Genomic DNA, 67,727 nt, shown 5'->3' on the forward strand with positions numbered 1-67,727 from the left:
AACATCTGTACCGAGGACGGACTGGAGATCCCAGAGCCTAGACAGAGAACACCCCCGAGAGAGACCAGATCCTGAGGGACTTCAAGATTCAGACTGACAAACTGGTGACGGAGGATCAGCCTGACATGGTGGAGGAGAACCAGGAGAACCAGGAGAACCAGGAGAACCAGGAGCAGAGAACAGTAGTGAGGATGCAGCAGTCCCAGAGACAGAACATCAGGAAGCAGGAACAGGAACAGCTGGAGGAAAAGCAAGGGCTGAAAGAGCAGCTGGAGGAGGTGAGGGCTGTGAAGGCAGCAGTGGTCCAGTCGTGATGGGGGGAGGGGCAGGAACCCCAGGCAGAGGTGAGCTAGCTACGCAGCAGCCGCCTCGACTGTCTGCTGAACATCCACTGTAAACAGCTAAACATGTAGGATGTCTTGGGGACTCGGAGGCTCTCATTTTCACCCCACGGGTAATGCGCAAGCACAATTAAAGGGGCGTGGCTTGGTCGCTCACAAAAGCAGAGGGAGGGCAGAACCTCGAGACACCTCGAGACCTCATTCTTTCAAAACTCCGGACACGAGCTTTAGCAGGACATCACTTTGAAGGTTTATGACCTCCGTCTCCATAGGATCAACACAAAATAGATCAGCCATCTGTCCTAAAGGCTCCCTGATGTCGACATCCAGGATGGGGTTGGCAACAATACCTCACAGATCTTCAGTTTGTCAAAGTCACAGCATCTGCCTGAAAACTCCTGCGTACTTTGAACTGGATCAGGACTTGGTCTCCGACTGAAGACTCTTCACGAATACGCAGGTATGGACAAGTCCGCGAACATGTTGACCGCTCACATTTTTGCACTGCAATGCAAAGTTGTTGAAGAAAGAGAGTGTGTGAGTGTGTCTGTGAGGACGTATGCTGCTCATGTTTACTCCTCCTCACCATTTATAGTCAAACCCAAATGTTAATGTTCAAACAAACCCTGTCTTGAGTTTCTGATTAGCATTTCTTTATTTATTTATACAGTTCAGGTTGACTAAACAAAACACAAAAAGAGGCTTTTAGAATCTTAAAAGACTTTCACGTCTCAAGATTAACGACAAGATCGCATGATGGCCACAAGAGGCAGCACATCGCATTGTGGCGCACGGCGCTCTTTCACTACTTCAGAGGATTATGCCATTAATTGTGGTCAGAGGAGCGTGGACGGCTGGAAAATGACCACAAAACAGTAAGGACATAAAATCTGTTGTGTTTGGTGTGAATAGCTTTGAGATTTGGTGAAGAATAGTGTGAGAAACATGATCTGAGATGTTGGCTGTGAAATGAGAAGATCAGTTTTCGTTTTGTTTTGCCCCTGCGGGGCGGAGGTCGGCTCAGAGAATATTCTGTTTGGTGTCGTCTTAAAAGAATACTCCGAAGATTTTGAACCCACGCCCTATCCCTATCGTTTACAAAGTGAGATAAGCCCATAAATACCTTTTTTTGTGCCCGTTCGTCCAGTGCCTGGCTAACAGCTGTTAGCATCGTAGTTAGCTTAGCTCAACTACAGCAGGTGAAGAGGAAACAGAGCCAGACTGAGAAAGTCGACAAAATACTCCTTCCAGTGGTCCAGGGAATGGCGAAGTAAATCCGAATGGTTATGAAACTTTTTAAAAGACATGTTTTCTTTTCAATCCCTTAAAATAGTGTTTTGATACACACAAAACTGAACAAGCATCGTGCGCTACGGAAGGATATACCAGGCGCACAGCGGCTGAGTCTATGCTTCTACTGCTGTGCTCCGGTATATCCGTCCGCGGAGCACTGCCATGCGCAGGTCTGTGTGTATCAAAACGTTATTTTAACGGATTGAAAAAAAAATACGTCTTTTAAAATGCTTTATAACCATTTGGATTTACTTCGCGTGCTAATACGCCATCCCGTGGACCACTGGAAGGAGTATTTTGGATGGTGCAGCCCTTTTAGCTCGCAATATGGCTGATCGGCTTCGTACCCTAAATTGACAATCCAGCTATGAGCCCCGGGCGCAGAGCAGTCGTGTAGAACGCTCCTCTGTGGATCTTGTTGATCCCGTCACTAATCCTGCTCCTGGATTTTTACAAGTCAAGCATGGAGGTTTACCTAGGCTAACAGAGGCTGTGTCTGTCCATAGTGCTCAAAGCATTAAAAAAAAAGTCAATGGGTAAAAAGCTTAACACCTGTATGAGACAGAATAACTCTTCCAGTAGGAAATACATAAAATGTGGTCTACTAAACATTAGAGCAATCTCCACTAAATCTCTGTTAGTTAATGACCTTATCGGTGACAATAACATTGATCTCCTTGCTCTAACAGAAACTTGGCTTCAGCAAGATGACTATGTGAGGCTCAATGAATGTACCCCTCCAACCTATGTTAATTTCCAAACAGCTAGATCAACAGGTTGAGGTGGAGGTGTGGCAGTGATATTACACTCCAGTCTTCTTCTTAAACCCAAAACTAATGTTAAATTCAACTCTTTGGAAAGCTTAATACTAACGCTTACTTGTCCAAATTGGAAGAATCAAAAAGCTGTGCTATTAATTATTGTGTATCGACCTCCTGGTCCTTACTCTGACTTTTTAACTGAGTTCTCAGAGTTTTTAACCAATATAGTATTGACTCATAACAAGATCCTTATAATAGGTGACTTTAACATCCATGTGGATGATTCTGGTGACAGTTTGAGTAATGCGTTTATTGCAGTATTAGATAGTATCGGTTTCACTCAAAATGTTGATGAATCCACTCATAGTCACAAGCACACCCTGGATCTGGTCTTAACATATGGGATAGAGGTCAGTGAACTAAATGTTCTCTCTCAGAACCCCATACTCTCAGACCATTTTTTGATTACTTTTCAGGTTTTGATTGAAGACGACTCTGCTCAAAAAGATAAAATTCAGCTGATACAGACATTATCTGAAAAATCTGTGGCTCGGTACAAAGAATTGATCCAGCCTGCATTTGCTGCATTATCTTGTGAACTCACAGAAATGAGCTTATTGACCAGTGGTGATAATAGTGATCAGTTTGTTGACAGTGCTATGCACTCACTAAAGTCTGCCCTTGACATAGTGGCTCCGTTGAAGCAGAAAACTAATCAACTAATCAACCCAGGCGCGTTGCTCCATGGTTTAATTCTGAAACCCGTGTTCTCAAACAAAAAACTCGGCAATTAGAAAGACTGTGCCGTAAATCTAAATCGGAACAATCTCTGAAGGCTTGGAAATGTAGCTTGCTAAGCTATAAACAAACTCTTTTTAAAGCCAAGACATTATATTACTCTTGTTTAATAGAAATAAACAAAAATAACCCTCAGTTTCTGTTCAACACTGTAGCCAGACTGACAACCAGTCATACTGTAGTGGAACCAGTAATCCCAGAATCTTTAAACTGCCATGACTTTCTTAAATTCTTTAATGATAAAATCATAACCATTACAGGTAAAATCAGTGAAGCGCTTTCCTCAGATCAAGCTCAGGGAATCCAGCCACTGCCTCCACCTGAAATACCTGAAATACTAGATAGTTTCTCACCAGTAAATGGGGCTGAGATTACTTTGATTGTAATGTCTTCTAAAACTTCGACCTGTCTCCTCGATCCAATTCCAACTAAGCTTTTCAAAGATATTCTTCCAGTTATTTTAAATACGATCATAACTATAATAAACACCTCTCTAGAAATTGCCTATGTGCCAAAGTCATTTAAATTCGCAGTAATCAAACCACTGCTGAAAAAACCTAATCTCGATCCTGATATTCTAGCCAACTACAGACCAATATCAAATCTACCTTTTATTTCAAAAGTTCTGGAAAAAGTCGTGGTTAAACAGCTTTGCCGCCACCTACAGGACAATAGTTTATTTGAGAAATTTCAGTCAGGATATAGAGCTTATCACAGCACTGAGACTGCGTTAGTTAAAGTCACTAATGACTTGCTATTGGCGGCTGACGCAGGTCTAGTCTCAATCCTGGTTCTCTTAGACCTCAGTGCAGCTTTTGATACAATCGACCACAATATTCTCCTGCAGAGGTTAGAATGTGAGGTTGGCATCAGAGGAAAAGCCCTCTGCTGGTTCAAATCCTATTTATCTAATAGGTACCAATTTGTTCACGTTAACCAACAGTCCTCACCGTGCTCCCAGGTCAGTTATGGGGTTCCTCAGGGGTCCGTGCTCGGGCCAATTTTATTTCTGTTATATATGCTTCCTTTAGGGAACATAATTAGAAGTCACGATATCAATTTTCATTGCTATGCAGATGACACACAATTGTATTTATCTATGAAACCTGATCAAACTAATCAAATAGACAGACTCAGTGACTGTATCAGAGAAATTAAATCCTGGATGACTACGAACTATCTCCGTCTGAATCCTGGCAAAACAGAGGTCATTATACTAGGCCCCCATAAACTGAGAGAGTGTCTATCCAAACAGATTATCACCTTAGATACCGTCAGTGTATCCTCCTCCTCTACTGTCAGGAACCTCGGGGTCTTATTTGATCAGGATATCTCCTTTAAAGCACACATCAACCTGGCTTGTAAAACAGCATATTTCCACTTGCGCAACATAGCTAAAATAAGAAACATTCTACCTAGAAGCGATGCAGAAAAACTCATCCATGCATTTGTTTCTACGAGACTGGACTACTGCAACTCCCTTCTCGCAGCCTGCCCAAAAAGTGTATTAAAAAACTTTCAGTTGGTTCAAAACGCGGCCGCCAGATTATTAACTGGAACTAGAAGACGTGAACACATTACTCCCGTTCTAAAATCTCTTCACTGGCTTCCTGTCGAGTTTAGAGTTAGATTTAAAATCCTTCTCCTCACTTACAAAATCCTAAATGGGATGGCTCCGACCTATCTCCAAGATGCTTTAATGCCTTATCAACCAATCAGAGCACTTCGCTCTCAAAATGCAGGGTTACTGGTGACTCCCAGAGTCTCTAAATGGACACTAGGTGGAAGAGCCTTTAGCTATCAGGCACCGTTTTTATGGAACCAGCTTCCAAGTGGTGTCAAAGAGGCAGACACAGTCTCCACATTTAAGGTTAGGCTCAAGACGTTTCTCTTCGATGCAGCCTATGATCAGGTCAGCTAGGGATTCTAAACTAATCTAAACTAAACTAAACTAAACTAAACTAAACCAAACTAAACCAAACTAAATTAAACTATACTAACTAAATACTAGTTTAAATACTAAACTATTCACAAAGCTGCCCTGGGAGCTAGAATGCTGTGGGAAGTACGGTGCACTGAGCCCTATCCTCTAATGCAGGGGTGGGGAACCCTGGTCCTGGAGGGCCGCAAACCTGCATGTTTTCCATGTCTCCCTGCTTCAACACAGCTGATTGCAATGAGGCTCGTTATCTGGCTTTCTGCTGGATTGGCCATGAATCTCGATTCGATTCAGGTGTGTTGAAGCAGGGAAACATTGAAAACATGCAGGTTTGCGGCCCTCCAGGACCAGGGTTCCCCACCCCTGCTCTAATGTCTGAATGTTATTCCCTTTAGTCCGTTCATTGCTTTTCACCTGCTGTCCCCACCTTCGAGGGGGAGTCTTCTCCAGTTTCAGTTGCTGACTCCACTATTACGAGGGCCTACGAACAAGCTCCGTCTGGACCGGGAGGACACTCCTGTCGGTCCTGCCCGCGGACTGGCTTCAATTCTACTTCTGGGATCCATAGTTCCTGTGCTGGACCGTCCAACGGACTGTCCTCAACATAGTCCTAGGCTTTACTTCTTATTGTCTCATGCTAGCTGTTGCCAAAGCTGTCTGTCCCTGGGAGAGGGATCCCTCCACACTGTGGTTCTCCCCAAGATTTCTTCTTTTCCCACTGGGTTTTTGGAGTTTTTTCTTGCCGGATGTGAGGGTCTAAGGCGATGGTTGCTTCGTTTTGTGTCGTTACTGTGAATTTGACATATTAATATTATGCTTATTCACTGTTTTTATTTTTACCAATCAATGTAACATCTTGAAGCCTCTGAGGCAGCTGTTGTTGTGATACTGAGCTATACAAAAATAAATTGATTGATATTTTGTCCACTTTCTCAGTCTGGCTCTGTTTCCTCTTCACCTGCCGTAGTTGAGCTAAGCTAACTACGATGCTAACAGCTGTTAGCCAGGCACTGGATGAGCAGACACAAAAGGGTATTTATGGGCTTATCTCACTCTGTAAATGATCGGGATAGGGCGTGGGTCCAAAATCTTCGGAGTATTCCTTTAAAGTGTGGATCTTCTATTTTCATATGAGACCCAATATGTTGGGGTGGAGCGAACAGATCTCACGTTCTGTTGCCTTTTGTGTCGGGAGGTGCTGGTAACGGGGGACGGGGGACATTGTTGCATCTGGATTTTGAAGTCGTTATAAAACAAACACTCAGTGGTCAAAGTGCAGCTGGAGCCTCAGTTGGTGAGATTAAGGCTTCTTGACTGAGACACAGTTGAAAGAAATCATCCTCACAGCACTTTAGTCACTTCTTATACTCGTTGAAGTGGAGCAGACTCTGATTTTACCATTGAAGTCTTGGTGTCCAGTGAGGCTGTATTTACTGGCCTCAGAGAAATCACCACCTGCAGTCACTCAGAATCACTCAAGAACTTCAGAGGCCGTGAAGAGCTATGAAGCTCATTTCACTGCCAAAACCTTCTGAGTCACTGAAACTGCTAATTCACGTTGCTGTATGTATTTTGTTAACTCAGCAGATTTGGTCGCTTTTTCTGTTCACCCCTAATAAAGTCATAAAAGAACCAAACTTCATGAATTTCATGACAAAGAAGTATCTGTTTCAATCACTCTATCAGAGAAAAGTCAGAGTTGTAGAAATAACTGGGGGCTCAAGAGAGCCATGACATTATGTATCGATTATTCTGTCGATTATTTTTTCGATTAATCGATGATTAGGACTTCAAAAAATCAAACAAAAAACATACACCTTTAATTTAAGCCTTTTTATTCCGATACAGACTTGCAGTGACAGAGAAAATAAAAGCACAAACAACAGGTTGCAGCTTGAATATTCTGTTAAAATAATATTAATTAACGAAAAACCTTGGGTAGGGTTAGGGTTAGAAAGGTGTGGATCATTGCAGTGAAGCTTTCGTCTTCAACCACTGACAGAGGCCTCACGGCCATGATGATCATATTGAGGATGCTCTGAGTCAGGACTGTTCCTTGCTGTGGTGTACATGTCTTCTTCATCATGAAGTCTGCTGTTTTCTAATGAAATGAGAAAGAGTATAGTAGAGTATGTATTATAGCACAATTTACAACAACTCAATAAGTATCTTGTTTTATTTGCAGCGTCAGATTAAGGCAACTCAGTGGCCCAAAGAGCAAAACACTCACGCACATGTAAAAAGTACAAGGACCATAAAAAATATACTTCATTGCATAAACTGAGTTCATCCTGCCACACTGCAGCACAGACCAGTATCGTCACAAACCTGACACTTCATTACCACCACTGTGTGCAAGTTAAGTTTATTTATAAAAGTGTATTCAAACCCTGATCAAGCTGATTAAATGTGAAATAAAAAGTACATCCCTCTGGCTCAAGCGCGCCCTATCACTGACATTAATCAGCTAACAAGCTAACGCTAGCATCAGGCGAGCTACCAGAGTGACCAACGACATTTCCTCACTTTACAACGGAACAAACGTGGGATAATGCAGTGACTTACCCGCTGATGAGCTCCCTTCATCCCCATCGGCAACTCCAACGTGTTTCCTTGTCAGGTGCTCCAGCATCACCGCGGTGTTCCGTGCCATCTCAGGTCGCTTTTGCAAATCTTGCACGTTACACATTTTTTAGTCACGTGAAGAGTGACGTGCTCCCACAGTTTTGAGGACTTTGGTCGAATTGTTTTGTCTGTGTCAGTCATGTCTCATTTCCTGAATTTATTTTCCCTCTGAAAACACCGTCTGTGCTCTGCCTCCACCTCGCTTGGTTCAATTCACTCCACTGGTGATTTAAAAAAAAAAAAATAAAAAAATAAAAACTTTATTTCAGTGAACCAGCAATCTTCTTCTTCTTCTGTGATGTTTTACGGCAGCCTGCATCCCATTGGTTGCATTACCGCCATCTGCTGGTCATTATACATCTATGTCAACCAGCATTGACAAAGCTCTGCAGGTGAAGTAGACGTCTCCGCGCCTTAGAGTGAGGCATGAATGGCGCCACGCAACGAACCGATTATCAAAGTTGTTGCCAACGACTTTGATAACTGATTTTTTGCGATTTTATCGATTCATCGTTGCAACTCCTGTATATATAAATGTACACAGTATATATATGATTAAATTGTGGGTGGGAGGGATGAGTTTATTTTTTATTGTTTATCTTCTTTTTAAATGCTGTAAAACATGTGTTGCTTTTATTGTAATGAAAGGTGCTTTATGAATAAAGATTGCTTGAAATTAACATTTTAGTTACATTTTGACCAAAAAAAAAAAGAAGCCACTGAAAATGAAACTTTTTGAGAACAGCTCCCAAACTGGTTCATTAGTGAAAATGCTCCGACTCTATTGTTGTGTAAACGGGTGAAAACACAACTTCCAGAAAACACTGAGAAGGAATATTTCCTCTGGGAAAAGGGAGACGTTGTGTTTCCTAAAGTGAAATACTGTTGCTCTGATTCCACTTCCACACCAGAGGGGGCGCTGTGTGGCTGAGTGGAAGCAGAGAGTGTAGAAGAAGAGAGAGTGGCTGTGTCTGAAAGTCCACACTATTCCCTATAGAGGGCACTACATAGTGAAGACGCCATTTGTAGGGCTGTCCGAATGTCCAGAAAGCAAAAAAGAAGGGTACTAGAAATTTCCCACAATGCATCTCGAAAAGTACTGAGCATCGATGGTCCCTAGATGGCTTAATATTACCCATTGTGCATTGCTAATCTCCAGCAAAATAGCGCAAGAGCAGCAGTGCGAGCTGGGAATAATTTAATAATATATTTTTATTTATTTTCCAATGATTAGAAAGATGACAAGGAAAGTAAAATGCAGAATAAGAGCACATAAAAAAATTACAAAGCGTCTGGTTACCATGGTACCGTCCGGGGGGTCATGTGATCAGCGCTGAGGGAAAAAGTAGGGAGCTGCGTGTCCGAATTACCAACAGATTCAGGGCTCTATAAAGTCTACTATGCAGTCCAGCCCGATGTAGTGATTGAGGGGTCAGGGGACAGTGTGGACATTCAGACACAGTCAGTGTGTTTGGAGTTCCCAGTCTGGAGAATAAAGCTGATTAAAGACACTGAAAACATAAGGATGGAGATCCTCCAGCGTCACATTCATGTGTTCATTCACACTTTTCATTACCTGCTCTGTGTAACTTGATCTGAGGTTTCCAGATGGTCTCCAGCAGTCTGTGCTGACGCTCCACCTCCTCCTGGCTCCGGACAATAGCTTGTTCAAACAGGGTGCAGATCTCCACAGCAGCAGCAGTCAGTCTCTGGCTGCTCCAGTCTCTCTCAGAGTGGTGGGAATCGTCACCTTCACCATCAGGAACAGACGCCTCTTTAATGTGTGGAGCTTCATGTTCCTCCTGCTCCACACTGGAGCTGCTCTTCTGCTCACCAATGTGCTGCTGTGGACTCTCTGGAGGGAAACAAGACAAAGTCACTCTGTGATGGAGGGGAATATTTTACACTGATGGACGGACGAGACGCAACAGGAGACATTTAAAAGACAAACATTTACAAACAAAATGCTCCTTTCACTTCAACTGGCAGCAGCTGTGAGGTTTAGACATTAATGAGAAAACTGTCTGGATGCAACATGAGCCTCTCTGAGCTCTGAAATGTTAGTGGGAAGTTTCCACTTTGACGTGGTAAAGACTTTATTTTCCCAGCAACACCTGAAGGCATCATCATTCTTCAACATTTACTGTAAAGCTGCAGAAACCACAGTAACGTCAGCAGGTTAGCTCAGACTGAGAGGAAATAATCACTTTTTCAATCTGCAAACAGCAGTTTCTGATCCAGATGTTGTGTTTATGCTGAAGGTTTTAGGCTGCATTGGGACCATGGAAAAAAGTTCCTAGAAAGTGAATTTCTCTCCACTACGCTGGATCTACGTGTTCAATGCATTTTTTCAAAGTCAATACCCTTCTAGACTCTGGGTTAAAAGTTCTACTCAGAATATTTGTCCAAACTTTGTCACCAGCCAGGAATGTCTTTATGAGAAAACCCAAAAAAACAAAATCTGGTGCTGCTGTTTTTGCTTGTTTTAAGTACTGTGTTAATTCTGGCAACATAAAGTCTTTATCAAATGTCATAAACACATCTACCAAACATTTGAAACAAGTATTGGTGCCTTAGTGTACACATAGGTGAATTCAGAGTGAGAAATGTAGCTAATTTCTTTAAAGCGATACTTCAACATTTTGGCAAATTGGCCCATTTAGGGCAATTCCCTAGTCATTTAGAACAGCCTACTTGCTTTTTTTGTGAGGGCGAGCTGTTGTTTATTCAGCGGTGGGTCTGAGGAGAGCTTCACGGCAGACATAATGGAAGTGGATGGTATTTTTGGTTCCCCTCGTCAAACTCATCAAATACACAATCCAACAACCCCAAAACACTTTGGTGGACACGTTATAATCCACACATTCACTACGCTGTGAAACACCAACAAATAATATTGTAGCGTTACGACACTGAAGCAAATACTGGGAACTACTTTTTCTTATGAGATCACTACGCCCAGACGCCATGTTTAGTAAGTAGTTCCGTCTTAGCAATCTTCGCAAAAACACTCAATCTCGGAATTTTGCATTAATATTTCACAGCGTAGTGAATGTGTGGATTATAACGTGTCCACCTGAGTGTTTTGGGGTTGTTGGATTGTGTATTTGATGAGTTTGACGAGGGAAGCAAATGTACCGTCCACTTCCATTATGTCCGCCGTGAAGCTCTCCTCGGACCCACCGCTGAATAAACAACAGCTCGCCCTCACAAAAAAAGTAAGTAGGCTGTTCTAAATGACTAGAGAATTGCCCTAAATGGGCCAATTTGCCAAAATGTTGAAGTATCGCTTCAAGGAAATGCTTCAACTTAAGTGATTTGCACCCAGCACAATGAAATATATGGTAAATTTAGCTAAAAGATTATGTGTCATATATTAAAAATATCACAACCTACTGTGTAATGAAAGATATAAAATAAAAAATGCACACTACGGCCATAAATGGCTGAAAATCAACCGAATTGCGAGCACGCTCTCCTAAATCGAAATAATGGCAAAAATGGAATAAGACAAAAAATAAATGCACAAAAGGTCAGAATCATTCACAAGCATGGTATAAAACATTTATTCAAGTACGACAGTGTCTCTGAATATGAAAATATAGATTAATACACATACAAATATAGAAAAAAAAGAGAGAAAAAGAAAAACTGTACATGGTGACACAGTGTGTATATTACTCATCAATATCATTTTCATCAAAGCCATCATCCCATACAGCTCTGTCCTCTGTTTCTTCTGAAACATTCTCATATGCTTGGCACCAACATAAATCTGTACAAGACAGTCTTGCAGACATACAAGAACATCTTTCAGTTTCACATTTAGTTGTATTGCAACTACAGTGGACTACCTGCAAAACACTGCAGGAGCAGGATTTGTCGTCCTCCATGTCACTGCCAGCTCCCATCCTCACTGTGTCGCCCACTGCCTCACATTCTACCAGTCAGACAGTGTTTCATAATGGCTGCTTGGTAGTTTGCTCTCCTGCAGTGTCGGTCCAGGGCATGACTTGTTGGGGGAATGGAGAGTTCTGGCCAGGCTGACGAGGCCATACAGAAAGATTTGTATCGTGCATCATTTACATTTTTGGCAGATGACTGGCCGTACAGGAGACACACATGTTTATTCAGCGTGTTAAAGGTCGGTTGGTCAAATTTGAAACTGCTGCCCAGCTGTGCAGACCCAGTCAGGAGTTCTTCTTTTTGACATGCAACATTTCTGAAAGAACGGGCCGCTCTCAGGATCTCAGTGAATTCCAGCGTGGAACTGTCCGAGGATGCCACCTGTGCAACAAATCCAGTGGTGAACTGGCAGAGCAGTGGAAGGTGAGCTGCGGGAAGTCAGCGTCAGCCGCCTCTTCAGTAGATCCTGCCTGAAACACAAACAATATGGGGAGAGATGAGTATGTGTGTGTGTGCATGCGTGTTTAGCACATACATGCATAAGCGTACATGCATATCCTTTTTTATGAGAAAAAGTCAATAACAATTAATCTTGTAGTATTTACTTTTTTTGTTTACAAGAACCGTGAGAGAGAGACATGATCAGTTACCTGTATTCTGAAGCATCAAGACCCTCTGGATTCTTCACTGTGCCCATGGATGTTGTTCGTATCTTGTCCATCCGCAGCACTTCCTGGTCAACTATAATCCTTTGATGGATGAGAGTCTCAGAAGAAATTGTAGCTGTCAGTGAAGGGTGTTTCAGTTCTGAAAAAAACACACACACACACACAAACCATGTGTAAACGGTTACAGCCATGTCATATTTACATAATCATCCAATAAAATAACAGTGACAACAGGTTTGTTTTGCAATGACGAGCACAAAAGACCTCTCACTCTCTCGCACAGCCATTAATCTGGGCTGGGCTGCCAGTAGTGACCTGTTGCTCAAACTACCCCCCCCTGTTTTTCAAGTCTCAAACTAAAGTTTTTGCTCAATGTAAAATAATCTTATATGTTAATTGACCTCAGACTTGGTCTCTATTTGTACATCTGTGTTAAACAATGACCAATACGTCACAGTTGCAGCCCAGAATTCACATCTGTGATCTGACCAGAAGCCCCACCCCCTCCTGTGTGGCTTACCTGCAGTCAGTGTCTCGGCTTGTGAAAGTCTGTCCCTCTGTTGGCGATGCTGATTGATCCGTCAATCAGGTCCTTAGACGCACCGTGCAGAGAAAGGAACTGTCTAACGCAGGTTCTGTAAGTTTCCCACCGTGTCCGAGTAAAGTCCTGCACGTCTTCGCCCTGGACAGATGCCAGATGCATTCGATACTTTTTCAGTAACTTTTGAAGGCGGTTTCCTTGTCTTTCTTTTCTTTTCGTCATCTATCGGTGATAGATACAGTCGACGAGTTGTTTGTGATCTGAAACCATGGCAACAGGAGTTGGCTCCTATTGGTCCATGTGACCAACGACCGCTGCACGCACTGCAAATCCTAGTCCGCCCGTGTAAATATCACTACGCCACAGTAAAAAAAAAAGACTGACACAAAAACACTAATTATTAAAAAATGACTGGAAACCGTGAGTAGAACTTTTTTGTGGGTATTAATTAGCAATAGATACATCTTATAAAGAAGAGTTCGTGTAGATCCACTTGAGTGGAACAAACCAACACAATATCGCTCAACCAATACAGCCTATTTCTGCTTTAAAATCACTCCTGTTGTTTCACTCTGAACAAGAACTGCAGAGTCCACCTTGTATAAATTCCACAATGAATCAAAGTTCTATTAAAACACAGACTGAAACTGTTGAAATGAAAGCTGCAGTATGTTCAGTAGGAGTCTTGTGATTGTTTCATTCATCTACAGCACATTACAGTGAAGTTGTTGAATTTTATCACTCACAACAATCCATTCAAACTATGAAAACTACTTTTTGATTCATAAACCAAGTGTTATAGTCTGATCATCAGGAGACAAGTGAAGGTTGTAGTAATTTTGGTGACACTGCAGTGAATATCACTTATATTTTTGTGTTGTCTGTCTTCACTGTTGTATAGTCTTGTAATTTACAGACGGTCCCTGAACACCACACTGCTGGCTGCTCTCAGAGATCAATACTATTTCCGCTAAGAAAAACAGATACTTCTAAAAAAGGGCTTGTAGCATATTATCCAGCTCACAACGATGGGAAAGAGGCGTAGGCTGTGTGTTTAAGACGTTTTGTTAAATAGTTATGGACTCTATGCACAGCTTCACCACTTCCTGAACTTCAGGAGGCTCCTTCTTTCCTGTCTTTCATGACAGGACGAGCTGATTAATGCAGGTGTGTCTGACCTCTGTAACAACTTCAGACACACCTGTATTAATCAGCTCATCCTATCGTGACAGACAGGAAACAAGGAGCCTCCTGAAGTTCAGGAAGTGGTTGAGTTGTGCATAGAGCCTATTGATGCTGAAAGTCTGAATGTGTGACGACCAGTCCAACTTTACCGGTGTTTCGGATTAACAGGTTGCCCTGCTAACTGGTGATTAATGTTTGTAAACGTATGCGGGAAACAGCAGATATTCCAGTAAAGCTCACAAAAGGGCTCTAAACTTAAAAGTATACTGTAACTGCAAATAATTGACGTTCACTGTAACGTCTTAGACGGGCTTTCTACATCTGTCGGTCACCAGTTAACAAGGAAACCAGATAATCCGAAACACCAGAACGAAACTGCAGCTACAGTCGCATTTCTGTCTTCATTTCTGGTTTCAAAACAAATGTAACGATCCTCCATCAACCACATTCATGTGTTCATTCACACGTTTTCATACCTGTTCTGCGAGACTTGACTTTCAGTTTGGAGCTGATTTGCAGCAGTTTTCTCTGTCGGTCAATCTCCTCCTCGAAGGGGACGATAGTTTGTAGAAACACGGTGAAGATTTCTCCAGCAGCAGCAGTTAGTCTCTCGCTGATAAACTCTCTTAAAGCCTGAACTGAAGTCATTGTTGCTGCAGGAGGAGAAATGTTTCCTCTGGGAGACACAACAGCTCAGCTCCACACAGCCTCCATTCAAGCTGCTTCTTCTCTCGCTTTTCTGGAGGATCACAAACAGCGTTCAGCTTCATACTGACCCCTACTGGACACAGGGGGAACTGCAGCTCAGTGGACTCACCTCAAACAGCTTTTGACCAAGACCTCGCAGTAACAAATCAGACAACACCGAAATTCTGTCAAGAATAAAAAAAGCAGAACAAATAAAGCTTGCAATACTTAAAATTTTCATTCCCAAAACAGTTATAGCTGGAAAGCTTATATAAAATATTTTTGTATTTGCAAAAAAGGTGTTCTTTTTTACCCCAGAGCAACCAAGATATACAAAGGTAAATGGAAAATGACCTGTAAATACAACCAGGTGCCCTCACAATGTTTAAAATAGAACAATAGAAACCAGAATTGAATAGAAAACCAGAGAACAACTTATGCCAACTGAGTCTCAATCACAGTTTGTAACCATTGAACGGCACTGCTTGCAAAGAAAATATGCCCTCTAAAAAAAACAAACATAAATTAAAGCCGCGTGGGGCGATGAAAGCCATTGCCGTTAGTGCTTCACTCCCCGCTATTGCCGTCGACGTCTCGAGCTCGCTGAATTGACATTAACACCACACACTGCGGCCTCCAAAACATTACCACCGACTTTATTTGCAGTCAGTCAATCATGCACAAAATCACATGAATTTATGGAGTCATAATCTATCATGTCTGTCTGTGTGCTCCTGTAGGTGGCGCTGTAGCACCTATCACAGTCATTTATATATCGATGCAACCAGCATCATGCATTACATAAGTGATCAAAAAGTGAAGTCAGTTGGACAAAGTATGCGCTTGTAAGAAATTTTTATGTATTTTTCGGGGGGTCTTTGCGCCCCCGCTGGACAACGGTTATAAATGCATCTAAATGGTAATATAATTTTTTGCTTGTCTTCAGGCATAGAATTTTACTGCACAGTTTGGTTACTGTGGAAGAGTGTTATGTAGGTGGTCTATGGTAGGGGGCGCTATAGAGTTGAGTTTTATTAAACTTTGTAATGCATTACATGAGGACCATTATGGCACATAACTGACTGTAATCTGAGTGTTCTGGGACAATGCCTGAGCTCGTGAGGGGCTGTCCAAATAACAGGAAATGTGCTGTGAGGAGACCGAGCAACATATCAAAAAAAGCTGGCTGGTTATTGAAAGTCAATGTGTCCAGATGCAGTGTGCTGAGTTTGGGCTCTTTTGGAAGAAAGGAAGTAAGAGTTCAGTTCATTTGAAAAATGAAAAGCCAAATGGCGGCGAATTTTGTATCCAAGATGGCCGCCTTCCTGTTGGTCGCGCAGATTTGAGCCAAGAGAGTTTTCTGTTTGTCCCCTCATGCTCTGTCACTGGTGTGAATTTCGTGTTCCTACGTCAAAATATGCCCACTCTGTGGGCCATAGGGGTCTGATTGTAGGTGGCGCTGTTGAGCCAGTGTTGATCTGTCACTGTGGAGGTATACATTTTATCGAATTTTTCGCCGGGCTGATCGCGTAGATACCAAAAAACCCCACATTCAGCTATGTTCAGGGGCTCAAAAATGCATTCTCGTGGGACAAAGAATAATCAGAAGAAACTGAGCAAGAACAATACCCTTCGCCGTTACACTACGTGTTTCGGCGATGGCTAAATAATCACCGTCTCCTGCACAGCAGCAGTGGGCAGGACTCTTCTGATGTTTGTCCCACAGTCCTGTGTGCACCCGGCTGTCGGTCTGTCTGTGTGTGTGTGTGTGTGTGTGTGTGTGTGTGTGTGTGTGTGTGTGTGTGTGTGTGTGTGTGTGTGTGTGTGTGTGTGTGCGCGCGCATACTGATCAACGGTGTGGTTTTCGTTCTTTTTTGTTTTTATGACTATTTTTCCTGTTCAGCACTTTGCGGTGTTTTTATGAATATGAGAAGTGCTTTTACAAATAAAGATTGAGATTGAGCTGGCTCCGAATGCCACCATGGCTGCTCTGTATCTGGCATGAAGAAGTCAGCTCGGCGCCGGCATCTCTTCTGGATGCATGCTGCCCAACGGAGGCGGTCTGAGCTCGGTGAGTTCCACCGTCTTCTGCAGGAGCGGAGCCTGGGTGACGGCCGGTTCCAGCGCTACTTCAGGCTTACGCTGTGTTTCCACCAGAAGCGGTGAACAAATGAGATCGCGCACGCCGCTCGCCGCACACCGCTCGCCGCAAGCCGCTCGCCTTGGCATCACGCCAACTGTTCTGCGTGGTCGGAGCATTGTATGCCCTGTGTCGGCACGTCCGTGAAGACCTCCGCGCTGACAGGCTGTCCTGGTGCGAATTTGCTTGAAAAGTTCAATTATTTCAACTCGAGCGACGAGCGTGGAGCAATGAAGCGGCGGGCTTCGGGCGACGATCGGCAGCGACTGGCAGTGCAAGTCGACGGGCACGCGGATTTTTCACTGGAAACGCTCGCCGCCGGCCGCATCATCACTCGCCATCCGCTGCCCACCGTTCAAGATTGAGCGACAATCGTGTCATTACATTGACTTTGTAAGTAATCTCATTGCGTGAAAAATTTGCGTTGCGTCCGGTGGAAACACACCGTAACACATCTTATTCCTGAAGAAATGCCAGCTCGTGAGGCTGCAGCCTAGTCACCCCAAGCCTTCCTCACATGCCACCCAGCTGATTTTCAGTGAGTCCAATCAGTTTGGAAATGGCTGTGTAAAGGCTGTGCTCCACCCGCCCTCGGATCTTCAACGGGATGCCCTACATGCAGTGTCGGAGCCGGGGTGGGGGGGTCCCATTTGTGCTGTCGGCGCCCCCTAATGGACGGCGCCCTCTGCCTATATTGCCTAAGGCTCTGCTCTGCCTCGAGCTTCTTTTTCAGCGGTCCTGACTGCGGTTCATCCAGCCTACGCTTTGCCGCCAGCCGCGACGCCTCCCATCTACCCTGGGAGGGTCCCGGTCCTCGGCAGCGTTCCTGGTCGCGACGGCGCCTTTCTGGCAACTGCTTCTCCTGTCTTGGATGGCCTTTGGGGAGGGAGGAGGTACAATGTTTTCGGTTCAGGCACCTTCTGAGTTTTTGTTTCCCGCCAAGAGACTTGAGTCTTTTGTATTCCACCACCTGATTCCCCGTCTCTGACCCATCTGCCTGTCTCGATGTTGTTTCCGCCTTCAGTCCCCCTTTTGCTCTTCTGTTTCTGGCCCCATCCAGAGTTCCCCCTTTAGCTTTTTAGTTCTGGTTCCGTCCCGGAGTTCCCCCTTTGCTCCTAGTTCTAGTTCTGTTCCCATCTGCTTAGTGCCGTTCCGTTCCCACCTTCAGCTTTAGCACCGTTCAGTTCAGTTCAGTTCAGTTCAGTTCAGTCCCGTCCCGTCCCATCTTCGGCTTTAGTGCCGTTCAGTTCAGTTCCGCTGAACTAATGATGGCTGGACCGTTCTGTCATGGTGGGTGAGACAGGAGGCTCAGGTGCGGAAAGCAAACAGAAAGGGATGATGAATTGAACTGGTTTATTTAAACAGTGGGAAACAGGTAAGTACGAGGCCCGAGTCCAAGGGCCGAGGCGGGGAAACGAGGGCGCTGCTTCTCCAGCAACCAGACATGGAAACGAGGTGCTGCTTCCCCAGCAGATAGGTGGGGATACGGTCCGAAAGCCGAGTCCAGGGAAACCGAGTCCCAGGGCAGTCAGGTGAACAGGTGGCAGGCGAGGGATAGACAGAGGTGGCCCAGGCTGAAGCAGAGAAGAGACGGGGTCAGTTGCAGCATGGACAGAAGGCTTAGCACGAAACTAACTGAGGGAGTTCAACGGTCCGGCATCAGAGAGTGGACTGCAGCCAGCTGAAATAGACAGCGGAGCAGGTGGAACAGAGGAGGCCACTCTCCAAACAGGTGACTCCAATGAGCTGATGAACCGCCCACAGACAGGGGAGCAAGTTCATCAAACTTTAGCTTGCGGAGTCCACCTGTAGATGCTTTTTCAGGTTCGACGTCGAGTCCTTGGATGTTGACAGGACTTTCACCGCTGGGAGGCATAACCATGGCCGCGGGAACGTATTGTCAACCGGGGGTGCTGCGCCTGAGACGCCCTTTCATCCAACGGGGGGGGGGGGCACGAGCGTGGAGCGCCCTCATCCAACGGGGATACCAGCGGTGCAACGACACCTTTACCGGGATTTTTTTTTATTGTGAGAAATACAATATGTGGCGTGACTGCGTGACAAAAGACTGGGTGCTGCAGCCCCCCCAGCACCCCTACTTCCCGTGGTAATGGGCATAACTTGTATTGTACAGATATGTTCTGTTCCTTCTCCGATTTAAATACAAAATGATGCCGATGTTTCCAGCTAGCAAAAGCGTTTTTCTCTCTGGGAGCAGCCGTGGGTGGCTGTGGTTCACTGGGGAGAGCAGTTGCCTCTCAATCAGAAGGTTGTTAGTTTGATTCCTGTCTCCCCCTATCTGCATGTCGAAGTGTCCTTGGGCAAGACATTGAACCCTGAATTGCACCCGGTGGATGGATTGAGTGCCTTGCATGGCGACTGCCTCCACTGATGTATGAATGTGTGTGTGAATGGGTGAATGTGATAATGCAGTGTAAAGCGCTTTGGGCTCTGCTGATGCAGATGTAAAAGTGCTATTTAAGTGTAGTCTATTACCATTTACCATAACTGAAGCGGCAGGTGGTGAAATTCTCGGTAACATGAGTTGTTGTGGGATTCAGTGTTAGATATCCAACACTACACCAGGTGACCACTCCAAAATAGCGGTGAAATTGAATGTGTTTATGTTTACGTTTTATATCTATGATAGTGTCGTGGTTTGTGCCGTAAAGTGTCACAATGTCTGTGGAGGGCGGGCTTACAGTCAAGTCGTCCCAAAACCAAGTCGACCAACTCGGCCCCACCCTCGGGGTACAGTCAAGTTGGCCCCAAGCCAAGTTGGCCCCATGCATACTCGCATGGGGCTTCAAAGGGCCGAGTTGACCGTAAGCTGCTTACCAACTTGGCCCCAAGCCTCTTTTGTCACACACTCACGCCACACAATGTATTTCTCAAAAAAATACCGGTAAATAACTGGGAAGGATCAAACTTGTCTGCAAGCCTCTCACTTACCTGTCAATCAAAAAAGGAAAGAGGCGGGCTAAAACAGCGCAACAACCAATGAAAAAAAGCATTGTTATCACTGGGGATGGGGGGGTGTTTGTGTGTTTGTGTGTTTGTGTGTGTGTGTGTGTGTGTGGGGAGGGGTCACTCTTCCCCGCATTCAAAACTTGGATAAAAAAAAATACCGGTAAATAACCGGGAGGGCTCAAACAAGCCTCTCACTTACCTTTCAATCAAAAAAAGCGCAACGAAAAAAAGGATTATTAAAAGGTTATCACGTGAGCCTCACGTGCTTTTTCTCATTGGTTGTTGTGCTACTTTAACCCGCGCTACTTTAAGCCACTTGGACCAGCGGTCCGTGGATTGTTGTCCGGCGGTGATTAGTTATCAGCCGCCGGCCATCACAGACGGTCTTCTACAGGGCGTGCGCCTCAAACTTTGGGGGAACTTTGGGGGAAGTTTGGACTTTGAGGAGAATTTTGAGTTTTATTTTTGGTCTTACCGCGTTGTGCGGCGCTCCTTGGTTGTGTTTGAAAGTAGGAGCGCTCGAGCATCGGGTTGCTTGTTTTCTGTTGGGGCCGGGGGGTTGTCAGAATAAATACAGCGTTTAGTTCCACTGTTAAGTTTTTCGACTGCGTGTCAATCACCCCTGCTGATTGTTTTTTTTCTTTTTCCCTTTCTCTCTCAGATTTCATTTGATTTTTTGCCAGGATCAGTGAAGTACTTTTGCTTTTTTTGTTGTTGTTGTTTCTTTGTTTTGAGCAGGTGGTATGTTGATAAGTTTCATAAGTCACAAAAGTATTAGACCCATTTGAAGAGAGCAGATGTTTAGAGCAACCAATCACAAAGGAGGGGGGGTTGAGTGGCGTCAACTCAAAGCCCGCCCCCTGAGTGCCAAAACTCAACACCACCACGCATGCAAAAAGAGATCACACGCACACAAAAAGTGATCGTGCTGTTATGGCAATTTTATTTAATAAAGGGCCTCAGCCGGTGAGTTCGTTTTGGTTTCTTTTATTCTGCTGTACAGCAGGAGAAGTCACGCAGTCAACAGAGTAACAGTGAGTTCTGCCCTCGCAGGGCAGCAAGTCTCTAATAACTATCTGCCACGTTCACTCCCAGAGGCCTCGACTGCACCCAGCCGTAGGCTGGACACAGGAGGACTCCCACGAGTCCCGCAGCTGCTACGCTAAGATTATCAGGAAAAGTAAATTCTAGACAAAGCATTCGCGGTTCCAAATCATCAAACCATCAGGATCATCGGAGATGTGTGTGAAAGAGGAATCAGAAGGTTCAACAGAATGAAACAAAGCATACTGAGCCAAAGTAGCCATGTTCGCCATACCAAGCAACGAATCATCAGAATAATGCTGCAGGAAAATGAAGACAACACAGAAAAGGAAAAAGCAGCATGCTAGCAATCTTAGTAAGCCGAGCCCGCCAGCTGCTCTCGGTCAGCCATCCCAGAAGTCCCATTCAGACAAGGGGACACCCGTTTCCTGAGAGCTCAATTCAGCAAGCAGGGAAAACAGCTGAGTGTCTACGTTAGTCGTGTTATCTGAGATGTCAGGAACCCAGGAGCAGTGCTGATCACCTATGACAGGGCAAACCCCCCCTTCTTTTCAAGAAGGAGGTCCAGGGCCACTCTGTTCAGCAGGCCCAGGACACACAGCCTTCTGCTCCTCCATGAGGAGGTCAAATCCATCAGTAACAAGACTAGTGAGGCTCTCATGCTGGTTATGAATGGTGCCATGCCAAGGGAAGACACCTCCTTAGAATGCTGCTGAAAAGGAGAGGGAAAGGGTAAGGGTAAGGGTTAGAGTGAGAAGCAACGATGTCGCAGCTCTGTGCCAGTGCTATTCCTGCCTGCATGCAGAAATGTGTAGAGAGAATCCTGGAGAGGAACAGAAACAAGGAATGGTAAAGTGTCAGCGGAGGCAGCATAAGGCGGAAAAGCACAAACAGTACAGTTGGCATCATGTGACTCTGGAGCTACCGCAGGAGCAGCTCTCCACCACAGGCTGTCCTGGAGTCCTGTGAGGTCCACCATACGTCTGCGACGAAGCAGGGGGGCCACTGTGGTTGGGGGCAGCAGCACCCTCAGGGGCAGGAACATCTTCACCGTTGCCTGGTGGAGGGTGGACTACCTCACACAGGAGCTGATCTCAGGGATTATTCTGCCCTGTGGCTGGGAGATCAGCTGTTGGAGTCAGGGTGGTGCTGGAAAAGGCTTACAGTGACTCGCCTGGCTCCAGGAAGCTCGCTCTGCTACCTTAAAGGCAGTGTGAGTCCAGCAAGACCTGGACCTGGGCACCGCCTGGCCTTCCAGTGTTTCCTGCAGAAGTCCTTCACCTGGATCCAGTCACCTGGGTTCAGCCAGCGAAGAGTGGAGAGGCCCTTCAGCCAGGAGGGGAAGGGCCCTGTGATGGTCTGTCTGATCTGAAGCAGAGCAGCTCCACAAAGTCCACCATCAGGTGGTCACAGGCGGGTGAGCAGCATTCCCCACAGCGTTCTCCTCGCCTTGCCTTGTGAGCTGCACACACCAAACACTTCACAGTGCTGTTCTGCTGCCACTGAGAACTTCCCAGAAAACCAGAATGGTGACCCGGGCCGCGGCGGTGAGAGCGCCGAACCCTAACCACTAGACCACCAGAATGGTGTGACCTGTTGGGAACGACGAGGCCTGATGTACCATTCCCCCCTCAGACACACCATAGTTCACCCACTAATAGGGAACGTGAGCTGGGTTTAGACCGTCGTGAGACGGGTGAGTTTTACCCTGCTGATGATGTGTTGTTGCAGTCGTAATGCCACCGCAACAGAAAATAATTGAGAAGCACTGATATACACCAAGAATATATCACATCAGAATGGGTTAGTCTGTTGATCGAAGCTTCGAGCGGGGGGAAAAAAACTCTTCATTCCTCAGAAAGTTGCTGAGAGTGTAAAGGAGGGGCTGAGTAGTCTGAAGAGACAGCTCAATGAAAACCATCTCAAACACAAGCTGCATGTTATCAGCATGTCCTTCAACGCCGTCCATTCCCCCGGCGCGAATCCCAAACAACCTGAGCCTGGTGGTCAAAACAGCGCATCGTGAAGCAAGCTGCTAATATAGAAGGAACATTATCATTTTACTAGAACAAGCAGACCCATAACATCACAGTTTGTTCAATATCAGAAACAACGAAATGACAGGTTGAGACAGAAAAGTGAAGAAAGACTGCAGAGCCCGGGATGCTTCCAGTGCATCTGGAGTCCAGGAAACCTGCAAACATGCAGTCAGAGACCTAATGGGAGCAATAAAATCACAATTATTTGGAATAAACTGTCGACAGCAGGAATACATTCCCAGGAAAAACACAACCTGTTTCCTTGTGAGCGGTTTTGGTGTGAAATCAGGTGAATCATATGGACCGTCCGTCTCAACTGAACACCTTCAGCAGTTATTCACGCCATAACACATCCAATACCTGTAACCGCTGTCATCGTCCAGGACGTGTTAATGTGACACTTGGCCTCAGTGTTACTCAGCAAGGTTTAGCTGAGGTTATTAAGCCACAGAATCTTTATGTTTAGCCCACAAATATTCAGCTAAATCAGATGGAGGTGGAAGTTCCATCTGTGGCAGTGGATCTTGAAAATGACATTTGATTGAGGGTTCTTGTAGCTAATCATAAACAAACCTCTTGTGTATTTAGCATTGGTATATTTTCTCCATAATACGTACAGATAAACATAAAGTTCACAATTTTAAAGCATGACATTTTAAATCATTTCACTGAAGACGATGAGCCCCACAGCCTGTGGTCAGAGCCACGGCCATGTGGGGGGAGAAGTGACCCATAATGGAGGCAGCCTGCTGCCTCTTCTTCATTTTATCAGGATCGATCAGTCCTGTTGACCCACCAGTATTTCCCCCTTGAGACTGACAAGAGCCAATAAACACATCATCATTTGAAAGTTGATAAAATAACTTTAGGAATTCCAACTTTCTCTCTTTTTCTGTCTGTGTGGGGGTGTTGCAAGTGTCCGTGTGTGTGTGTGTGTGTGTGTGTGTGTGTGTGTGTGTGTGTGCGTTCTCGTATTTCTATCCTTGTTGGGGCCAAATGTCCCCACAAGGATAGCAAAACGTGGAACGACGTGCCTTGTGGGACCTTTTTCTGGTCCTAAGTAGGAGAAACAGTGTTTTCTTGACCATGTTGTTGTTACTGAAAAAAGTAAAAGTGCAAAAACATTTCTTTAGGGTTAGGCTTTGTTGTGGTGTGGGTTAGGGTTAGGGTAAGGGTCAGGGTTAGGGGCTAGACATGAATGGGAGTCAATGGAAGGTCCCCACAAGGATAGAAATACGAGACTGAGCGTGTGTGTGTGTGTGTGTGTGTGTGTGTGTGTGTGTGTGTGTGTGTGTCTGTGTGTCTGTGTGTGTGTGTGTGTGTGTTCATGCTCTGACCTCAGCGATCAGCCAGCAGTTGACATGTCGTCATTACGTCGGAAGTTTTCTTGTTCGTAGTCAAAACCCCACCGCCTCCACAACCTCCTCAACCGCCAGCCGCCCCGCCTCCAGCCTCTGGAGCAGCTCCCTCCATTATTGTGTCCACTGCTTCCACAGCCACAACAGTTCCTCCTTCTCCCCTGCATTAAAAAAAATCTCAGCAGAAAGAGAAGAACAGAATCACCGCACATGTCCTCACAGGCTCAGAAAGAAACAATTCTCCCTAAATCAGAGTCAATCTCCCTCTAGGTGTGTGTGTGTGTGTGTGTGTGTGTGTGTGTGTGTGTGTGTGTGTGTGTGTGTGTGTGTGTGTGTGCTGCCCGCTGCTGTGAAGCTGCTCCCCTCAGGTCGGTGCGGTGTGGCTGGCGATGGAGGATCGGAATTATGGATCAGAGCGATGGGGGTACCTGGGGGAATTTTCTAACAAAAGAAACAAATGCTTCCCAGACAAAAAACAAAACAAAAACACATTAGTATATTATTTTGTACTAAACTATCTGATCGGTGCATCTTCAACCTCACATCCTCAGCTCACTAGGCTGTGTGTGTGATGCTGTTTCTCAGGCCTCTGCAGATGTTATCTGTTCAGCTGTCCCCGGCTCCTCAGCTGATAAAGATGCAGCTACTGAATGAACTGTTTGTTTTACAGTTCGCTTTGGAGGGACTGAAAAAAAAAAACACTCTCAAGCTCAAATTAATTAGGTTTTAAATACTGATCCTAAGAAAGTGAACTTCCTGTTCCGTTTGTTCTTGAAAACACAATTGCATACGTGGTTACTCGAGCATGCTCATTGGCATATCATGTCAACAGCACAGATTGCAGAACATGAACTTCAGCGTAGGTCTTACGATATGCTGAGAGAGATGGCGAATATTGGAGGGTTGGATCAGCAGTCGGCTGAAATCACGCGTTGTCGCATGAACCGTCCCAAATCATTCCATTGCCCATCGCGGGGTTTGGCAAGGGAACTACGTTTGTGAGAACCTGAAACATTAAACAGAGACATCTGGACAGCAGACAGACATACAGACGCTGCACATTGAGTCCTGTCAAAAAAAACATTGATATAGTCAAATCACTGTCAAAGTCCTGGAAAAAAAAAACATTGTTCAGAGTCAACATCACGTCCTGTATGCACAGTGCATGTGATATGCACTGGGGTTTGTCTGCAGTCATAAATTTGCGGTTGATGTGAGCACCATCTCCAGGTTGATCATTAAGTCAGTCATTTGTCAGTCAATCAGAGTCATCGGGCAAAGTTTAGACAATAAGAACACGTCGCATCTAAGTGGACATGAAAAGCTTTCTTCTATTACCAGGAGTCAACATCCAATTCGCCGTCCCCGAATCAAACTCAATCTATAAAAATAAACTAAAATAAAAATCCCACAGGTTTCCGTGTTATCTTGAGTGTGAGCATGGAAACCTCAGATGTACATCAATAATTGTGCATGAAATACGATTAATCAGAGTGTAGTTTTTTGTATTCTTTTCAAGCTCTGCTCCTCTATCCTGACCCTGTGCAGCTGTGTATCAGTGCAAAGCGCTTCTTCATTGCGGTTAGCGGGTTGTGTGTTGTTTTGCGTACGTCACCCATACCATCAGTGGTCATTTCACCTTCTCAGTCAGAACTTCCTCCGCCAGTTGGATGAGAATTCAGCGTGACCCGGTGTCCCCCCTTCTTGTGCTCCTCTGCCTGGTTCTCCACACCATCGTCCATGTCCACAGTTCTTGTGTGGGCAGTTACGGACCCAGTGTCCAGTCTGTCCACCAGCTTCACCCTGGCATCCTCCGTCCCCGTCAGGGTGGTGCTTGTAGCTTGAGCCCTGAGGAGAGCTGCTTCTGAAGAACGACCATGAAAGATGTTGAGCTGTTGGCTCAGTTTTCACTTCCATCGTTCATCCAGGAGGTGGTGCCTTCCGGCGCCGATGTGTTGGGAGTGTCTGACAGACCAGACCACTCCTTCAGCAGGAAGCCGATGCAGAGGTGGAGTTCGACACGTCAGAGAGGGTGGGAGTAGAGTAGAGCAGAGGCCGTGGTGGTTGGATGGATGTTTGAAGGGGAGGAGTCCAGTCGCTTCCCTCACCCATCCGACGTCCAGTACGAACCAACCTCGAAAGAGAGCAGATGCCACGGAGACACATGTATCTGTAGTAAAACCCTCTCATGTCCCTCACGATGTTTTCTGTCCCTGTTCTCTCCCTAAGCGGATGTCCCTCTGCTTTCTCTCTCTGCTTCCAGCTTCACTCATCCAAGTGACTCCTCAATCATTCTTCTTTTCCCCGGTTTTCCTGTTTCCCAGTGAACATTTTAGCAGAACCAGTCACTGTCTCATGCTCAAACTTCCCCCCTTTGGGGAACCCAAACCATTCACTCCATTCTCTCACACGTCCCACACACTCGGGCCCATACCTTCTTGACATGTCATTACATATTGGGGTGTCTGGAGGACTCTCCATGAGGACGACCAGGTCCCTCCAACCTGTCTATCAGACGTACTCTGACAAACAGATGAGCCTGGGCCAAATGACTCCTCTCCTGTCCGACACCGGGACAGGGGACAACTGACCCCTCTCTCATCCTCCTAGTGGAGTGGTCAACAGAGCTGTCATCCATTTTCAATTGGACGTCTCCAACGGCCTTTTCGCCTCTACGGTCCCAGCCCAGACCCGGGGGTGCAAAAGTGCTAAAAAACCCCTCTCCAATCTCTCTCCCACTCCAAACACTAAACACTCTGGGAGGATTGAAGTTTTATGCTTTGTATTATAGTGACTGGCACTACATCAGTCACTCGGCCTCCAACCAGTCCAATATGGAAAGAACTCACCGGGTGCTTGTAGGAGTTTCCCCGAAAAGGAGGGAAACCAGTTCGTGGATCCTAGTGGTGGTCCGGACGGTAGGCTCAGACCCAGTCCCCATAGGGTCCGTCAATGGCGGCGGGGCTGCAGCAATTTGTCCACAGGATGGCCAATCACCAGGTCTCTGTCCTCCGCCGGATTCCACTCGTAGGATCCTGTTCGTGACGCCAACTGTTATGGCAATTTTATTTAATAAAGGGCTTCCGCCGGTGAGTTTGTTTTGGCCACTTTTATTATGCTGTACAGCAGAAGTCACGCAGTCAACAGAGTAACAGAGTGAGTTCTGCCCTCGCAGGGCAGCAAGTCTCTAATAACTATCTAAAACGTTCACTCCCAGAGGCCTTGACTGCACCCAACCGTAGGCTGGACACAGGAAGACTCCCACGAGTCCCGCAGCTGCTACGCTAAGATTATCAGGAAAAGTAAATTCTAGACAAAGCATTCGCGGTTCCCCACACATCTAAGTGTGTGAGAACTACGATTATTTATAACAAATAAATCCAAGCACTACAAAACAGTGAAGCATGCACTCATTAGAGAGGCATCGCGAGCACACAGAGAGAGGTTTAACTGTGCGCGATGATTTTTTTGCGCACCGAATTTTGGCACTAAAGTGACACCATAGCAGCAGCACCTCGCACAGCAGGGAGCTCAAATGCAGCTTCACAACAGTCAGAAGCACAGTATGATACCAGCCAGACCGCTGCCCACTTCCTGAAGCCGGGCGAGGGACGCGAGCGGTGTCCCTGAGCCCCAGTAACATCGACCACCCACGCTACAATGGCCACGGTCCTCATGCAAACAAACCCGGGGGGAGCGAGCCGCAACCCTCCATCAGTCATGAAGAGTAGTAGAGTTGGCAACCTCACCTTCTGCCTGGAGGTGATGAATGAATCTCTCACTGCAAGCGACACTGCCTCAGCGTCACCGCACAGGCACATCCCATAATCCACAAGGTGTATGAACTGTATACGAGAAGAAAAAAGGAGTCGATCCTGGACGGAGACCTGAACTTATACAGTTTCTGGGTCACCCAGGGGTCACAAGTGAAATTGTTGGTATACATACTCCAACTACGCATGCGCGAAGGGAATATTCCAGTGCTTTAAGCTCCGCCTCTGGCGGTCAGTAGGGATGAAATAGAACTACTTTACTGGTAACTGGAGAAACCTGAAGCGCGTCACCGGGCTGCTGAACAGTCTCTCAGATTTTCTTTTGAGTTCCATTCCTCATCAGTTGTGTCTCAGGTCAGTCTAGGGCAAGCTCCAAAGTCAGAATTACAGTAGATTTAATCAATTTGAAAGACATGTATGAGAGCTCCAGTTGGACAGAGCACAGCTCTGAGACACCAGGTCTCTGACAAAACAAGGGAATGTCTCATTGCAATGGATTTTTTTCAAGAGGTGGATTTTATTTGTCATTTTCACTGAACATTTTGATTCTCCATTAGTACCTGCAGTACAAAACAAAAAAAAGGGGTCAGATCAAAAGGGACCATAGCACAGCAATTACTTTTATAAAAAAATTACTCATTTGTATAGATTTGTATGGACAACATTCAATAACGTCGCTGTAATGTACTGTGAACCAATGAATCTATATCCAACGACCACAGTTCCTGCAGATCAGAGAATAAGGAACAAACTTGGTTCAAGGATTTCAGAGTGAGTGTAAGTACATTTCAACAACACTGGGATAACAACCATGACAATGGCCCAGTTTGCATGGGTGTTTTTTTCAATCGGATTGTAAACAATCGTATTAAACGGAGTGTATTCATGAAGTGATCCACGATGAATCCTCGTTTACAAGGACCCTGGGTGAAGCGGATTATACAGCGTCCTGTGACATGCGCACAAAGTCTCACGAGGAACTTTCAGGTCTTTAGCTCCGCAGCAGCAGTCCTCAGCGCCGAGCAGAGAGTTTTTATCTGCTGATATCTGCTCAAATAATGTCCCAAAAGTCCATGATACGCTGCTGGAGGAGCGGCTGCTCCCCTGGCTGCAGCACCGCTGCACCGAGCGGCACGTCTCGGTGTGAGCTCTGCCTCTGCTCCGCGTGTCGATGTTTCGAATGAACTGGTGCCCGTGTTAACTTGTGACCAATACATGATTGAAAAATGTAGTCGTTCTTGCGAACGTCGGTTATCGACAGTTACAGTGAGTGTATACGTTTAAAGTCATTTGTGAGTCTTACTTTAACAACTGCTGTAATCAAAATGTGTTTACACAGACCTCCGCCGTCATTCGTTAACACGGGAACCAGTTAATCCATAACACCAGCCGGCGATCGCTTGTATTCTGCTATACAGCTCTTTATACAACTCGCTATTGCGCGATTTGGTTCCATCTCGCCTCTCCAATGTTTTTTCTGTCGGGTTTTTTTTTACTAAAAAAGTGTTTTTCAACCACCGTGGCGTTCTCTGCTGGTTTTTTGACTGTGCTGCTTCCCGTTTACTGGCACGTCACACGTCACTACACGCATGCGCAGAACAAACACTCCCCCAGTACAATCCGCTCCGCTGTCAGACTCGTTTATAAGGGACACGGAGCGGATTGTGATCGGCGTAGACCACCTCATACAATCGGCTCCAAATTACAATCCGCTCCGAGTGAAGCGGATCCACTCGGTCGTTTACATGACACATTTTACAATCTGCTCCACGTACAATCCGCTTATACGTGGTCCATGTAAACGTGCCCAATTTGGGTCACAACCACTGTGACATGAAATTTTCAAATAAATACAACTTCAGCAACCACCCAGGAAACAAAAAAAAAAAAGTTACTCGGGCAGAAAATTCACTTCAAAGTTTTCAGTGTAGATGCAGATATTGGAGGATCAGCAACCTTTTCTTTCAGCTGGATGAAAACTTGACGTCCGGTTCAAGCTGAACTTCCTACATGAGAGGTTTCATGACTTCAAGGCTTGGTGAGTTTTCACATGTTGCAGAACTGACTGAAGATCCAGGAAACCTGTCCCACATGTGCCACAAGAATACAGCTTCTCACCTGTGTGAGCTCTCGTGTGGTCCAACAAATGACTCTGTGTATTGAAACTTTTCCCACATGTTTGACAAGAATATGGTTTCTCACCTGTGTGAGTTCTCAGGTGGCCCAACATGGCACCCCGCTGGGCGAAGCCTCTCCCACATGTTTGACAAGAATACGGCTTCTCACCTGTGTGAATTCTCATGTGGACCAACAAATCACTCTGTTGACTGAAACTCTTCCCACATGTGTCACAAGAATATGGTCTCTCACCTGTGTGAAGTCTCATGTGCCTCAACAAATTACTCTGTCTACTGAAACTTTTCCTGCACGTTTGACAAGAATACGGCCTCTCACCTGTGTGAGTTCTCATGTGGATCAACAATGCACTCTGACAGACCGAAACTATACCACAGACTTCACAACTAATCTTCTTCTTCTCAGTGACAGTTCCTGAGTTCTGACTTAATTTAGGTTTTTTTCGGACGGTTTCACCAAATGTTTCCTCACAAAGAATCTTTTCACATCCAGCCTGCTTCTCTGACTCAGGAAAGTTCTCCACTCCGTCACTATGAAATATGCTGCTTTTTTCCAGCTCTGCATTTGCAGCTGATTCTGAGTCATTCTGTTTTCTTCCATCATGGACTTCAGAGTCCTGAGAGAGGAACTGCTCAGAGTCCGGTTCTTCTTCTGGTTCTCTCAGGTCACTTTGCTCCTCAATAGAAGGAACCTTAAAGGAATCACTTTCAAACTTCAGTAGAAGCTGCTCTCCCTCCTGGCTGGTACCCAGTTCCTCCTGATCCTCAGTCTGAGGAGGTTCTGAATCCTCCTGTTCTTCTTTAAAGTGTAGAAGTCCTGGTTCTTCTGGTTCCTCTTTGACCTGAGGAGGTTCTGGTTCCTCCTGTTCTTCTGGTTCCTCTTTGATCTGAGGAGGTTCTGGTTCCTCCTGTTCCAGACAGCAGTGTGTTTCCTGTTTAAAGAGCTGCTCCTCTCTACAGTCATGGTGCTGTTGGAGATCTGGAGGGACAAAAAGTACAAGATCACAGGTTAGTTACATTACTTCTACTATTACAATTCAAATTTCTAAACTAGTGTACAGCCGCTGTGAACCTTCAGCAGCTGAACCGTTGCTGGATTAACCATTCCTTGTTAGATGATCTTCTTCTAGATGCTATATTCACTTATCTTCTCTCATATTCCTTCAACAGTCTGTTCCCTGTTCACCATGCTGCCTGAGATGGAGTGATAAGACGTCCTCCTCCAGGTGCATCAGGGTGTTTTTATAACAAGCAGATCTTCTCTCCAATGTGACCCAGAGGAAGATTTTTATGAGGGTTTATATGTAGATTCTGGTTGGATTTCCAGTTGATGAGGAGAGTCTCATGAAGTCCAACCTAAACTCGTCTGTGAGGAGGACGTCTGTTGACTTCAGATCAGCCTTCAACACTGTCGACCCGGGCAAGCTGGCCAACCAGCTGCTGTCTCTGGACCTGGACCACCAGCTCTGCAGCTGGATGGAGGACTTCCTTTCCAGCAGACCGCAGCATGTGAGACTTGGGCTACGTTCAAACTCCCGCCCGCCAAATGCGCTGCTCACAGCAGTGAATATGGAGGACACACAGATCAGTGAAGGCATGTCACTTTTCCAGTGGTTCTGCATTAAGAGCCACATAATTTGGAGGAAATCACCAGGGAAAGGAGACTGAGTAAAAACAGAGCACAGCTTTCTCCGTGCTGCTTCTCCTGGAGCAGATCTGTGGCGTCAGTCCCATGTCAGAGACGTTGGACGCCTCATACATGCGACTTGAGCATTCAGACTGCGGTGGCCTTGATAAAGACACTGCTGGAGGGATCCGGTGACGTCATCCACACGAATGGCAGCTTGAGACGATAGCTCTCTTGAGATTTACAATATTCCTCCCCGTAAAACCGGGATTTCGGCATTTTTCATAATAACCATCGGGAGTTAAACGGGGGAGTATGAGAAGGGATGGACTACGAAAAGGCACAATCGAAGAAAGGACAAGAGAAGAAAATTCAGCGATTGCTTCGGAGGCTAGTAGAGAAGCTAATCCGGAAGCTACTGCTAATGAGCCCTCCGGTGCAGCGATAATGACTGTGCTTGAGGAATTAAGGGACTTTCGTAAAGATTTCCAGGACTTTAAATCAGAGCTGACCACTGCAAATCAGAGGAATATGAAGGCAGAAACTCGAATAGAAAAAGTTGAAGACCGGGTCCAAAACGTGGAACAGGTGCTAATCAAAATGATTAAAGTGATGAACGAGCAAGAACACAAGATACTCGACCAGGAAAGTAGATCACGCAGGCTGAACCTTTGGGTATATAATGTTCGCGAAGGGGCTTCAATGTCTGATTTTATGGAGAAGCTTCTTCGGGAAAGTCTGGACATTCCCCTGAGTACGAGCCTTGGTATCGAGAGAACCCACAATGCACTGAGCCCCAAGCCATCGGGGAACGGAGAGGAAAAACCTCGCTCAATAATCATATGGTTCGCAAGCTTCACGATGAAGGAAGATGTTTTACGCAAGGCATGGAGTAAAAAAACTGTGCTGTGGGAAGGAAAGAAAATATACTTTGATCACGATTATTCGCCAGTTATCCTGCAGAAGCGCAAGGAATATGCAGAGGCGAAGCGAGTTCTGAAACGCCACAACATCAGGTTCCAAACACCCTTTCCATTCAAGCTGAGGGTCTTTTACGAGAATGGGACGCAGCTTTATCAAGCGGAGGAAGCTACAACTGACATGATCGCCCGGGGCCTCCCGGTAACCAGGATCACCGCAAGGATAGCCTGGCGGAGCAGCCGGCCCGGTCGGCGTGGACAGCCGTGGGAGCTCAACAGCAGCGAACTGGAGGAGACGCGCGTGAACAGATGATCCGGGACAAACTTCAAGTCTACAGGAGATCCCCACCATATGCCACAGAGGACTGAGAATGGAAAGTTAAGTCACCGTAATGAGTAAATATATTATGTAGTGCGCGAAATTCCCTCTAAAATGGCGGCGGGGACCGATTGAGATGTAATCTCCGCCGGCTTAGGTGCCATATAGGTAGGTCCTTACCACCTGTTGACTTTTTTTGTTGCTTTGCTTCTCTTTTAATGAATCAATCATGACCAACACGCCTCGTAACTCTGGCATTCCATTTTTGCATTCTTCTTCTCTGTGCTTCACACTGCACTGTGCATCTAACAATCACAATGCACCCTCTGCTGGATTGAAGGAGGTGCCATACCATGCCAGCTTTATTTATAAAGCACTTTAAAACTTTACAGCCGGCCAAAGTGCTGTATACAGTCAAGTGAGAGAACATGTGTTTTCAAAAGAGATTTAAAAGCATTCAGTGACTCAGGATTAGAGGTTAACCGATATGGGTTTTTTTGGGGGCCGATGCTGATATTTTCCAAATTTGGGCAGCCGATGTCGATATGCATAGCCGATTTTCCCAATTTGATATTTAGTAGTGGTGTGTATCGCCTAGTATCTGGCGATACGATTCGTATCACGATTCATGGGTCACGATTCGATATATCCCGATACCAATGTTCATGACGATTATTGCGATACTTTAGGAACAACAAATTTGTAAACTAGTGGTACTTCATGAGAAAACTTGTATGAAACACATTTTATTCATCCCAAATGCAACAGAAGCACTCAAGCAACTATATTTAACAGCAAACAAGTTGCAGGCTACTTTTTCATTTAAACAGTCAATAAAAATAAAGGCTACATATACCTTCAATAATGTAACATGTTTTGAGAAAATAAAGTGCAATCATTGTAAAACCTTGAACTGAATTGAATTGAAATTCCTTTATTTGTCCCACAGGGGGAAATTGCAATGTTAAGCAGCACAGAGAAAAGAAATAGAAACAGAAAAGAAATGCAAAATATGAGAATTTACAAGGTCCAACCATACATATAAAAATTAACTATAAATTTAGGATAAATATAATTAAATAACAGATACAAACTAAATGACATAATTTAAATATAGTTTAAATATAAGCTTCAGACAGATATAAAGAAATAACAGATATACACTAACAGGTATAAATCAAATATAAATTAAATATACATTTAAGACAGTACACATATGTAAACTATAACAGATATGAGTTACACATTATTTAAATATACATATAGGACAGACATATGTACAATATTATAGAAAAATGTGAGACATGAAAAGACAAATACACAGGAGTGTCATTTAGAACAGTGTGTGGTGTTTGGACTGGTTGGAGCAGTGCTGGCTGTAGAGTCTGATGGCAGCAGGGAGGAAGGACCTGCTGAGGAGGCAACGCTCCTCACACCTGGGGGGACGCAGCCTGTCCCTCACACCGCTGTCCAGGTCCCTCAGGGTGTCCTGCATGGGGACATCCTGCTCAAATGCATGTGGGTTGGTGGTGTTTCCGCGGTATTTGACTTTTGCAAAGCACATTTTACAAATGGCGTGGCTCTTATCTGTCCCTCCGTCCTTGTTGTAAAAGCCAAAGTGCGTCCAGATTCCGGCTTTATAAATATTCCTCGGAGCGTCTCCCACTTCCTCCGCCACGGGCGACTGTCGTGTGATCCAATTACCGCGAGACGGTAGTGTAAAGAAACCACCGGGAGAGCTCTCGCGAGATGCTGTTCTTCCTCTGGCGGACTGGAGGCTCTGCAAAGCTCCTGGTGTGGTGTGCTGCCAGCTAGTGGCCAGGAGTAAAAGTGCAGCACACAAAAAGACGCCGCAATGGATATTTGCCGAGTAAATACATAATTAAAAATCGATATGGACGTATTTTGAATCGATGCGAGAATCCCGTGATGTCATATCACGATATATCACCGAATCGATTTTTTTAAACACCCCTACATATATATATATATATATATATATATATATATATATATATATATATATATATATATATATATATATATATATATATATATATATGTATATACGAGGGTGGACCCAAAAGAATCCGGAATTTGACTGTAACTTTTTATTTCTGACATTTCAAAATAAAACATCACTGTCGCCTTCAAAATAATCTCCACCCGCATTAATGCAGCGCTCCAGCCGTGTCTCCCACTTCACCAATGTGTCGTCAGACCCGTGCGTAATTGTGCCATTCAGGGCCGGCTGTGATTTTTCTGTCACCTCCTCCACATCTGCAAACCGCTGTCCCTTCAGCTGCTTCTTCAACTTGGGGAACAAGAAAAAGTCCCTGGAGGCTTCATCTGGAGAATCAGGCAGATGGGAGAGGAGATTCATCTCATTCTTCTCCAGAAACTGCGTGAGGCGCAGCGCCGTGTCCGCTGGCGCTCTGTGGTGGTGGATCAACCGGCTCCACTCCGCCACGACGCTCTGCTTCCTCCTCACATCCTCACGGAGCGTCTGAGGACTTCCTGTAGTAGTCCTGGTTTACAGTCTGACCTGGAGGGACGGACTCGCTGTGGACGAGACCCTGGACAGCCAAGAAGCAGCTCAGCATTGTTTTCACGGCTGAGCGGACCTGACGCGCCGACATCTGGCCCTTCTCAGACCCCCGGACCACTCATGGACCTGAGTCTTCCCCAGAGCAGCATCCTTGTAGGCTTGCTGCAACAAGCTGAGTGTTTCTGCTGCTGTTTTTCCAGCAAAAAGCAGAATTTAATGTTTGCGCTGCTCTGGCTTCACAGTCAATGTCGCCATTTTGGAAAAAATCGCAGACCGCCACTGCACTTTGTTGCTATAAATAGCGCCTGACAGGCGTCAGTGTCACTCTGGGAACTCAGATTTCTCACAGATGTGCACGAGGCTTACCTGCAGCACATCTGACGGCCAGAAGTCCAAACTCATTATTATTGTTTTCTGACCAAATTCCGGTTTCTTTTGGGTACCCCCTCGTGTATATATATTTATCACATTTTTGTGAAATGCAGCAATTTCTGAGCAACTAAAAGAAATCTATTACAACAAGTCGTGTCCAGTCCTCTGAACATTTATTCAGCTTTCGAAACAATTAAATATTTTGTCTGAGTAAACACACAATGTAACAAGCAGTAGTAAACATTCACACTCTTCTTAATGTTAAACTTTAATATAATTTGAACAAAAGTTGTTAGAAACAAGGCTGTAAAAATAGCCATACATACAAATAAAAACATAACTCCAGTCATGCATTATGTGGAGGAATATGCGGGTGGTTAATACATGCTTCACAAAAAGCACCATGATTGATTATTTACTCTTTTACTCTCGCCATTTCCTCCTATTTACTTTGTTCTGCTGTTAACTCCAGTAGTGGTGTGTTTTCACCAACACGGGTGAACAAGCACAAGTAAAGTCAGCTCAGACCAGCTAATCTCTACTGCTAAAACTTATAAAGTAGCATTTGAAGTTAACAATATGCAGGGTTTCCGCCAGACCTGTTCAGTCCGGGCGCCCTGCCCGCGCTAGGGTGTGCAGCGCCCGGACAACGGAGGAGAAGAAGAAGAAAAAACTCTCCGACAGTCGAACACGGCAGTGTTAGCAGCATTAGCACCGCGGCTCCCACGCGCTCCCGGCCACACTTCTTTTCTGCAGTAAACACTGATCTGCTGCAGACTGGAGCCACAAAAACATTGAAATGTTCAACAAATCCATGATTCATTGCAGATGCAACAGGAGCAGCTTTTCCCACAGCCTGGATTCCACCGGGCACACTCCACTCTGACGGAAATTAATGCAGCAGCGGGCCACAGGGGTCCTTTCCCACATGTGCCTGATCAAAAATTGCGTCATTTCATACAACGGATCAAAAATCGGCTTTTTAAAAGAAAATACGGCCGATGGAGAAAAATGTCCACATATCGGCCGGCTGATAAATCGGTCGACCTCCACTCAGGATGTCTCATCTCCAAAGGAAACTGGTTCCACAGTCGTGGAGCAGTGACAGAAAACACACGGTCCCCACCAAGCTTGAGCTTTGTCCTAGGGACCACAAGCTGAAACTGATCTTCTGATCTTAAATATCGAGACGGGACATATAGGTGAACCAGGTCAGTGAGATCGGAAGGAGCCACGCCGTGCAAACATTTAAAAGTAAATAAGAGGATTTTAAAATCAACTCTAGAAGCCACTGGAAGCCAGTGGAGTGATGCTAATACAGGTGAGATGCTGTCATATTTGCGTGTTCCAGTGAGGAGTCGAGCTGCAGAGGTACTGCTGGATTCAGGCGCTGCTGTGAACTCCAAACAACAAATACATCACAACACAATGACAGCAATGGGTGTAAACAGTAGTAACTGTAAATATGCAAATCTGCCTAAACAGTTAATGGGTCACCCAGGGGTCACAAGTGACATTGTTGGTATACATACTCCAACTACGCATGCGCGAAGGGAATATTCCAGTGCTTTAAGCTCCGCCTCTGGCGGTCAGTAGGGATGAAATAGAACTACTTTACTGGTAACTGGAGAAACCTGAAGCGCGTCACCGGGCTGCTGAACAGTCTCTCAGATTTTCTTTTGAGTTCCATTCCTCATCAGTTGTGTCTCAGGTCAGTCTAGGGCAAGCTCCAAAGTCAGAATTACAGTAGATTTAATCAATTTGAAAGACATGTATGAGAGCTCCAGTTGGACAGAGCACAGCTCTGAGACACCAGGTCTCTGACAAAACAAGGGAATGTCTCATTGCAATGGATTTTTTTCAAGAGGTGGATTTTATTTGTCATTTTCACTGAACATTTTGATTCTCCATTAGTACCTGCAGTACAAAACAAAAAAAAGGGGTCAGATCAAAAGGGACCATAGCACAGCAATTACTTTTATAAAAAAATTACTCATTTGTATAGATTTGTATGGACAACATTCAATAACGTCGCTGTAATGTACTGTGAACCAATGAATCTATGTCCAACGACCACAGTTCCTGCAGATCAGAGAACAAGGAACAAACTTGGTTCAAGGATTTCAGAGTGAGTGTAAGTACATTTCAACAACACTGGGATAACAACCATGACAATGGCCCAGTTTGCATGGGTGTTTTTTTCAATCGGATTGTAAACAATCGTATTAAACGGAGTGTATTCATGAAGTGATCCACGATGAATCCTCGTTTACAAGGACCCTGGGTGAAGCGGATTATACAGCGTCCTGTGACATGCGCACAAAGTCTCACGAGGAACTTGCAGGTCTTTAGCTCCGCAGCAGCAGTCCTCAGCGCCGAGCAGAGAGTTTTTATCTGCTGATATCTGCTCAAATAATGTCCCAAAAGTCCATGATACGCTGCTGGAGGAGCGGCTGCTCCCCTGGCTGCAGCACCGCTGCACCGAGCGGCACGTCTCGGTGTGAGCTCTGCCTCTGCTCCGCGTGTCGATGTTTCGAATTAACTGGTGCCCGTGTTAACTTGTGACCAATACATGATTGAAAAATGTAGTCGTTCTTGCGAACGTCGGTTATCGACAGTTACAGTGAGTGTATACGTTTAAAGTCATTTGTGAGTCTTACTTTAACAACTGCTGTAATCAAAATGTGTTTACACAGACCTCCGCCGTCATTCGTTAACACGGGAACCAGTTAATCCATAACACCAGCCGGCGATCGCTTGTATTCTGCTATACAGCTCTTTATACAACTCGCTATTGCGCGATTTGGTTCCATCTCGCCTCTCCAATGTTTTTTCTGTCGGGTTTTTTTTTACTAAAAAAGTGTTTTTCAACCACCGTGGCGTTCTCTGCTGGTTTTTTGACTGTGCTGCTTCCCGTTTACTGGCACGTCACACGTCACTACACGCATGCGCAGAACAAACACTCCCCCAGTACAATCCGCTCCGCTGTCAGACTCGTTTATAAGGGACACGGAGCGGATTGTGATCGGCGTAGACCACCTCATACAATCGGCTCCAAATTACAATCCGCTCCGAGTGAAGCGGATCCACTCGGTCGTTTACATGACACATTTTACAATCTGCTCCACGTACAATCCGCTTATACGTGGTCCATGTAAACGTGCCCAATTTGGGTCACAACCACTGTGACATGAAATTTTCAAATAAATACAACTTCAGCAACCACCCAGGAAACAAAAAAAAAAAGTTACTCAGGCAGAAAATTCACTTCAAAGTTTTCAGTGTAGATGCAGATATTGGAGGATCAGCAACCTTTTCTTTCAGCTGGATGAAAACTTGACGTCCGGTTCAAGCTGAACTTCCTACATGAGAGGTTTCATGACTTCAAGGCTTGGTGAGTTTTCACATGTTGCAGAACTGACTGAAGATCCAGGAAACCTGTCCCACATGTGCCACAAGAATACAGCTTCTCACCTGTGTGAGCTCTCATGTGGTCCAACAAATGACTCTGTGTACTGAAACTTTTCCCACATTTGACATGAATACGGCTTCTCACCTGTGCGAGTTCTCATGTGGACCAACAAATGACTCTGTGTATTGAAACTTTTCCCACATGTTTGACAAGAATATGGTTTCTCACCTGTGTGAGTTCTCAGGTGGCCCAACATGGCACCCCGCTGGGCGAAGCCTCTCCCACATGTTTGACAAGAATACGGCTTCTCACCTGTGTGAATTCTCATGTGGACCAACAAATCACTCTGTTGACTGAAACTCTTCCCACATGTGTCACAAGAATATGGTCTCTCACCTGTGTGAAGTCTCATGTGCCTCAACAAATTACTCTGTCTACTGAAACTTTTCCCGCACGTTTGACAAGAATACGGCCTCTCACCTGTGTGAGTTCTCATGTGGATCAACAACGCACTCTGACAGACCGAAACTATACCACAGACTTCACAACTAATCTTCTTCTTATCAGTGACAGTTCCTGAGTTCTGACTTAATTTAGGTTTTTTTCGGACGGTTTCACCAAATGTTTCCTCACAAAGAGTCTTTTCACATCCAGCCTGCTTCTCTGACTCAGGAAAGTTCTCCACTCCGTCACTATGAAATATGCTGCTTTTTCCCAGCTCTGCATTTACAGCTGATTCTGAGTCATTCTGTTTTCTTCCATCATGGACTTCAGAGTCCTGAGAGAGGAACTGCTCAGAGTCTAGTTCTTCTTCTGGTTCTCTCAGGTCACTTTGCTCCTCAATAGAAGGAACCTTAAAAGAATCACTTTCAAACTTCAGTAGAAGCTGCTCTCCCTCCTGGCTGGTACCCAGTTCCTCCTGATCCTCAGTCTGAGGAGGTTCTGAATCCTCCTGTTCTTCTTTAAAGTGTAGAAGTTCTGGTTCTTCTGGTTCCTCTTTGACCTGAGGAGGTTCTGGTTCCTCCTGTTCTTCTGGTTCCTCTTTGACCTGAGGAGGTTCTGGTTCCTCCTGTTCCAGACAGCAGTGTGTTTCCTGTTTAAAGAGCTGCTCCTCTCTACAGTCATGGTGCTGTTGGAGCTCTGGAGGGACAAAAAGTACAAGATCACAGGTTAGTTACATTACTTCTACTATTACAATTCAAATGTCTAAACTAGTGTACAGCCGCTGTGAACCTTCAGCAGCTGAACCGTTGCTGGATTAACCATTCCTTGTTAGATGATCTTCTTCTAGATGCTATATTCACTTATCTTCTCTCATATTCCTTCAACAGTCTGTTCCCTGTTCACCATGCTGCCTGAGATGGAGTGATAAGACGTCCTCCTCCAGGTGCATCAGGGTGTTTTTATAACAAGCAGATCTTCTCTCCAATGTGACCCAGAGGAAGATTTTTATGAGGGTTTATATGTAGATTCTGGTTGGATTTCCAGTTGATGAGGAGAGTCTCATGAAGTCCAACCTAAACTCGTCTGTGAGGAGGACGTCTGTTGACTTCAGATCAGCCTTCAACACTGTCGACCCGGGCAAGCTGGCCAACCAGCTGCTGTCTCTGGACCTGGACCACCAGCTCTGCAGCTGGATGGAGGACTTCCTTTCCAGCAGACCGCAGCATGTGAGACTTGGGCTACGTTCAAACTCCCGCCCGCCAAATGCGCTGCTCACAGCAGTGAATATGGACGACACACAGATCAGTGAAGGCATGTCACTTTTCCAGTGGTTCTGCATTAAGAGCCACATAATTTAGAGGAAATCACCAGGGAAAGGAGACTGAGTAAAAACAGAGCACAGCTTTCTCCGTGCTGCTTCTCCTGGAGCAGATCTGTGGCGTCAGTCCCATGTCAGAGACGTTGGACGCCTCATACATGCGACTTGAGCATTCAGACTGCGGTGGCCTTGATAAAGACACTGCTGGAGGGATCCGGTGACGTCATCCACACGAATGGCAGCTTGAGACGATAGCTCTCTTGAGATTTACAATATTCCTCCCCGTAAAACCGGGATTTCGGCATTTTTCATAATAACCATCGGGAGTTAAACGGGGGAGTATGAGAAGGGATGGACTACGAAAAGGCACAATCGAAGAAAGGACAAGAGAAGAAAATTCAGCGATTGCTTCGGAGGCTAGCAGAGAAGCTAATCCGGAAGCTACTACTAATGAGCCCTCCGGTGCAGGGATAATGACTGTGCTTGAGGAATTAAGGGACTTTCGTAAAGATTTCCAGGACTTTAAATCAGAGCTGACCACTGCAAATCAGAGGAATACGAAGGCAGAAACTCGAATAGAAAAAGTTGAAGACCGGGTCCAAAACGTGGAACAGGTGCTAACCACAATGATTAAAGTGATGAACGAGCAAGAACACAAGATACTCGACCAGGAAAGTAGATCACGCAGGCTGAACCTTTGGGTATATAATGTTCGCGAAGGGGCTTCAATGTCTGATTTTATGGAGAAGCTTCTTCGGGAAAGTCTGGACATTCCCCTGAGTACGAGCCTTGGTATTGAGAGAACCCACAGGGCACTGAGCCCCAAGCCATTGGGGAATGGAGAGGAAAAACCTCGCTCAATAATCATATGGTTCGCAAGCTTCACGATGAAGGAAGATGTTTTACGCAAGGCATGGAGTAAAAAAACTGTGCTGTGGGAAGGAAAGAAAATATACTTTGATCACGATTATTCGCCAGTTATCCTGCAGAAGCGCAAGGAATATGCAGAGGCGAAGCAAGTTCTGAAACGCCACAACATCAGGTTCCAAACACCCTTTCCATTCAAGCTGAGGGTCTTTTACGAGAATGGGACGCAGCTTTATCAGTCAGCGGAGGAAGCTACAACTGACATGATCGCCCGGGGCCTCCCGGTAACCAGGATCACCGCAAGGATAGCCTGGCGGAGCAGCCGGCCCGGTCGGCGTGGACAGCCGTGGGAGCTCAACAGCAGCGAACTGGAGGAGACGCGCGTGAACAGATGATCCGGGACAAACTTCAAGTCTACAGGAGATCCCCACCATATGCCACAGAGGACTGACAACGGAAAGTTAAGTCACCGTAATGAGTAAATATATTATGCAGAGCGCAAAATTCCCTATAAAATGGCGGCGGGGACCGATTGAGATGTAATCTCCGCCGGCTTAGGTGCCATATAAGTAGGTCCTTACCACCTGTTGACTTTTTTTGTTGCTTTGCTTCTCTTTTAATGAATCAATCATGACCAACACGCCTCGTAACTCTGGCATTCCATTTTTGCATTCTTCTTCTCTGTGCTTCACACTGCACTGTGCATCTAGCAATCACAATGCACCCTCTGCTGGATTGAAGGAGGTGCCATACCATACCAGCTTTATTTATAAAGCACTTTAAAACTTTACAGCCGGCCAAAGTGCTGTATACAGTCAAGTGAAAGAACATGTGTTTTCAAAAGAGATTTAAAAGCATTCAGTGACTCAGGATTAGAGGTTAACCGATATGGGTTTTTTTGGGGGCCGATGCTGATATTTTCCAAATTTGGGCAGCCGATGTCGATATGCATAGCCGATTTTCCCAATTTGATATTTAGTAGTGGTGTGTATCGCCTAGTATCTGGCGATACAATTCGTATCACGATTCATGGGTCACGATTCGATATATCCCGATACCAATGTTCATGACGATTATTGCGATACTTTAGGAACAACAAATTTGTAAACTAGTGGTACTTCATGAGAAAACTTGTATGAAACACATTTTATTCATCCCAAATGCAACAGAAGCACTCAAGCAACTATATTTAACAGCAAACAAGTTGCAGGCTACTTTTTCATTTAAACAGTAAATAAAAATAAAGGCTACATAAACCTTCAATAATGTAACATGTTTTGAGAAAATAAAGTGCAATCATTGTAAAACCTTGAACTGAATTGAATTGAAATTCCTTTATTTGTCCCACAGGGGGAAATTGCAATGTTAAGCAGCACAGAGAAAAGAAATAGAAACAGAAAAGAAATGCAAAATATGAGAATTTACAAGGTCCAACCATACACAGAAAAATTAACTATAAATTTAGGATAAATATAATTAAATAACAGATACAAACTAAATGACATAATTTAAATATAGTTTAAATATAAGCTTCAGACAGATATAAAGAAATAACAGATATACACTAACAGGTACAAATCAAATACAAATTAAATATACATTTAAGACAGAACACATATGTAAACTCTAACAGATATGAGTTACACATTATTTAAATATACATATAGGACAGACATATGTACAATATTATAGAAAAATGTGAGACATGAAAAGACAAATACACAGGAGTGTCATTTAGAACAGTGTGTGGTGTGTGTTTGGACTGGTTGGAGCAGTGCTGGCTGTAGAGTCTGATAGCAGCAGGGAGGAAGGACCTGCTGAGGAGGCAACGCTCCTTCTCACACCTGGGGGGACGCAGCCTGTCCCTCACAGATGTCCAGGGCCCTCAGGGTGTCCTGCATGGGGACATCCTGCTCAAATGCATGTGGGTTGGTGGTGTTTCCGCGGTATTTGACTTTTGCAAAGCACATTTTACAAATGGCGTGGCTCTTATCTGTCCCTCCGTCCTGGTTGTAAAAGCCACAGTGCGTCCAGATTCCGGCTTTATAAATATTCCTCGGAGCGTCTCCCACTTCCTCCGCCGCGGGCGACTGTCGTGTGATCCAATTACCGTGAGACGGTAGTGTAAAGAAACCACCGGGAGAGCTCTCGCGAGATGCTGTTCTTCCTCTGGCGGACTGGAGGCTCTGCAAAGCTCCTGGTGTGGTGTGCTGCCAGCTAGTGGCCAGGAGTAAAAGTGCAGCACACAAAAAGACGCCGCAATGGATATTTGCCGAGTAAATACATAATTAAAAATCGATATGGACGTATTTTGAATCGATGCGAGAATCCCGTGATGTTATATCACGATATATCACCGAATCAATTTTTTTAAACACCCCTACATATATATATATATATATATATATATATATATATATATATATATATATATATATATATATATGTATATGTATATACGAGGGTGTACCCAAAAGAATCCGGAATGTGACTGTAACTTTTTATTTCTGACATTTCAAAATAAAACATCACTGTCGCCTTCAAAATAATCTCCACCCACATTAATGCAGCGCTCCAGCCGTGTCTCCCACTTCACCAATGTGTCGTCAGACCCGTGCGTAATTGTGCCATTTTTTGCCGGCTGCGATTTTTCTGTCACCTCCTCCACGTCTGCAAACCGCTGTCCCTTCAGCTGCTTCTTCAACCTGGGGAACAAGAAAAAGTCACTGGAGGCTTCATCTGGAGAATCAGGCGGATGGGAGAGGAGATTCATCTCATTCTTCTCCAGAAACTGCGTGAGGCGCAGCGCCGTGTCCGCTGGCGCTCTGTGGTGGTGGATCAACCGGCTCCACTCCGCCACGACGCTCTGCTTCCTCCTCACATCCTCACGGAGCGTCTGAGGACTTCCTGTAGTAGTCCTGGTTTACAGTCTGACCTGGAGGGACAGACTCGCTGTGGACGAGACCCTGGACAGCCGAGAAGCAGCTCAGCATTGTTTTCACGCTGAGCGGACCTGACGCGCCGACATCTGGCCCTTCTCAAACCCCCGGACCACTCCTGGACCTGAGTCTTCCCCAGAGCAGCATCCTTGTAGGCTTGCTGCAACAAGCTGAGTGTTTCTGCTGCTGTTTTTCCAGCAAAAAGCAGAATTTAATGTTTGCGCTGCTCTGGCTTCACAGTCAATGTCGCCATTTTGGAAAAAATCGCAGACCGCCGCTGCACTCTGTTACTATAAATAGCTCCTGACAGGTGTCAGTGTCACTCTGGGAACTCAGATTTCTCACAGATGTGCACGAGGCTTACCTGCAGCACATCTGACGGCCAGAAGTCAGAACTCATTATTATTATTGTTTTCTGACCAAATTCCGGTTTCTTTTGGGTACCCCCTCGTGTATATATATTTATCACATTTTTGTGAAATGCAGCAATTTCTGAGCAACTAAAAGAAATCTATTACAACAAGTGGTGTCCAGTCCTCTGAACATTTATTCAGCTTTCGAAACAATTAAATATTTTGTCTGAGTAAACACACAATGTAACAAGCAGTAGTAAACATTCACACTCTTCTTAATGTTAAACTTTAATATAATTTGAACAAAAGTTGTTAGAAACAAGGCTGTAAAAAAAGCCATACATACAAATAAAAACAACTCCAGTCATGCATTATGTGGAGGAATATGCGGGTGGTTAATACATGCTTCACAAAAAGCACCATGATTGATTATTTACTCTTTTACTCTCGCCATTTCCTCCTATTTACTTTGTTCTGCTGTTAACTACAGTAGTGGTGTGTTTTCACCAACACGGGTGAACAAGCACAAGTAAAGTCAGCTCAGACCAGCTAATCTCTACTGCTAAAACTTATCATAAAGTAGCATTTGAAGTTAACAATATGCAGGGTTTCCGCCAGACCTGTTCAGTCCGGGCGCCCTGCCCGCGCTAGGGTGTGCAGCGCCCGGACAACGGAGGAGAAGAAGAAGAAAAAACTCTCCGACAGTCGAACACGGCAGTGTTAGCAGCATTAGCACCGCGGCTCCCACGCGCTCCCGGCCACACTTCTTTTCTGCAGTAAACACTGATCTGCTGCAGACTGGAGCCACAAAAACATTGAAATGTTCAACAAATCCATGATTCATTGCAGATGCAACAGGAGCAGCTTTTTCCACAGCCTGGATTCCACCGAGCACACTCCGCTCTGAGGAAATGAATGCAGCAGCGGGCCACAGGGGTCCTTTCCCACATGTGCCTGATCAAAAATTGCGTCATTTTATACAACGGATCAAAAATCGGCTTTTTAAAAGAAAATACGGCCGATGGAGAAAAATGTCCAAATATCGGCCGGCCGATAAATCGGTCGACCTCCACTCAGGATGTCTAATCTCCAAAGGAAACTGGTTCCACAGTCGTGGAGCAGTGACAGAAAACACACGGTCCCCACCAAGCTTGAGCTTTGTCTTAGGGACCACAAGCTGAAACTGATCTTCTGATCTTAAATATCGAGACGGGACATATAGGTGAACCAGGTCAGTGAGATCGGAAGGAGCCACGCCGTGCAAACATTTAAAAGTAAATAAGAGGATTTTAAAATCAACTCTAGAAGCCACTGGAAGCCAGTGGAGTGATGCTAATACAGGTGAGATGCTGTCATATTTGCGTGTTCCAGTGAGGAGTCGAGCTGCAGAGGTACTGCTGGATTCAGGCGCTGCTGTGAACTCCAAACAACAAATACATCACAACACAATGACAGCAATGGGTGTAAACAGTAGTAACTGTAAATATGCAAATCTGCCTGAACAGTTAATGATTTACTGCGATACTACAGCTCTCCACCCCTGAAGGTAAGGTAAGGTAAGGTAAGGTAAGGTACTTTATTGGTCATTATACAGTGAATGTACAACGAAATTTTGTTCTCTGCATTTAACCCATCCATCGATGCCACTGAAGCATTCCGTATGGAGCAGTGGGCAGCTGCGGGGAGCGCCCGGGGACCCATCTCCAGATGTGGAGTCAGGTTAATGGTCAGAATCACCTGACTGGAGGATTGACCGATGGTGCATGTTATCGGTTGACGGGGGAAACCGGAGATCCCGGAGGAAACCCATCCAGACACGGGGAGGAACATGCAAACTCCACACAGAAAGGCCCGCACGGTCCGGGGATTGAACCTGGGACCTTCTTGCTGTGAGGCAAGAGCGCTAACCACTCAGCCACCGTGCTGAATGAGGACAATATCTTAAGGCTGAAATGGTACGCTTATGACTCTGACTTTTTACCCAATACACGAGACACACGATTCAAATTCCGGACTTCGAAAGGAATAACAACTCTGAGTAAATTTATTATTGATGGTAAAGTCATTAGTTTTGATACATTTATACATAAATATGCCTTGGAAAAACAAGATTTTTATCAATATTTTATCAATAACATCACTACGTAGACTCAAAATACATCCTACATCGGCAGTTAATGAGGATTTATTAGCATTGTTTAGCAACTCCTATGATGGGAAAAGCAATAAGAACATTATTTCAGTACTATATTCGTGTTTAATGAATCATAAACCTCATTCAACTGAGTACGTAAAAAAGCATTGGGAGAAAGAGTCAGGGATGATAATATCAGAGGAAGAATGGACTGCAATATGGAAACAGCCATGGAAATGTACAAACTCACAGAGATGGAAGGAATATGGATGAAAAACTTTAATAAGATATTTTAATACTCCATGTCATAAAGCTCATTATGATGGAACTCCTCTGATTTGTTGGAGAAAGTGTGGTGAACAATGTGCGAACCATTTTCATATTCCGTGGGACTGTTTACATATCAGGCAGTACTGGAAGGATGTCCATGGAGCCTTGCAAGAAGTTTTCAAATGTGCTCTTCCATTTGGGATGAAAACCACTCACTTTGGGTGGTTATCACAGGACTGGAGAAAAAAGGACAAATGTTTGCTCAGTATTCTGTTGGTTGCTGGTAGAAAATGTATAACTGAGAGAAGGTTATCTCAGGAAATCCTACTTTGTCAGCATGGTGGGATATAACTTTGGATATTTATAGGATGGAAGAGTTGACTGCTGTCGTAAACGTAAAGGACAGTATAGAGCCTGTTGGTATAAATGGGTTTGTACGCTAAAATTAAAAAGTCCAATTTAATTCTGAATTTGTAATCAGACAGTGTGAAATGATAACTCCAAGATTATGTTGTTTGCGTTTGATTGTTTTGTTTTGTTTTTTTGTGGGGGGGGGGGGGGGGGGGGGGTTGGTTTATTTTGGGTGTTTTGCTTTTTTTTGTTGCTTTATTGTACTTTTTTGTTTTGTGTGAAAAAAGAGTGTGCACAGGTTGGCACAGAAGAATAGTACTTTTCTATAATTGTGAAGAAAATGTATAAGTAAAGAATTTAAAGAAAAAAAAAAAAGAAAAGAAAAATACACTGCCTGGCAAAAGATGAAGTCGCCACCTGGATTAAGTTGAGCACATGGGTCCAAGCCTGCTATTGAATAATTACTGCATGTGCAACTATCTTTCAGCTGGCAACAAGTTATTGAACCCCAACTGGTGCGAAGAGCTGCTCCTCAGTTCTTCAACAGCCATGTGGAAAGACACACCCCGTGGTCGAGGAAAAGATGCTGGACTGTTGGAGAAGCGTCCAATCACTGGCATGCATCAAGCAGGGAACCCATCTGAGGAGCTTGCAGAAACTAAAACTGGGTGAAGAACTGTCCAGTGCATGACTGAAGACTGGAAGGATCGTGGGGACGCTTTTAACTGTGAGGGACGCCGCAGCCGACCACACCCCTCTGTGTTGTGTGACGCATTCATGTTGAAGTGAATCAATCAGAGTTCTCAGTCACATTCATGTGTTCTAGGGCTGGGACGCCGCGTCGACGTCATCGATTACGTCGACGCAAAAAATACGTCGATGCAAAAACTGCACGTCGATGCGTCGTTTCAGAATAAAAAAAAAATGGCGGCGGCATCGAGTAGCAGCAATTATTTAGTTCCAACCGATTTAGCCGCACTTAGCGGGGGCCACGGCAGGGGAGCTTCAGCGCAGGACATCATCTCTGCAAAATCGCTCTTTCCATATATTTTTTCATCCGTCACCAGTGTTATCATAAAGTCAGCTCGTCTACCGTCTTCAGGTGGGTCAGCTGACAGTTTTGGCTAACTTAGCCACAATTAGCTCGGATGGGAACGTTGGAGCTCCTCTCCCCAGCAGAGAGGCACTTTGATTCAGCCTCGGCTGTCACGGCGCCTTGGTGTCTGACTTCCAGGGGCCGAGTTGGGGCCGATTGGGTAAACGGCCCGGAGCTGCTCCACGGCGGCGACGGGAGAGCTCCAGCAGCCGCGGCCTGCTTCACGCGCCTCCGTGGTTATGCGGCGGGTCCCCGCGCGCTCCGCGGCCGGCACGGAGCGCGTCTCCGCCCGGGAGCGGAGATCCGGAGCTGCCGCGCCGCGGCTTGCTCCACGGAGGAGCGTGAAGCAGGCGGCGGCTCCCAGGGGCCGAGTGGAGCTGCCCCACGGAGGCTGACGGGAGAGCTCCGGATCTCTGCTCCCGGCCGGAGACGCAGCCGCGGAGCGCGCGGGGACCCGCCGCATAACCACGGAGGCGGAGAGGAGCTCCGCCATGGATTTAAAAATGAATCGTTAGATTAATCGATGCATCAAAGAACTATTTCTTAGATTAATCGATTACAAAAATAATCGTTTAACCCAGCTGTAATGTGTTCATTCACACTTTTCATTACCTGCTCTGTGTAACTTGATCTGAGGTTTCCAGATGATCTCCAGCAGTCTGTGCTGACGCTCCACCTCCTCCTGGCTCCGGACAATAGCTTGTTCAAACAGGGTGCAGATCTCCACAGCAGCAGCAGTCAGTCTCTGGCTGCTCCAGTCTCTCTCAGAGTGGTGGGAATCGTCACCTTCACCATCAGGAACAGACGCCTCTTTAATGTGTGGAGCTTCATGTTCCTCCTGCTCCACACTGGAGCTGCTCTTCTGCTCACCAATGTGCTGCTGTGGACTCTCTGGAGGGAAACAAGACAAAGTCACTCTGGGATGGAGGGGAATATTTTACACTGATGGACGGACGAGACGCAACAGGAGACATTTAAAAGACAAACATTTACAAACAAAATGCTCCTTTCACTTCAACTGGCAGCAGCTGTGAGGTTTAGAAACTGATGAGAAAACTGTCTGGATGCAACATGAGCCTCTCTGAGCTCTGAAATGTTAGTGGGAAGTTTCCACTTTGACGTGGTGAAGACTATTTTCCCAGCAACTGGGGACGTAACAATTACCGGTCAAAATAATAAACCGTTTTCTGGGTATCGATTTGAATTTCCAAAAACGATTCAATTCGATTCACGTTTTTTTTTTTTTTTTTTCAGTTAAAGCTGGTGTCTGGAGTTTTGAAAGAAAGAGGTTTTTTTAATCCAACGTCTGAGGTTCCGCCCTCCCTTTGCTTTAGTGACCTACCAAGCCACGCCCCTTTAATTTCGTAGCGCATCACCTGTGGGGTCAAAATGAAATCCAAAGTATTTCCAGACATCTGCCTCTAAGTTTTCTGTTGGTGCTTCAGACTGGCCAACTTTGGTGAAATTTTTAGAGTACCACTTAGCTAGCTTAGCATGTGCACACACACACATAAGTGTGCGCACACGTACACACACAGCTCGCGCTCATGTCGATAGGAAAAAAAAAAACTTTCGGCGCTCATTTCCCTGTTATGACATCGTATTTTCAACGTGAAAGTAACGCTGTTAACAGTACATATTTGCCAAAACACACACACGTACACTCACACGTGTATACACACAGACACAGACACACACACACACACACACACACACCATTTTAGCCGCCAGCTGCTGCGGGTGGGGGGAGGGGGAGCGGGAAGAAAGGAGGAGGAGGCGGAGGACCGGAGGGAGCGGCCGACGCTGTGGGTTCGGCAGACCCGCTATTCTCCGCTACTCAGTGCTGATTGGTTGAAACTGCACCGCTACACTGCTGCACCGTGTGGTCAACGTGAGTACTGCACGTCCACATTTCTAACAGCGCTCACAGACGTCTGCAGCTTTTTGCGTAGTTTAATGAGACGGAGCGTACCGGCGGATTTTGATGTCAAATTAAAGTACCTGCTGTGCAAAATGCGTACAGGTTGGCAGTAGGGCTGCCACGATTGGTCGATTAATCACGATTATGTCGAACTATTAAAATCATCGACGACTAATTTAACAGTCGACGAGTTTTTTCTTTTTTTGTCAATCAATCAATCAATCAATCAATCAATTTATTTTTGTATAGCCCAGTATCACAACAACAGCTGCCTCAGAGGCTTCAAGATGTTACATTTGTCGGTAAAAGTAAAAACAGTGAATAAGCATAATGGTAATATGTCAATATTTACAGTAACGAGACAGAACGAAGCAACCACTGCCTTAGACCCTCACATCCGGCAAGAAAAAACTCCAAAAACCCAGTGGGAAAAGAAGAAATCTTGGGGAGAACCACAGTATGGAGGGATCCCTCTCCCAGGGACGGACAGCTTTGGCAACAGCTAGCATGAGACAATAAGAAGTAAAGCCTAGGACAATGTTGAGGACAGTTCGTTGGACGGTCCAGCACAAGAACCACGGATCCCAGCAGTAGAACCGAAGCCAGTCCACGGGCAGGACCGACAGGAGTGTCCTCCCGGTCCGGACGGAGCTTGTTCATAGGCCTTCGTAATAGTGGAGTCAGCAACTGAAACTGGAGAAGACTCCCCCTCGAAGGGGGGGACAGCAGGGGAAAAGCAATGAACGGACTAAAGGGAATAACATTCAGACATTAGAGGACAGGGCTCAGTGCACCGTACTTCCCACAGCATTCTAGCTCCTGGGGCAGCTTTGTGGACACTTAACTGTTTAAACTAGTATTTAGTTAGTATAGTTTAGTTTAGTTTAATTTAGTTTGGTTTAGTTTAATTTTGTTTAGTGTAATTTGGTTTGATTTAGTTTAATTTAATTTAGTTTAGTTTAGTTTAGTTTAGTTTAGTTTAGTTTAGTTTGGTTTGGTTTACTTTAGTTTGGTTTGTTTTAGTTTAGTTTAGTTTAGTTTGGTTTACTGTAGTTTGGTTTGGTTTGTTTTAGTTTAGTTTAGTTTAGTTTAGAATCCCTAGCTGACCTGATCATAGGCTGCATCGAAGAGAAACGTCTTGAGCCTAACCTTAAATGTGGAGACTGTGTCTGCCTCTTTGACACCAATTGGAAGCTGGTTCCATAAAAACGGTGCCTGATAGCTAAAGGCTCTTCCACCTAGTGTCCATTTAGAGACTCTAGGAGTCACCAGTAACCCTGCATTTTGAGAGCGAAGTGCTCTGATTGGTTGATAAGGCGTTAAAGCATCTTGGAGATAGGTTGGAGCCATCCCATTTAGGATTTTGTAAGTGAGGAGAAGGATTTTAAATCTAACTCTAAACTCGACTGGAAGCCAGTGAAGAGATTTTAGAACAGGAGTAATGTGTTCACGTCTTCTAGTTCCAGTTAATAATCTGGCGGCTGCATTTTGAACCAACTGAAAGTTTTTTAATACACTTTTTGGGCAGGCTGCGAGAAAGGAGTTGCAGTAGTCCAATCTCGCAGAAACAAATGCATGGATGAGTTTTTCTGCATCGCTTCTAGGTAGAATGTTTCTTATTTTAGCTATGTTGCGCAAGTGGAAATATGCTGTTTTACAAGCCAGGTTGATGTGTGCTTTAAATGAGATATCCTGATCAAATAAGACCCCGAGGTTCCTCACAGTAGAGGAGGAGGATACACTGACGTTATCTAAGGTGATAATCTGTTCAGATAGACACTCTCTCAGTTTATGGGGGCCTAGTATAATGACCTCTGTTTTGCCAGGATTCAGACGGAGATAGTTCGTAGTCATCCAGGTTTTAATTTCTCTGATACAGTCACTGAGTCTGTCTATTTGATTAGTTTGATCAGGTTTCATAGATAAATACAGTTGTGTGTCATCTGCATAGCAATGAAAATTGATATCGTGACTTCTAATTATGTTCCCTAAAGGAAGCATATATAACAGAAATAAAATTGGCCCGAGCACGGACCCTTGAGGAACCCCATAACTGACCTGGGAGCACGGTGAGGACTGTTGGTTAACGTGAACAAATTGGTACCTATTAGATAAATAGGATTTGAACCAGCAGAGGGCTTTTCCTCTGATGCCGACCTCACATTCTAACCTCTGCAGGAGAATATTGTGGTCGATTGTATCAAAAGCTGCACTGAGGTCTAAGAGAACCAGGATTGAGACTAGACCTGCGTCAGCCGCCAATAGCAAGTCATTAGTGACTTTAACTAACGCAGTCTCAGTGCTGTGATAAGCTCTATATCCTGACTGAAATTTCTCAAATAAACTATTGTCCTGTAGGTGGCGGTAAAGCTGTTTAACCACAACTTTTTCCAGGACTTTTGAAATAAAAGGCAGATTTGATATCGGTCTGTAGTTAGCTAGAATATCAGGATCGAGATTAGGTTTTTTCAGCAGTGGTTGATTACTGCGAATTTAAATGACTGTGGCACATAGCCATTTTCTAGAGAGGTGTTTATTATAGTTATGATCGTATTTAAGATAACTGGAAGGATATCTTTGAAAAGCTTAGTTGGAATTGGATCTAGGAGACAGGTTGAGGTTTTAGAAGACATTACAATTGAAGTAATCTCAGCCCCATTTACTGATGAGAAACTATCTAGTATTTCAGGTATTTCAGGTGGAGGCAGTGGCTGGATTCCCTGAGCTTGATCTGAGGAAAGCGCTTCACTGATTTTACCTCTAATGGTTATGATTTTATCATTAAAGAATTTAAGAAAGTCATGGCAGTTTAAAGATTCTGGGATTACTGGTTCCACTACAGTATGACTGGTTGTCAGTCTGGCTACAGTGTTGAATAGAAACCGAGGGTTATTTTTGTTTATTTCTATTAAACGAGAGTAATATAATGTCTTGGCTTTAAAGAGAATTTGTTTATAGCTTAGCAAGCTACATTTCCAGGCCTTCAGAGATTGTTCTGATTTAGATTTACGCCACAGTCTTTCTAATTGCCGAGTTTTTTGTTTGAGAACACGGGTTTCAGAATTAAACCATGGAGCAACGCGCCTGGGTCGATTGGTTTTCAGCTGCAACGGGGCCACTACGTCAAGGGCAGATTTTAGTGAGTGCATAGCACTGTCAACAAACTGATCACTATTATCACCACTGGTCAATAAGCTCATTTCTGTGAGTTCACAAGATAATGCAGCAAATGCAGGCTGGATCAATTCTTTGTACCGAGCCACAGATTTTTCAGATAATGTCCGTATCAGCTGAATTTTATCTTTTTGAGCACAGTAGTCTTCAATCAAAATCTGAAAAGTAATTAAAAAATGGTCTGAGAGTATGGGGTTCTGAGGGAGAACATTTAGGTCACTCACCTCTATCCCATATGTTAAGACCAGATCCAGGGTGTGCTTGTGACTATGAGTGGATTCATCAACATTTTGAGTGAAACCGATACTATCTAATACTGCAATAAACGCATTACTCAAACTGTCACCAGAATCATCCACATGGATGTTAAAGTCACCTATTATAAGGATCTTGTTATGAGCCAATACTATATTGCTTAAAAACTCTGAGAACTCAGTTAAAAAGTCAGAGTAAGGACCAGGAGGTCGATACACAATAATTAATAGCACAGCTTTTTGATTCTTCCAATTTGGACAAGTAAGCGTTAGTATTAAGCTTTCAAAAGAGTTGAATTTAACATTAGTTTTGGGTTTAAGAAGAAGACTGGAGTGGGAAATCACTGCCACACCTCCACCTCGACCTGTTGATCTAGCTGTTTGGAAATTAACATAGGTTGGAGGGGTACATTCATTGAGCCTCACATAATCATCTTGCTGGAGCCAAGTTTCTGTTAGAGCAATTTTGTCTCGAAACTGCCGCGGCACCTTCCACTGCCGCGTCTGCCTTTCTGTGTTTGACACACATGCACAGTCGTGTCAGCCGCGACGACACCACACTGGTGTCATGGCCGCCCTGCAGCAGCGGAGCTCAAAGTGTGGGAACATGACAAGAAAACCTCAGATTAAAGTGTGCAATGCAGCATCTGCAGGACAGAACCTGCCTTCCACGGCAGCACAACTGCGAAGCATGAGCAGCCGAAACAGAAACACGTCGTGGTTTGTGACAACGATGATTGACCGTCGTCTCGGTAAGCTAATAATATTAGCATAGAGCGCTAACTTGTTATTTACTCATAGCTGTCAACGTTAACATTAGCGGTGACGATTTGATTTATTAGCTGCCTTTAGGACACATATTTCATGTTTTCTGTAACGTTGTAACAGTGATGTGTTTTAATAAGAAGTGATGTCACGTAGGCCTGTCACGATAACAAATTTTGCTGGACGATTAATTGTCCCAGAATTTATTGCGATAAACGATAATATTGCCGTTTTTTTTGTTGCAATTTTTTAATTAATGCAACAATTAGGGACGCACCAAAATGAAAATTCTTGGCGAAACCGAAACCAAAAAATGAGGAAACTGTTTTTCTGAAGCAAATAAGGCCCTAACAATGACACACATACTGTATTACAAAGCATTTATACCTCCAAAGGCCAACAGCAGTCTCACAGACTGCTGATAAAAAAAAAAAAGACGCACTTCGTGGGGATTTTTTTCTGCGATTGATTTGTTTTATATGCGCGCATCTGAACAGGGAGCTAGCTCTGACAGCAGACAATCAGACAGACGGCCAAAAATATCAACCAAATCCCAAAAGAAAGACAATAAAAACAGGCATAATGAAGAGATACAAGGTGGAAGAAGCTTTAGCAATGAGGTCAGTGAGGGGGAATCGGATGGCGGAGACGTGTCGGACATCAGCGATCTTGACTGGAGTGAAGAAGAGGAACGGTCTCTATCAGAGTCAGAACAGTCGCGGGACAAACAGCGGAAAAAATATAATTCTGCTGCCCCAAAAATACCCGACCGACCTCCAGCTGCTGTACAGTCCAGCAGAACCTGCAGTGGCGCATGAAGCGCTCACACGTCACCTCCAGGTATAAAGAATTACTGCAGGCTGCTGTCAGTTTACAACTAAATAATAATAACATAAAATGGTGTAAAAAAAACCCCAAAAACGATTGTAATAAATTTCAACACGACAGTAGAACATGGTAGTTGACAGCAGGAGCACTGCAGCTCCCGTGCCAATTACAGATTCAGGTAAAATATTATATCCTCCATCAAAGTACAGCAAACCATGTATTTTTCGTTTCCAAAAATTAATTTTAGAACAAATATATTTTCTGAATAAATACCTTTGTCCTGTCAAGCCTGCAGTCCCAGAATAAAATGAGCAGGGTGAGGATGGGACTGTGTGGGGGGGTGTCCGTCCTGGTGCGCAGCCGGGGAGACTATTTTTACTAATTTTAATATGTTCTTGATTATTATTGACTGTTAATGATACAAGTATTTTGTGTGTGTTGGTGTGTGTGTGTGTGTTTATCAAGGAAACGAGGGCGCGGAGTGTGAGAGGTGACGCTGCGCAAATGCGCGCTGTAAAAAATGAAATACATTTTAAAACCTGATTTAAGGCATTAATAAAGCAGATATGAGGCATTAAAAGGTTTGCTTTAGCATTACCGACACATCATCACCAATTATTTTCGGCCGTGTTGTTTCGGTGATTTTTTTCTTTCTGCCGAAAGTCGAAAATACACTTTTGAGACATTTTCGGCTGAAAAATTTCAGTGGCCGAATTTTCGGTGCATCACTCCTCATTACACTACAGAGCCGAAAGGAGTCCGTATGAGACGTTTCTAGTGTCTTTGGAAAATGTAAATTTATCGCACCTGGAAAACTTACCGACCTCATTTTTTTTATCGTGCGATTAATTGATTTATTGACTATCGTGACAGGCCTAATGTCATGCTGATGTTTTCTACCGTTACGTTTCAGAGCTTCACCCCATCGGAGCGGATTTTCTCCGCAGCAGAACATCTGCTCCAAAAAGAAAGCAAGTCTGTCTCCAACATGTAGAAATGCTGACTGTCCTGAACCAGAGCCCTGTGGAGTTTGGGATTATGTAGAGTCAGAGTGGAATAAAGTTGTATACAGCTGAGCACTGAACGCAAAATGCACTTTTGTTTTGAGTCAGTGAGACAAAAACTTCAATAATTCCTTGGTTGCTTGATGCCAAACACTAATTAAGAAAAAAAATTAACATTAAGGATTAATTTTTGTGTTGTTGAGGCAAGTGCCTTTTCCTTATTTTAATCAAGTGTTTGCACTTTATGGTCACAGTTAAACAAGTGTCTGTTGCATATTTCAATAAAGGTTTAATGAACTCTCATCTGAATTGTTATTTTTAGTTAGAATATACCTTAAACACTTAAAAGCTGAAATTTAATTGTGGTTATATAAGATGGTGGTGTGATAAACTATGTTCTACTTTAATTTATATATGATGCGATTAGTAGAATATACAAAAAAATAATCGGTGATTAGTCGACGACCAAAATAATCGTTTGTGGCAGCCCTAGTTGGCAGGGCCGGCGCTTTCAGCTCCTCCGCCATGATGTTTCGTACCGCTATGGACTCGTCGCGCGAGATGTCGTGTCACGCGAGAAGTCACATGACACTGTGGGGGAAAAAGACGCATTAAATAGATCGATTCAAGGATTTTATGAATCGATATCAGGCTATTAAAAGGAGAATCGATTAATCAATTTTTTAAACCCAGCCCTAATAAACCGCGGTAAAATGTCTGACGGTCAGCACTACGTTTCAAATTTTAATCACCGTTAAACTGTGTTTACCACAATGCAGAGAATTACTAAACTGGGTGTGATCTAAGAATATTACGGCAAGGATTATTTTTTTTACCCTTTATCTTTAGAGGCTGGCAAGTTTTTTTTTTGTGCAAGTTGAAGTTGGTTTCTGACTGGCGCCTATTTGCGGTTCTGGTTTTTAATTTCCATTTAATTTACGTTGAAAACTGTTGTCTCAGTAATGTTCTGTGAACCATGCAAGCAAGACCAGTATTGCTGTGACTTACAATTTCGACAGCGTTGGGTTTTGACCATTTTGTTATTTATTTCATTAAATCAAAGCACTCTTTTCTTTCCAAACATGATGCGGACACGCACGGTGTGCGTCTCGGCTGCCGCTGCCTGAAGCTTTTTGCACTTTATGTTGTGCAGTTAAATTTAAAAGAAACTCAAGGTGTTCGGCTTTGTTTTGTTCGGGTTAAAAAGTCAGAGGGACTGTTGATGCTTGTGTCTTGTTTGCGTTGATGCACCGATGCACACGCAGTTTCTCCCATACTACGTTTGTGGGCTCAGCTGTGCGCATTCCATGCAGGCATGGAATAACATGTTATTTTATCTGTCAACTTGAGCAAGACCATGTAAAAGTGACAAGATTTTTTTCAGCCATAATTTTAGAGGTTTTCTGCATTTGAAAGTATAAAATGTGAAATCGCAAATCGAATCGCATTATTGGTCAGAAAAATCGCAATTGGGTTTTTTTCAAAACTGTGCAGCCCTACAAGAGAGTATCGGCGAAGGGTGGAAGCACATCCAGCATGATGGCTCTTCTACCGGACCACCACTGCAGCTGTGCCGCGAGTTTAAGGTAAAGTAACATGAAATGAATGCATGCGGGGCTCAGGGAACCGAGAAAACTGTGCGTGTTCGTCTCATTTCTGATCCGGTACAATACTACAACGGCTGGTTAATGTTCAGAAGACAACGTTACATGGTGTGTGTGTGTGTGTGTGTGTGTGTGTGTGTGTGTGTGTGTGTGTGTGTGTGTTTGTGTGTGATGATGAATAATAATTACTTAATAAAAACCATTTACACTTGCTTTCCTCTTATTTACAGAGAGGGCGTGTCGCAGACAGAACCAGGACATCCTCCAACAGCTTCTACTTCTTCGGTCACAGTGGCGTTTGAAAGGAAGGCTGCTTCTGCACCGACATCGAAACATGCCAAAGACCTCACAGCAGCCGTCTCATATTTATTTTAATTGTTCTTTCTGAAATAAAACATTGTTCATTGATTTAAGTGTGCAAATGAATATTTTTTAAAATAGGGGTGCCAAACCAGTCGATCGCGATTGACCGGAGTGTCACCAGGTAGACCGCGAGGTGCAGGGAAAAAAGAAAATTTTGAGTGGTATATTCAAAAATAAATAAATGGAAGAAAGTAATGTGTGTGGTGCCTGTGGCGCCACATGAGAATCAGTGGCACCCCCCCCCCCCCCCCCCCCCCCCCCCCCCCCCTTCGTTGGATGAGGCAGATCCTGAGGGATTGGCAATTTGCAAAGTATTTCACAATACTGTAATAATATCAATAACCGTGATAATTCTGATCACAATTATCGTGATGTCGAATTTTCATATCGTTACATGTCTACCAGCAACACATGAAGGCGTCATCATTCTTCAACATTTACTGTAAAAATTTCAGAAACCACAGTAACGTCAGCATGTTAGCTCAGACTGAGAGGAAATAATCACTTTTTCAATCTGCAAACAGCAGTTTCTGATCCAGATGTTGTGTTTAATGCTGAAGGTTTCTGCTTTAAAATCACTCCTGTTGTTTCACTCTGAACAAGAACTGCAGAGGCCATCTTGTTCAAATTCCACAATGAATCAAAGTTCTATTAAACATAAAGTGGAACTGTTAAAATAAAAACCACAGTATGTTCAGTAGCAGTTGTCATATTGTTCCATCCGTCTACAGAACATTTCAGTGAATTTATTGAATTTTATTACTCACAACAATCCATTCAAACCATGAAAAATGCGTTTTTTTTAATAAAACAACGTGCTGTCGTCTGAGCATCAGGAGACAAGTGAAGGTTGTCGTGATTTTGTTGACATTGCAGTGAATATCAGTGATGTTTTTGTGGTTTCTGTCTTCACTGTTGCACATGCTTGAAATTTACAGACGGTCTCTGAACACCACACACATACTTTTAATAAAAAAGGGTTTGTAGCACAATGCCCACCTCACATCGATAGGAAAGAGGCGTACTGTGTGTGTTTAAAACGTTTTGTTAAAAAGTTATTGATGCTGAAAGTTTGAATGTGTGACGACCAGTCAAAGTTTACCGGTGTTTCGAATTAACTGGTTCCCCTGCTAACTGGTGATTAATGTCTGTAAGCGTATGCGGGTAAAAGCAGATATTACAGTAAAGCTCCAAAAGACTTTAAACTTAAAAGTATACTGTAACTGCAAATAACCGACGTTCACTGGAACAACTAAAAATTTCAGTCGGGTTTTCAACATCTGTCGGTCACCAGTTAACACGGAAACCAGTTAATCCGAAACATCGGACTGAGCTGTCGCTGCAGCCTCATTTCTGTCTGCAGCTTCAAAACAAATGTAACGCTCCTCCATCAACCACATTCATGTGTTCATTCTCACGTTTTCATACCTGTTCTGTGTGACTTGGTTTTCAGTTTGGAGCTGATTTGCAGCAGTTTTCTCTGTCGGTCAATCTCCTCCTCGAAGGGGACGATAGTTTGTAGAAACGCGGTGAAGATTTCTCCAGCAGCAGCAGTTAGTCTCTCGCTGATAAACTCTCTTAAAGCCTGAACTGAAGTCATTGTTGCTGCAGGAGGAGAAATGTTTCCTCTGGGAGACACAACAGCTCAGCTCCACACAGCCTCCATTCAAGCTGCTTCTTCTCTCGCTTTTCTGGAGGATCACAAACAGCGTTCAGCTTCACACTGACCCCTACTGGACACAGGGGGAACTGCAGCTCAGTGGACTCCTTAAACACGCGCACACAGAGAGAGAGAGAGAGAGAGAGAGAGAGAGAGAGAGAGAGAGAGAGAGAGAGAGAGAGAGAGAGAGAGAGAGGGGGGGGGGTTAGGGGTTAACTCTAATCCTATGCTGTATAGTGAGTTATAAAGCATTATGATCATTCATGAGTGTTTATAACTACTTATAAACACTTATAATGTGTTATACCGGGTGCTTCAAGTAAAGTGTTACCCAACATTTTAAAGTAAAAAGACACAAACTGAAAACATGAAGCAGCAGCCCCAGAAAACAGGGTTCACATCACTGGTTCAAACAGTCAATGTTAAATTAAGATAGACTGAAAATACAGTATGTGCTTTATATGACCGACTTTATATGACAAAGGCATTAGAAGACAGGGGTTGTTGCTTTTTGCATTTGGAAGGTAATCTGAACAAAAGTACTATCCTGCATTTTCACATTCACATGTGGCAGGTAAAATCTAATAATAATAAGTAAAATAAAATAATAATAATAATATATAATATAATAAAAATTTGACTGACAAGTTAATAATCGTTGCTTTACTTCAAGCACAGGGAAGTGGTTCACTCCCTCATGCTTGGTTTTTTTTTTATTCATCATAATCACTGTCTTTGTGAGAAGGTAGCAGCCCCTTCTCATTCAAAACTGAGACTCTCACGTGTGTGTAGGTTTAAGGTACAGTGAGGAGTGGCGTGGCTGCGGCTGGAGTGCGGGTAGCGTGGTACCCACTACCCCCTGAGGACACATACAAGCAGAAACGCCACACAGCTACTCACCACGCACACTTCCTCCTCCTTCGCTCTGCCCAGCTGATACTAGCAGAGCTGCCCACTGGTGAAGCTGTATTTCACCTGGCTGATGCAGGGAGGAGCAGTCCAGAGTGTGAGGGGGAGCACAATTGTGTATTTACTGTAAATATTTATGTTCTGGGGAATGGATTTATGGGGAAGGTCATCTGTGGTGTGCAGTTGAAGTAATACTTTCATTTGTGTTAATATATCACTGGAGGTTTTGTAGGAATCTTTTTGTAAACATTAATAAGACGACCAGACACTCCCTCCTAGAATTGTGGGTTAGTCCTGCCCAGGGATTGGATAATTAGGTCTGGGCTGGAGGTATTTAAGGAGGACCATTGTTGAGGAGGGGGGGGAAGCACCTGTGAGGCTGTCAGTCGGGAGAAGCCTCTGACAACAGCCTGTTGTGAGGTGTGTGACTTTAAAACTGTGAATAAACTGAAGAACTGGCAAAGAATCTCGGAAACTCCACCTCATTTTTTCACCAGTCCTCTCCCAACGCGAACCAGGCGAGCTGGTCCTGAGTTGGGGTGACCACTCGGTCCCTCACATTTGGTGGCAGTGGTGGGATCAGCAACGCCACCTGAGAAGCTGGAGGGGAGAGGAAGGAGAAGAGGACGAGCTGCCAGGCGAGGCCCTGAGGAGGAACAAGGTCAGGTCTGGGTGGGGAATGATGGACCCAAGGCTGGCCAGACCTGAGGAGGGGGATTTTCCTGAGGGTGCGGAGCCAGTGGAGGCCGCTCGGGACACCCTCCCACCACCGTCCGAGAGCCCACCTGGGGTGAGTGAGCTGTCTGCCTTAAGGCAACTCCTGGAAAAGTCGCTGAGTACCCAGGAGGAGGAGGCCCACAGGCAGGAGCTGCGTTGGAGGAGTGTCCAGACCCAGCTGGACCGGCTCAAGGCGGATGTGGAGACCGGAAGGAGGTCTTCAGGGATCCCTCTAGCAATGGTGGCTCCGGCAGTGGGGGTGGCAGCTCCAGCGGCGGCGGCGGCAGCAACTCCGGTGGCGACGGTGGCAACCCCGGCAGCAGCGGCAGCTCCAGCAGTGGGGGCGGTTCCGATGGTGGGAACCATGAGTGGACGCCACGGGCTCATTCTCAAACTCGAGGAGGGGAATGATGTCGAGCAATACCTCACCACCTTCGAGCGGCTGGCAGCGGCGTACCACTGGCCCAGGGCTGAGTGGGCGGTGCTGTTGGTGCCCTATTTGACTGGGAAGGCCCGCAGTGCCTATGTGGCCATGGACATGATTGCTGCGCTGAACTATGACAATGTAAAGGAGGCAATCCTTCAAAAATATGAGATTGATGCACCGCTTGGTGCATCGATTGGTGTACCGCAGAAGGTTCAGGGAACCCGACATCCAGCCTGGGGAGACACCCCACAAACTGTACACCCGCCTCAAGGATATGTTCTTCAAATGGATTGGGCCGGCAGAGAGGTCTGTCGCGAAAGTCTTCGAGGTCCTGATCACGGAGCAGTTTCGTCACACCCTGGCACCAGAAATCCGGGTTTGGGTGAAGGAACATGGGCCAGCCGATGGACTGAGGGCAGTGGAACTGGTAGAGACCTTCATGTCTGCATGGTGTCAGAAGAACTTCCCAGCAGAGCCCCGGCCAAGACCAGCAACAAGAGGTAGGTCTGAGGGTTTTGGTTATGTGAGTGATTCCAAGTTCGCTGACCCCAGTAGGATGTCGGCTAGGAACCCAGTGGCCCCGGCAAGTACCAAACAGAGATCAGAAAAGCCAGTCATCTGTTACTTGTGCAATGAGGAGGGTCATATCAAGCCAAACTGCCCCCAGAGAAAGCCTCAACATTCAGGACAGAGTTGTATCCCTAAACCAGATGAGGGCACAGCAAATTCACTTGGCCAACTGCAAACTGTCACTGTGGTGGTCAATGGTAACTCTGTTACTGCTCTATTGGACTCAGGAAGTACCCAAACTCTAGTACAGCCCCACCTGGTGGAGAAAAGGGATGTCATTCAGGGTAGGCAAGTCAAAGTACTTTGCGTCAATGGGGATGAGCACGAGTACCCCATGGCAGAAATTTACATAAAAATCCAAAGTCAAACATATCAGCTTACGGTGGGAGTGGTTGAGAAGCTGAGCCATCCAGTGGTTATAGGTCAGGACCTTGTTATCCTCCCAGAGTTACTCCAGTCCTGTAAGCCTGTCAATGTGGTGGTCACATGGTCTCACCGTCAGCTACAGTCCCCTGAGAAGCAAAAGGATGAGTGCAGTGAGTCCACTAGCTTGAAGGAGCTAGCTTTTGCTGACAGTGAAATCACTCCCCCTGCCAGTATGAGGATCAGGAAGACCCGCATGCAACGTAGGCAGGCCAAGTTGGTAGGCACGGTGGAAAAAAAATTACAGGGCAATCAGCCAGCGGACATGTGGGCTGATGTCCCTGAAGACTTTGAGAAACTACAGCGAGATGATTCCACCCTTAGGCCAGCATTTGAAAGAGTGACACAGGTAGATGAGGTGTCTACCTGGGTGGCTCCGGCTTTGACAGGAGAAAGCTTTGTGGTGAGAGAGGGTTGGCTTTACCATCGGTCAGCAGAGGGCGGAGTAGAACAGCTGGTTGTCCCAAAGCAGCTCGGGGACAAGGTGCTAGTCTTAGGGCATGAAATCCCTTGGTCAGGGCATTTAAGAACATCCAAGACCTATGAGAGAATAGCAGCCAGGTTTTATTGGCCAGGTCTCTTTAAAGAAGTGCAGAATTTCTGTAGAACTTGCCCCAAGTGCCATCTGACTAGTATAAGAAAGAGTAGGCCCTATCCCCTGCAACCACTGCCCATTATTGAGACCCTCTTCTCTCGCATAGCCATGGACTTGGTAGGACCCCTGGAAAGATCCCAGAATGGTTACAAATACATTCTAGTGGTATGTGACTACGCCACACGATATCCAGAGGCCTTTCCCCTGCAGAGCATTTCAGCTCGCCCTATAGCTCACGCCCTGCTGCAGCTGTTTTCCCGGGTAGGCATACCTGAAGAAATCCTCACTGATCAGGGTACGGCTTTCTTGTCCAAGACCCATAAGCAGGTTTATAGGCTGTTAGGCATACAGGGCTTGCGAACCACTCCATACCACCCTCAGACTGATGGGCTTGTCGAACGCTTCAATCAAACTCTAAAGAGCATGCTGAGGAAGTTTGTGGCAGCCAACGGAAAGGACTGGGATCGGTGGCTGCCCTACTTGCTCTTTACCTATCGAGAGGTTCCTCAGGCTTCCACTGGCTTCTCACTGTTTGAACTGCTGTACAGGAGACGAGTGAGAGGTCCGCTGGATGTACTGAAAGAAGTCTGGGAGGGACCTGGCACCCACGAGGTGCAGAGCATCATGGCCCATGTCCTCAAGATGCGGGGTAAGATGGAGGAGATGGCGGAACTGGTGCGGGCTAACCTGGAGCAGGCGCAGTCGAATCAAAAGGCCTGGTACGACAGGGCTCCCAGGCAGCGCAATCTCCAGCCTGGGCAGAAGGTTCTGCTTCTCCTGCCCACGTCCGAAAACAAGCTTCTGGCCCAGTGGCAGGGGCCCTACGAGGTGGTGCGGAAGATGGGTCCAGCTACCTATGAGGTGGACATGCCAAAGAGGAGGAAACCACGGCAGACCTTCTATGTCAACCTTCTCAAAGAGTGGCATGAGCGGCAACCAGATCTTCAGCTCCGAGTGCAGGCTGTGGTGGAGGAGGAGGAGTGTTCCGGGCAGTTTTTCCCAACCAGCACCAGCAGCAGCCGGCAAATGGCCTCCATGGACATCTCGCATCTGTCCTCCCACCGGCAGAAGGAATTGGCAGGAATTATTCCTCCGGGCCTGTTTAAAAAAACTTGGAAGTTTGTTTTGTGTCTGTTTTCTCCTGGAACAGGGATTATAGGCAATCTATATCATGTAACTAGATATTCAGTAGTCCAGTGAATTGAATATACAACTTAATCAGTCCTCACATCCTCCATTGGCAAATCCACGTGGTCCAACAACACAAGGTAAGAACAGCACAAACAATATGGAGGAATTATTAGATGAATTATGAGGTATAAGAATTGTAAACACCATACAAAATACATATACGTATAAACATGCCTATATGAAATTATTTGAATTAAAACAATGCTAAAAGCGACAACGCTGCGGGAAGCTGTACATTTACAATAATGCTACTGAAGCAAAGACAACTCAAATAGGTTTCAGTGTAAAGAGTTTTTTTCATTTACACAGATGTGTTTCAAAAAGTATGTAATATGGTCTAAAAGCTGTCCATATAGTAAATTACATCAAAATACTATCTGCAGTAAAATAATGCAGCAAAGAACAATACTGTTTTAAGGGGATCATGACAGTAATCATGATCATAGTCATGCAAGATGTTTTATTTTGAAATGTCAGAAATAAAAAGTTACAGTCAAATTCCGGATTCTTTTGGGTACACCCTCGTATCTCCTGGCTGCTTGGCAGTAGTTTGATGACTCTGCTGCGTTGATCACCATCAGTTTAAAGTTGGTATCATAACTTCTCCTCTATTGTTTGCTCAGTTGTCCAGCGTTCAGCCCCTTTGTTCCAGATGATCCGCCATTTTTCATCAGATCATTTGATCTCATTTCATCGCTCCACTCGCTCTCTGGTCAGTGATACTTTGGCTCCATCTAGCGGCGCGGATGCGTATTGACCATCTACCGTAAGTCCGCAATTATAACACCACCCCACTTTTGAGGATGCAATTTCTGGAAAAAAACATCGTCTTATATTCGGGCCAATACGGTACATGCAACCTGGCACTGCACACCTGTCCACCACTTCTGGAAAAACATTAGACATCCTGTCACAAAGTGAATATTTATATATTTGATATATATTTAAAGTGAATATATTTCACAAACATATGTCTTCATCCCTGACAGCTGGGAGGGGATTTTTTTTTTTTTAAGCAGCAACGCCTTGGTGAGACGGAGCTGATCAGCCAATCAAGGAGCTTTATTTCAAGGGTGTGGAAAGCTCGGCTCTCAGCTGATCGGCGCCTCTCAGCGCACCACACACCACAGGATCTGCAATCAGAAATATTAAACATGTTCATTATCTACGATCTTCCCTTCTGACGCCTCCCGAGAGGCTCCGACTGGAAAAAATCTCTGTGAACACACCGCACATCAGAGGAGGAGAGGAGGATCGGATCCGAACTCATTCCATACTCCCGACAGTCGGACCTTGTCGGCTTCGGTCGGGAGAAGACCGGCACAAAATTTGGCCTGATCATTCTGTAGAGTGTGCTGGCCTTAAACTGACCCACAGGTTGACGTGACCCGCCCACGTTTCCCGCTGGCAAAAACCAAAACACAGACGATAGAACTTCCAGCTCACGGAGATCGAAGAAATTGAAAAATCACATTCAAGTCTGCTCTTTGGCCGCATTTCAACTTTCCTTTATTTGATCTGTCTTAACAAACGGGATATTGAAAAACAAACCAATTTTCATTTATTTGTTTTTATTTTAAAAACAAAAAAAGGAAAAATGACTCATTTTTCAATATTTTGTTTTTTGATTCTTAATTGAATATCAATTGAACGAATGATACACGGATTGACATGAGTGAAGCTAATTCATCCAGCTTTTTTAAAGGCCGTGTTCAACAGACATGAATGAAGCATTTAATAAACATAAACACTCTTAATTCATTTAGGATGAACATAGTTCTAGTTTACTGAACAAACACATGCCCAAGTTCACTTTTTTGAGTGTACATGTGGAGTCATGGTAACATAAGCATACTGGTTCAAGCTGGTTTGAACATAAGCGGGGCATGAGAAAGCAATGGGATCTTTCTATACCCCCGTTTCCGAGGCTGTCCTGGTGCATAAAGTTTTGACATGTCCTGCCTTAAATGATAAGGACACTTTGGACTGAACTCTTTCAGTTCCACGTTGCACAAGCACTTTGAATTATGCAGTGGTGGGCCGTCAGGGCCTGCAAAGCCTTCTCTGCTGGCCTAAAAATTATCTGAATTACAGACTGATGTAAATTATATTTTGTCCATAAATAATTAATAAATGACTCCAAATGGTA

The 67,727-nt window shown here is 44.9% G+C and overlaps 1 protein-coding gene and 1 long non-coding RNA gene across 4 annotated transcripts; both read right to left on the bottom strand.

Moving 5' to 3' along the window:
- Positions 1–11,325: 11,325 nt before the first annotated feature.
- LOC115399643 (uncharacterized) lies at positions 11,326–13,010 on the bottom strand. The gene is made up of 3 exons (XR_003932701.1): positions 12,852–13,010; positions 12,314–12,470; positions 11,326–12,133 (listed from the first exon to the last, which is right to left on the bottom strand). It is a non-coding gene; the product is annotated as an uncharacterized LOC115399643 (long non-coding RNA).
- A 16,971-nt stretch (positions 13,011–29,981) lies between these two features.
- Positions 29,982–60,740, bottom strand: LOC115399614 (zinc finger protein with KRAB and SCAN domains 8-like). Of its 3 annotated transcripts, XM_030107111.1 has the most exons (4): positions 60,515–60,740; positions 49,786–50,064; positions 30,355–31,182; positions 29,982–30,270 (listed from the first exon to the last, which is right to left on the bottom strand). In XM_030107111.1, the coding sequence occupies exons 1-4, from the start codon at positions 60,684–60,686 to the stop codon at positions 30,089–30,091; spliced, it is 1,461 nt and encodes a 486-aa protein (XP_029962971.1). In that variant the 5' UTR covers positions 60,687–60,740; the 3' UTR covers positions 29,982–30,088. The 3 variants fall into 3 exon arrangements, with proteins under 3 accessions (XP_029962971.1, XP_029962970.1, XP_029962973.1); XM_030107110.1 differs by having other exon boundaries at positions 29,982–31,182; XM_030107113.1 differs by lacking the exons at positions 29,982–30,270; positions 30,355–31,182 and adding an exon at positions 47,496–47,962.
- Between the last annotated feature and the right edge of the window lie 6,987 nt (positions 60,741–67,727).

This window comes from Salarias fasciatus, chromosome 13 (genome assembly GCF_902148845.1).
Source record: "Salarias fasciatus chromosome 13, fSalaFa1.1, whole genome shotgun sequence".
NCBI classification, from domain to species: domain Eukaryota; kingdom Metazoa; phylum Chordata; class Actinopteri; order Blenniiformes; family Blenniidae; genus Salarias; species Salarias fasciatus.

Excerpts from the sequence above, each read along its gene's own strand:
- LOC115399614 (XM_030107110.1), bottom strand. The coding sequence starts at position 60,686 with ATGACTTCAGTTCAGGCTTTAAGAGAGTTTATCAGCGAGAGACTAACT. Across the intron at positions 50,065-60,514 it reads AACCAAGTCACACAGAACAG|AGAGTCCACAGCAGCACATT; the intron begins GTATGAAAACGT and ends GTTTCCCTCCAG. Across the intron at positions 31,183-49,785 it reads GATCAAGTTACACAGAGCAG|ATCTCCAACAGCACCATGAC; the intron begins GTAATGAAAAGT and ends TTGTCCCTCCAG.